At 37.3% G+C, this 61,216-nt stretch overlaps 4 protein-coding genes, 1 long non-coding RNA gene and 1 pseudogene across 12 annotated transcripts; 3 read left to right on the top strand and 3 right to left on the bottom strand.

Moving 5' to 3' along the window:
• Positions 1-556: 556 nt before the first annotated feature.
• On the bottom strand, positions 557-1,652 carry LOC143861901 (uncharacterized). The gene is made up of 2 exons (XR_013240065.1): positions 1,429-1,652; positions 557-786 (listed from the first exon to the last, which is right to left on the bottom strand). It is a non-coding gene; the product is annotated as an uncharacterized LOC143861901 (long non-coding RNA).
• Positions 1,653-4,297: 2,645 nt separating this feature from the next.
• On the top strand, positions 4,298-12,387 carry LOC143860925 (small ribosomal subunit protein eS24z). The gene is made up of 6 exons (XM_077371785.1): positions 4,298-4,351; positions 5,362-5,466; positions 5,562-5,603; positions 5,735-5,905; positions 11,912-11,998; positions 12,100-12,387. Exons 2-6 carry the CDS (start codon positions 5,392-5,394, stop codon positions 12,139-12,141), a joined length of 417 nt encoding a protein of 138 aa, XP_077227900.1. The 5' UTR covers positions 4,298-4,351; positions 5,362-5,391; the 3' UTR covers positions 12,142-12,387.
• Positions 12,388-15,817: 3,430 nt separating this feature from the next.
• LOC143861154 (large ribosomal subunit protein uL18-like) lies at positions 15,818-21,579 on the bottom strand. Its single transcript, XM_077372083.1, has 9 exons — positions 21,492-21,579; positions 18,418-18,487; positions 18,238-18,329; positions 17,957-18,083; positions 17,759-17,838; positions 17,549-17,665; positions 17,149-17,283; positions 16,861-17,030; positions 15,818-16,190 (listed from the first exon to the last, which is right to left on the bottom strand). Exons 1-9 carry the CDS (start codon positions 21,492-21,494, stop codon positions 16,082-16,084), a joined length of 903 nt encoding a protein of 300 aa, XP_077228198.1. The 5' UTR covers positions 21,495-21,579; the 3' UTR covers positions 15,818-16,081.
• Positions 21,580-31,992: 10,413 nt separating this feature from the next.
• Positions 31,993-45,438, top strand: LOC143862277 (Rhodanese/Cell cycle control phosphatase superfamily protein). Of its 8 annotated transcripts, none has more exons than XM_077373291.1 (14): positions 31,993-32,222; positions 32,379-32,463; positions 34,298-35,272; positions 35,378-35,478; positions 35,615-35,759; positions 36,081-36,158; positions 37,928-38,020; positions 38,128-38,211; positions 38,319-38,417; positions 38,887-38,949; positions 39,246-39,276; positions 39,777-39,823; positions 40,635-40,693; positions 45,027-45,438. In XM_077373291.1, the coding sequence occupies exons 2-14, from the start codon at positions 32,416-32,418 to the stop codon at positions 45,250-45,252; spliced, it is 2,049 nt and encodes a 682-aa protein (XP_077229406.1). In that variant the 5' UTR covers positions 31,993-32,222; positions 32,379-32,415; the 3' UTR covers positions 45,253-45,438. The 8 variants fall into 8 exon arrangements, with proteins under 8 accessions (XP_077229406.1, XP_077229405.1, XP_077229408.1 ...); XM_077373290.1 differs by having other exon boundaries at positions 32,316-32,463; XM_077373288.1 differs by having other exon boundaries at positions 31,994-32,222; positions 34,295-35,272.
• A 9,196-nt stretch (positions 45,439-54,634) lies between these two features.
• LOC143861292 (putative LRR receptor-like serine/threonine-protein kinase At3g47570 pseudogene) lies at positions 54,635-55,018 on the bottom strand (annotated as a pseudogene).
• Positions 55,019-60,284: 5,266 nt separating this feature from the next.
• On the top strand, positions 60,285-60,803 carry LOC143861291 (uncharacterized). Its single transcript, XM_077372230.1, has one exon. The coding sequence runs from the start codon at positions 60,285-60,287 to the stop codon at positions 60,801-60,803; it is 519 nt and encodes a 172-aa protein (XP_077228345.1).
• Positions 60,804-61,216: the final 413 nt, after the last annotated feature.

The following is a 61,216-nucleotide window of genomic DNA, read 5'->3' as shown; positions in this document are numbered from 1 at the left end:
CAACAAAGAAGAAATCCAAAATTAAAAACTCCATTGAAGTAAAAAGCTATTGAGGAAGAACAGATGCTGGGAGAAGCACCAAGCTGTAAAGAAGGAAGTGGCACATCTTGTGCAATCAGAGAAGTTGAAAAACCCTAAATCGGATGATAATTCAGAAAATAAAATGTGAGACATGAAACCGGTAAAAGATTTACAGGACATGAACAAAATAGAGGGGTTTTAATAAAATCTAGAATTCACTAAAAGCTTCAAATTCATGAAAACTCTTCCCGAATGATCAAAAAAGAACAAACAACCCCTGCTATTATCTCAAACCCATCAAAGAAAACAAAGTTCTCCACCAAACTAACATGAGAAAGGCTGAAAATTCCACCAAATGTTCAACAACCTATGCAAGAGACCCACATTGTACTGAATCATTTAGAAGTTCTTAGCTCCATCTGAAGTGAGACTGAGAAGCTCGCACATTCATCTCATTGAAAATGAGAACACAATAAAAAAAGAAAAAAACTATGGTCTAAACATAAATGTAATCATTGAATAATGATGTAAAGGCTGATGCAAACTACTAAGCAAAATGACTTCTTGTAAAAGAATCTAGTGTACAATACCATGAAAGCATAATTTTCAATGTAATATACATCAAGAGTTTAATTATCAGAGACAAAATACACATTTCGTAAGATGGAAAAGATTGAATACGATACGGTCTGAACCATGTTCTGTAGTATTCAATTGTCACTCCTCCCAAATGTCATAAGGAAACAAAGTGAAGAACCATAAGCTCTGCAGTATTCCAAACATAAGAGAAATCAGTTTCTAAGTCTTAAAAATCAAAATTTGAGGTAGTCATCGGATTACAAAAAACCAGAAACTATAATCACCCATCCCTTGTTGAGCTTCTCATCAGATGGTGCCTTGATGTACAGTGACACTTTTTTTTTGCCACCAAGAGCAAATCTCTGCTTGGATTTAAAAGCCAAACATTGCACAAAAGGTAGGAAAAAAAATTCATTTTTTCTTAAAAGACATTTCATCGACCAGTTTATGTGCACATGAAAAATATATGTAATATCTAAGGGAAAATTTTCCCCGTAGCTTTCAAGCTACAATAACCCATCCTTTACAGGGACTACTCTGTAGATTCCAAAAAAAAAAAAGACAAAACAACAACGACAAAGTTGTGAAATTCAGATAATAAAGCTGGAAAATTATGAGGAAAAACAAAAGGGCAGGAGAAAATCAAACTTTCAAGGAACCTAATTTCGTTTAGGGAAAGAAATCGATATATAGGAAAAAGAATCATAGCGAGAAACCATAGCGGATGAGAGGATGAGGTTCGAAAGAAGAAACATGAAGTAAACAATCAGTCCAGTTTAATTGATCTGAAGGGCATAGGGATTGCTATGATGAATTGACACATATTACCTCATGGTGGCCTCGAGTTGCAGAGTAAATGGATTGTAGAATTGGGAACACCAGAGGTCGAATACTTTGCCGGGCGAGGATTGTGTTCGAAGAAAGCTTTTCCATCTCTTGCCGCAGATACCAGGCGTTCCCCAGATGCCAACATCCAAAAAAAATACCAATGATGCTTAGAAATCTCATAATCTCTAGAGAATACAAAAAGGGGATAAAAGAGGAAAGAAATGAAAAACTGCAGGAATTCCTTACTTATCACTGAAAGAGCAACAACCCACATCACAATCTCCTACCTTACCTCCAATGAATTACCCATCATGAAATGTCATAATTTCTTACTTTATAAGAAAATGAAAGGAGAAGAGTTTGTTGGCCCTCACAATTGCTTGTTTACAATATACCCACTGCTTAAAGGAATCCCCTTTCTGTCCAACACCCGGCAAGAAGACTCTGTTGAGCTTTTTAAAAAAGCCACTGCGATACCCATGAAAGTAAGGTGACAGATACTCTCCCACGCAACTATTTTTATTTGAAACAATTAAAATTTAAAAACAGAATTAATAAGGGGGGTAACAGTATAGTAACCACAAAATCATACGGATGAATGTTAGTGGGCAAATTAAAAGTGGCAATTTCGCGATATTTTCTCTCCCATTTTGAAAGTTAGCGCAAATCAAAATGGTAATCCCAAAAGTTTAGGGATGGAATATAGTGGCAGATATAGTGCGTGTTTGGCGTACCGTTTAAAACACCGTTTGGCGTTTGAAACACCGTTTTGGGGCCAAACGGCCGTTTGGGAGTGTTTGGGTGCTCAGCCACCGTTTGAAACACCGTTTTGAACCCTCAAAACGGCGTTTTGCAAACGGAGGGGGGAAGTCCGTTTGCAAAACGCCGTTTTGAACGGAGTTTTTGGGCTACGGGTTTTTACATGTTTGCCCTCACCAAAACCCATTTTTACGTATATGCGTGCGATTTTATGCATTACGTCAAATATAAAAAAAGTTAGGGTGTTAATATCATTCTTGAGGACACAAATTTGTTATATTATTAATATTTAATTCAAAACAAGGGGCTGCTGATATCATTATATGATCTCTTAATTTTGATTTTTTAAAGACAAAAGAATTAAAAGAAACCCTAGTTTCTTACTTTCTTTATCTACTTTGCAAAGTTGCAAACCCTCTCACGTTTCAGTGCCTCAGCGCCTCCACTCGTTCGTCAAATCCGGCCGTTGAGAAGAAGAAGGAGAAGAACCCCAAAGGTATAGCCTTTTTTTTTTTTTTGCAATGATGTTAAATTTTAATAGTGTTTGAATGAGATCTTAATGACCTTTTAATATTGGGCCTAATGAGAGAGTAGTTGAGTTACATTGAAGCCAACCAAACAATGCCATTTTTGGTCATTTTACCACTAAAACTTCGTTCTGGGGCATTTGCAACCAAACACACAATACCTCCGTTTGCCATTTAAAACGCCGTTTTGATCTGGCCAACCAAACATGAAAATGCCGTTTGGCAAAACACTGTTATGCAAAACGGAGTTTTAAATGCTATTTCAAACGGTACGCCAAACACACCCATAATAGTGGTAATTTCGAGGAATTTTCTCTCCCATATTGAAAGTTAGTGCAAATTGAGGGTGGGAAATTATTTCTAAGAAAAAGTTTTCCTGTTTGGTTGGAAAAGACAAATGCATTTTGGAATCCTACAGGCTTAGTATATATTATAGATAGATAGAAATATGAGGAAATGGTTTGCGTGCAGTTGCACAGATAAGCTATATGTGCATGCTGCACAAACCAACCATAGTGGGGGGCCACATTTTTTGGAGGATCCAAAGCATTCATTTGGAAGGCCCTTCCATGGATAGGGTGTGTACCCAAAAAGCAGCCCTATAGGATCATCCTAATGTCAAAAACATCTTCGAAGGGCAATAAAAACGGAAACAGCTACGCGGTAAATTTATTAGATTTTATAGGAAAAAGTGGTAAATGGGGTATAGAAGGAAATCAGAATTTGTTTTGAGGGTTAGATGGGAAAGAAGTGACCAAAAAATCCCACAAAATTCCACGTGTGAAATTAAAAAATTAAATAAAGCAAGGCTTTTCTTCCCAGCATATTATAGTAGATATAATAATTAGATCAGGATTTGTGAGCTAATGGAGATCAGAAGCAAAGCCAAGTGAAATGTAGTGCGGGCACAACACTATGTTATAATGAGGTTGCGCCCTACCGAAAACATTTCCCTACTATGTAATTGGCTAAGGCCGATGAGAAATTCACACCCCCTGTAGGATAATTCGCACCATTGTTAACGTGAAATGTGGCAGACTTCAACGCCTTTTTGACGTTCAACAGGGGTGCGAATTTGTCATCGCCCTTGGCTAACATAAGTGTTATCAGCACCACCGTATTTTGATGAGGGCGCTCCTCACTTTATTAAAATTTAAAAGTACGGTATAGCCCGCACCATAGTTTGGTCCAAATTGTCCATTAGATGGGCCACAGCCTAAATAGGTTGTGCCCCAAAAATCATTTTCATAGGTTGATCCTAACCCTCCGATTTGAATGTTAGAGGGTTGATCCTAACCTTCTATAGATCGGAGGGCTAATATCAACCTATGGAAATGATTTTTTGGGGCACAACCTATTTAGGCTGTGGCCCATCTAATGGACGGTTTGGATCATCCTACTGTGCGCGGGTCAGACCGCACTTTATTAATAAAGTGTGGAGTGCCCTCATCAAAAGACAGTAGTGCTGATAACACTTCCTTTGGCTAATTGCCCCCCATTCTTTTCAGGGCCGTGGCACGTGAAATCCAGACCGTTGATCATGTAGACAGTCAGTCCTCTTATAAGCATAAAACCCTAGGTAGGAAAAACTTTCAGTCTTCTCTCGCGCTGTCTGTCGGAGGAAAACCCTAGTTCTGGTATTCCCTCTCTCTCGATTTTCATGTGGAATCTTATTAGGGTTTTTTTTTTTTCTGCCATTCTTATTTGTATTTGGTTCCATGTTTCACTTATTCTTTCCCGAATCATCATTAGATTTAGGGTTTTATTTGCATTTCGTTTTAGGTTTTTGGAAAGTTTTTGACTTCTCGTGATGCAGATTCAAGTTTTCTAGCCAGAAATTCTTTTAACTTTTCTTTATTTCTTAGATCGTTAGTTCATCCTCCGGTTTTTAGCCTTTTCGGATTCTGTTCCAGTCAAGATTTCTATGATTTTTTTAGGGTTTTGTTTGGGATGCTGTTTGGTGAGGAATCTGGAAATTTCTGCTTTAAATCAATTGAAAACATGGGTTTGATAAATATCATTTTTTTCTGAAAGATCATTTGGACCTTCAGTTTATGTGTGATAATCAGAGTAAAAAAAAAAAGCAGCACAGTTTTTAAAAGATGATGCTATTGAATCAAATATCATGGGCAATACTACTGTTGTACCACTTACACGAGCATGCCCACTAGGGCACTATATAATTTCTCCCTTAATCATATAATTTCCCTATAAATTGTGGAAAGGAGGAAAAAAAATTATGTCAAATGTTTTTCCTGCAATCCAAAAAGGGCCTTAGATTTATGGAGCAGTCGATTAGAGAAGACTGCAATTGTTTTCATCTCAGGCCCATCTATCTATCTCTATCTATATATGTGCGTGTTCAACCATTGGTTTTAGGCATAGTTTTAAAACTCGCCTGAGTCGTCTCCCTTTTAACTTGGATGCGTTCCGCTTTTTACCATTGCATTCCCATTTTGCCCTACTTAGTCAATAAAAACTCCTTTGATTCTATTGAATTATGACCGCGTCAACTGAGTACTCGACTGCATCGTGCTGAGTCATGCTGAGTCGACTAGGGTTTTCTTCTGCCCCGTTTTAGCCCGCATCCATTTCAGGGTTTGTTTATTGTATGTTTATTCACTTGGGAGCTTCTTCTAATATGCAGAAGAACAGCAGCGCCAGTTCCGAAGCAACCATGGCAGACACCAAAGCTGTTACGATTCGAACTCGGAAGTTTATGACCAATAGGCTTCTGTCAAGAAAGCAGTTTGTAAGTCTTTCAGCCTTGGTTCTCCAGTGCATCTTTCATTTACCAATATAAGAAAAAGTTAGTAATTTTGTTAATCTTCTTTTATTTTTACACAGGTTATCGATGTTCTGCACCCAGGAAGAGCAAATGTTTCCAAAGTACGGACTTTGCTTTTCTAGCCCCAATCTCTCTTTATGCACCAGTTGTTTTTTCATATTAAATCATTTGGACTTTTCTCTCTCTTTTATTGGATGCTTCTGTTCCTGATCGTGTTTTTCTACTTTTCAAGGCTGAGCTGAAGGAGAGGCTGGGGAAGATGTATGAAGTCAAGGACCAAAATTCAATCTTTGTTTTTAAGTTCCGTACGCATTTTGGTGGTGGCAAATCGACTGGATTTGGGCTGATTTACGACTCTGTTGAAAATGCCAAGAAGTTTGAGCCCAAATACAGGCTCATCAGGGTAAGTCAATCTCTTCTTCTTCTTCTCCTCCGTTTTGGCATCTTAAATTCCTTGGAAGACTAAGGGACCGTTTGGATATGCGGATTTTAGAATCTAGGATTATAAAATCCAGATTTTAGCTTGAAATTTGTGTTTGGATTGCTAAATCATGGATTTTATAATCCACAAACCATGAGAAAACCAGGTTTTGAAAATCTCTCTCGCAACCCGCGAATTCTAAAGCCGGGATTCGAAAAACTATGGCTAGTCTCCTCTCTCTCTCTCTCTCTCTCTCTCTCTCTCTCTCTCTCTCTCGTTTTCAAAACCATGGAAATTACGGTATGTTATTCAAACAGCCTATTTTAAAATCCTAGATTGAATAATCACGCTTTCTTCAATCCTATTTTTTGTAAAAATCCATGATTTTATTAAAATGGCGTTATCCAAACGGCCCCTAAATGTTTCTGCTTGAAGGCTGCTTTTCCTGGCTTTCCTGTTTCCCCTTCTTGAAGACTCACTGTGTTTTTCTCTTTTTTTGTAAATGTCAACAATCTTTCTTCTAAAATATTTTGTCTGCTTTCGTTCTTATGTTTATGAATTATGATATGTCTAAAGGATTAGAGCTTGTTTACATGTCACGCTTTCTGGGAACAAGACGATTTATGTTTGCCCAATTTGCGAATGTGTTGACTTTGCTTGGAGTTGAATTCATTTCATTTCTGTTTGGGGAAGAAATAAGCTCTTGTTTATTGATCTGCTGCTGCCCCATTCTAGGTCCCAGCCCTAGTAGCCAACACATCAGCCTTGGAAATATTCAAATTAGATGGTAATTCTGTCATCCTTTCGTGTTTTTTGTGACCCTGAAACAGCCCCTTTGCTGAAAGTTAGACTGGGATGGGAATTCTGTTAACTGGAGTTCCACTCATTCCTATTTTCAAAATCTAAAGGGAGCAGGGCTCCGAGGGATCCCCATTCCAATTATACTAGCTAGTAAACAGCAAATTCTGCCGGATCTAGGAAACTCAACTAGTCTTTCTTTGTTATCTGGAAGCGAAACACCCTCAGAAGGGTTTTTCAATTCGGAAGATGAGAATTTTTTTTAAATGAGCTTTACTGTTGAGTGTTCTTTTCTTTTTCTAGGGATAATTGTCTTCTTTTTACATGTTGTGGTGCATTAGGTACTTGAACGCTTGTTCATGCACTAGGAACCCACAATTTAGGAATATATGTAGAATTATTTTGGCCTGCTGCAATGCTTCTAGCATTCAATTGGAATTGTATTTTAAATTTGATCATATCGATAATCAGATGCTAGCTGGTTATTTGTTAAATATTATGGTGAAGAGTTAGTGTAGAATTAGCTGGTTATTTGTCGATAGTGATTGGATTTTCCTTTGTAGATTCAGTCACAAAACTGTTGTAATTATTTATGGGTACAACTCAGTCATGTGGGATGCCCTCCTCATAATCATCATCATTATCATCCTCATCGTCAAAGGGTATGCCCTCCTCGTAGTCATCATTATCACCAGACTTGTCAACTAGCATATGATGAGGATGTGCTATAAGCCCCTATAACTTCACAACACTGAAGTATGGGTAAAAAAGTTCCTAAAACACCTAAACTGTCGTAAATTTCTTAAAAACAAGTATTCTTAAAATTGCTATTAATAGTCAATATTTAATCTAACATATGTATTAGTAGGTTATTAAGGGAAGAAAAGGACAAAAAAATGGTGGAAATAAAAAATTTGTAGAGTTGGGGCTGTAAAGTTCACAGTTCTCTCCGAATGCCTTGAAGGCGTACGCCTTTTACACCTCCCCCCCCCCCCCCCCCCCCCCCTCTCAAACTACGAAGGGTAAAGTTTTCAGCTGTCAACTCGTGCCAATAAACTTGTCACTGTTGGTGTGACATATCATGTAGGAAACAGATTGACTTCTGTTTCATTTTGTAATGAGTTAAGCTTATACTCAAATCAGATGATTTCTTTAGCTCTGAGGCTTGTTTGTTGTGTAAGTTAATATATCGAACATCAGAAGGATTGCTGTGAGACCGTTCAGCAATGAGAGCTGTTTAGGCTGCTTCATCGTGAGTTCCCTATTCTGTTGCCTAGGGTCAGTTTGGTTGTACGTAGAGTAGTGGTGAATTATAACTGAAGCAGTCAACAAGTGTAATAGCAGTGTAGTGGTCTCCACTTATCGTAGAGTAGTGGTGATTAGTGTTTGTTTGTCAACTGAAGTAGTTTCCCGGTGGCCGGTGGGGAATGTCATTACCAGCATAAGGGGGAAGTAGGAGTGTCATTACCAATATATATATATATATATATATATGAGGAAACTGTTGGTGAGCTTAAGCTCACCAAACTTATGGTGAGCTAGCTTGCCCAATCACATGGGTCCCACATTTTGGGGAGTGATCCAAACCATTCATTTGCAAGGCTTTATCATAGATAAGGGGTGTACCAAAAATCAGCTCCATAGGATCATCCTAACCCCTCCATTTGTGGAGGACAAAAATGGGGCAGATTTGTGTCTGTCCATTTTTGTCCTCCACAAATGGGGAGGGGTTAGGATGATCCTATGGAGCTAATTTTTGGTACACACCCCATCTATGTAAGGGACTTTCAAATGAATGGTTTGGATCATCCTAACAAAGTGGGACCCATGTGATTGGGCAAGCTAGCTCACCATAAGTTTGGTGAGCTTAAGCTCACCAACAGTTTCCTCTCTCTCTCTCTCTCTCTCTCTCTCTCTCTCTATATATATATATATATATATATATATATATATATATATATATATATATATAGAGAGAGAGAGAGAGAGAGAGAGAACAGTTGAGCGCACCATTTTTTTGGTGCGCTTAAGTTGTTATAACGCCTCCCATTCGTTTAAATGTTTGGGTCCCCTTAAAGCGCCCCAATGGGAGGCGTTATAACAACTTAAGCCCACCAACACTTTTCTCATATATATATATATATATATATATATATATATAGAGAGAGAGAGAGAGAGAGAGAGAGAGAGAGTTGCTGCGCTGGAGCATAGAAACAGGGTGGGGCCACATTTTGGGTGGGATCCAAAGCATTCATTTGATGGAACACAGAAACAGGGTGGGGCCACATTTTGGGTGGGATCCAAAGCATTCATTTGATGGGCCCTTTCATGGGTAGGGTGTCCACAAAAAATCAGCTCCATTGGATCACCTTAGGGTGTCCATTTGTGGGGCCAAAAGTGGACAGATTTGTGGGCAAACAGTATCTATTCATTTTTGGCCACACAAATGGACACCCATTGGTGATCCAATAGAGTTGATTTTTGGTAGGCCTCCCATCCGTGATGGGGGCTTCAAAATGAATGGTTAGGATCACCCCTAGCCCACCCCCCCCCTCCTGTTTCTGTGCTCGAGCACAGATAGGATAAGCCTATCAGCGCTCGAGCACAGGAACCCTTTTCTCATATATATATATATATGAGGAAATGGTTTGTGAGCATTTGCTCAAATAAGCTTATCTGAGCAGAGCTCACAAACCATAAGGGGGGCCACATTTTTTGGGGGATCCAAAGCATTCATTTGGAAGGCCCTTCCATGGATAGGGTGTACCAAAAATCAGATCAATAGGATCATCCTAACCCAATCAAAGGTGGAGGGGAATATATATCTATATATATATATATATATATATATATATATATATATATATATATATATATAGAGAGAGAGAGAGAGAGACTTAAGCGCAGGGAATCTCCATACTTCAGTGTTGTGAAGTTTATATATATATATATATATATATATATATTTATATATATATATATATATATATATATATATATATATGAGAAAACGGTTCCTACACATGTGTAGAGAGTTCTCTACACACTAGCTTAAAATACTGTGGGGGCCCACATTGTTTGGGTGATCCAAGCCATCCATTTTAAAGGCCCTCACATAGATAGGGTGTCTACAAAAAATCAGATCCATAGGATCATCCCAACCCTACGATTTGTGGAGGTAAAATGGATGTCTTTAAACCTTCACAAATTAGTCCATTTTTTGCCTCCACAGTTCGAATGGTTAGGATGATCCTATGGATCTGATTTTTTGTGGACACCCTATGTATGTGAGGGCTTAAAAATGAATGGTTTGGATCACCCAAATAATGTGGCCCCCACTGTATTTTAAGCTAGTGTGTAGATAACTTATCTACACATATGTGTAGGAACCGTTTTCTCATATATATATATATATATATAAAGAGAGAGAAAAGTGCTAAATCCCAAGACTCTCCTTTAGCAAAAACTACCTTTTTCAGGTAGTTTGGTGGGAACAAAAGTCACCCTTGGGCACACACAAGGCTAGTCGTAGCAAGGTTGCCAGAGCGGGAATCGAAGGCTCCTAGGGAAGAATCCTACTCAAGGTTGCCAGAGCGGGAATCGAAGGCTCCCTGGGAAGAATCCTGCTTCCTTGAGTAGTAGTCTCCTAATAGTTTGAATCAAAACATGCAACCAAATATTTCTAGTAGATGAGGTGACACCCCCAAACCAGTCAAAACACGTAGTAAACCCCAGAAATTGTGCAACCAAACAGACCCTAGGGGGGAGGACTTTTACCACTTATGTGGTTAATTCCTTTGTTCTTGTTGATTCCAATGAAGAGATACGAAGCTTCCACATTAAGTATCAGGGTCCAATTTACTCTCATATGTGTCAGGTGTCAGCCATTGTTTGGTCATAAAACTCAAGTTGGGTCTGTTTTATGAAAATACTTTGACCAACTAAGGTTCTTCAAAATCTGCCAGTGAGCACGCTGTTCATTTTTTTGGCCTTCCATGACGAGGAGAGTGATTTGCACGTCTACATTGATGGCATTTAGCTTGCTTGGCATGGTTGTATTGGAATTTTTGTATGAGGACTCAATCATAATCTCACGTGTAGATGAACGATTCCTGATGCATTAGGTGTTCTTAGTATCATTGTAGCTGCATATTCTGTGATGTAGGGGTTCCCTCATTCTGGTATTCATTGCTCAAAGTGGATACACTATTTGAGTTGAGAGGGAAACATTTGGATGATGGTGTTATCCTATTGGGAAGGAAATGGTGGTGGATGTCTTTGTACCTGTTGATGATGTCTTATACTCTTATTTTGCATGTTGCTCATGTGGTCAGGTGGTTTATTATTGGACCTTTCATCAGACATTAACTTACGGGGACTGCTGTACTGATTGATGTTTTATCTGGAACTTACGTGAAGTTTAATATTTGTTTAGGCTGTGATTGGTTGCATAAATAGTGGGTTCTCCGAGACCAATATTACTAGCTGATGTTGCTTTATAGGTCTTGGTTGGTTTCTTGTAAGGCCCTGTTTGTTTTGGATTCTGTGAACTGATTATGGGTCCAAAACTGATCATTGTACTCAAAGTTAGTCAAAAAATCAGTTTTGGGCTCACAAACGGTTCTCAAAATCCAAAACAAATAGGACGACCAAAAATTCTCTACCATACCTGGTTCTTGCCTTCAACTCATGAGTTTTAAAACAGGACCTAAATTTCTCTACCACTTACCTTTTTCTTGCCATCAACTCATGAGTTTTTATATGGTGCCAGAGCGTCAAGTACCGTGAAAGCGGTACCACCCTTGATATTTGATCCAACAGCAGTCCGCTTTTTAAGAGGCTTCTGTTGGATCAAATATCAAGGGCGGTACTTTGTCGTACCACCTTCACAGGACTTGGCGCTCGGGCACCATATCATTTCTCTCAACTTGTTCTTCCAAAAGTGAACCACATGACCTGCTGTAAATCAGCCTTCTCAGTATGTTAACAGCCACTGATGTCATTTTCCTTTGAAAATTACTATAGAAGCACTAGTTTTGTAGTCATTGACATCATGATCACAACAGACACTTTACAGTTTTTTCAACTGTGCATCCTTTGGAGACACAAATCAGTACTTGCATATAATTCGTGGTCAGTTTGATCCTCTATTTCTTGTTTGTGACTATTGATTATGTTGGTGTTTGGCAGAATGGCCTAGATACAAAGGTTGAAAAATCAAGAAAGCAGATGAAGGAGAGAAAGAACAGGGCAAAGAAGATCAGGGGTGTGAAGAAGGTGAAGTTGCAGTAGTTTTTCTTTAGTATTTTGTATTGCCCTTTTTTTCGCCACTCTCCAATTCTCACTCAGCTTTTGTTATTTGTTTGTTTCATGTGCAGACCAAGGCTGGAGATGCCGCTAAGGCAGGCAAGAAGAAGTGATTTGGCATGCTTGTTTATCATTTTAGAACAATTTTGTCGCTGTTTTACATTCTATGAAGGATTTTAATTTGCTCTAGTATTTTCTTTGTTTTGAGTTATGAGAGTGGTTGGAGTATGTCTTCTAGCAAATAGTAGTTAAAGAAAGATTGGTTTTAGCCTGGACAGATTTGATCACATTCTTCTTCAGAAGGAGCTTTTATCATCTTATGTGGTTTAATTCAATAGACCGCATTGCCCTGTGTTTTATTTTTTGCCTCATGAACCTTTTCTGCCGTTCATCATTAAAATAACTCTTCCAGATGATGATTTTGTTCTGTTTGGATGCATCGAAGAAAAAAATCCCTGGAAATTTAGTTTTCTCGCATTTGGTTATTTTCGAATTCATAAAATCACCCATTTTCTTGTGAAAATTTTGAACCCACCGCACCCTAGAAATTTTCTTCTATTAGTAGCTTCTTCCATAGAAATTTATAGGGGTGCAACGCGGGTCGGATTGCCAGGAAGTTTCTGAAGAAGCGGGCTACTCCCTGAAAATGCCCGGCCTGTAGGTTCAAGTGTCTTTGGGGCAAACTGGATTCTTAACTTCTTCCTAGGTTATCAGTAACTTGGCCAGCTTCAGAAGAATGTCCGATGCTAGTGACATAAATGTCCTTTTTAGTATGTCGTGATAGGGGAAGCCTTAGCTTCAAAACCTTTATGTGCCCTAAATGCTCTCATGTGAGAGGGGCTGACAAAGGGCTAAGAGGGTTATGATCTTGTCTTGCTACACACTAAGGGATGTCATCTAGGATCTAAACGATCAGAACTGCCTAGACTGGAATGGATCGATGCCCAACTTGCAGGTCAAGACCAAGGGATCTATCAATATCCTCTGTGAGATCACACGGCGTCAGCATCTACATCACAGGGTGTACCACCAAGGTCAGCATCATCCCTCCAGCACCATTCGCAAGCACTATATTCTCGTGCCAGAGAGGGAAAATGACTCCGCCTGTGAGCCAGCTATTATCAGGAGAGTCAAGCCAGTGACAGCTTTAGAAAGCCAAGACTGATTAAGCTGGAGATCGTCAGCTTCCCGGCTGTTGCCTCAAATTGGAAGGCTGCCGAGCTTGGGCCTACGATCCCTCGCTCCCTCTCTCTCTCTCTCTCTCTCTCTCCTAGCCACAAGACTCCTAGCCAGTAGCCACCAACAAAGGGATTGCTATAAATAACCCACTACAAGTACGATCAACCACCTACTATCATCTAGAAAGAGTAGAGGTGCCTCTGTTTGATCGATCACGGCCATAGTTGGATAACGGCTATAGTGGTGACATTCTCCTTCTACGCGAGATGTCTGGTCTAGCTCATCTGATCCTCACGACGTCCCAAGTAGCTTCTTCCATATAAATTTATTGGGGTGCAACTCAGATAATGTTGGATAAGGTTGAGGCCAACCCTAACCCAACCCGAGATAGAATTCCTTCAACCCTATCCCAACCCAACCTCAGGAGGATGGTCAAACCTAACTCAACAAGCCTCTAAATCTCTCAACCCTAACCCAACCCATCTAACCTAAATCGAGTCCGGTTGGGTTTGGGTTCACCTAGGGCCAAAGAGAACAATAACTCAGAGGAAATCAAGAAGAAATTAGAGGACAGATGTCAGGTTGCCGAGGCCTCAACCCTAACCCAACCCAATCCAAGCCAAAATCAGGGTGAGCCCCACCCAAGTTGCAACCCTAGAATTTTAATGGGGATTTAACAATCACACAAATATTTGGGGGACCGGCTGTTGCATGAGTGAGCAACCATATAGGATGAAATAAATGAATAAGACAAATCTGTTGAAAAGTGAGGTTGTGTGGCCGCTCTCATGCAACAGCCGGTCCACGGAATGCCTTCTGCGATGGTCCCTGGCAAATCCCAATTTAATAAGCACAAAAGGATTACTAGTTGGTTTCATATATTTTATTATGGATGGGGACACTTGCTCAATAATCCAAACCATTTAACCTAGTCCTTGCTATGTGTGGACCATGTATCAAAAACCACCTGTTGAATAATTACAACACTCCAATTGGTAGAGGCTTTCTTGATGAATGCAGATTTTTGCCTTTTATTTTCTCCCAGTCCATTTGGGCCCTGTTAGCTTTGGCCCTATTTGTTTTGGATTTTAAGAACTGATTGTGATTCTAAAAGTGATGATTGGACTCGAGTTTAGGTTTAATTTTGAGTCCAATTATTAGTTTTTGACCCACGAGTGGTTCTCAAAATCCTAAACAAAGAGGACCTTAGGATTTTGAGAATTGATTATTGACTCAAATTTATGTTTAATTTTGAGTCCAATTATCAGTTTTGAACTCACAATCTGTTAAGGGCCGTAGGATTTTGAGAATTGAATGTTGGACTCATACCTTTAATTTTAAGTCAAATAATCAGTTTTGTACTCACAATCGGTTCTCAAAATCCATAACAAATAAAGGCCGTAGGATTTGGAGAATTGATTGTTGGACTCAAATTTACCTTTAATTTTGTGTCAAATAATCAGCTTTTTACTCACAATTGTTTCTCCAAAATCCAAAACAAACAGGGCCTTGGGGATCTTGAGAATTAATGTTGAGAAAGTGATTATGGGACTTAAAATTAAACAGGGCTTAACGGTCACAAAGTATAAAGTTAGGCCCTTGGGAATTGATTTTGAATCTAACTGATTATTGGAGTTGAAATTGAACTGGGTTAGAATCGCCTAAATAGGGGCCTGATTTTGCTCAATAAATGGCTTGGATCATTTACGAACTGGTAATAATTTCCCCTGCTCCTATTTTTTCTTGGAAAAATAAGCTCCATCATCACACAAGAACCCTACTAATATAGCTTTCTAGAGCTCCTCCTTGAACATAAACCCTTGCAGTTTTTAGGCGACTGATGTTGGCACTACCATGTTTTAATAATTGCACAAACCCAGCTTGTTTCTTCTTTTTTTAAACATCTGTCAAATGTTATTACAGTAGATTTTATATGCTAGCGTTCATTTGTCACGCCACAACCTAAATAAGATGTACACCGACCTCTACAGATGGGAGAAGCCAATTAAATAGAGAAAGAGGGCAGAGTTTGTGCTGATTTTGCTTGGTGACCAATATGCTTTAGGTTTAAAAAGGGCTTGGATCATTGACAAGTCCTTTTGCCTGCTATTTTTTTTCCCTTTCTTTTTGGTGTAAAATTGGTGCTCATTTTTCCACTAAAGCATGGCTATAAATTTGTTTTTACACCCATTTTTGAAGAAATCAAAGCCTTGGGAAGAATGTAAAAGAGACTTTCTTTTTAGCATTTTCCATGAGAGAAGATGGGATCCATCCAAACAATTAGCATTCTTCTGCTGTTAATCACTTGTAAAGGAGTGATATTAGTGCGATGAGGAGACACAGGCTGGTGTTTTAGGGCAATCGTTGGTTTCTAGTCACACATGGGAGGGCAAAGAGAAGAAAGGGGTTTCTACTCACACATGGAGGGCGAATAGATAGATATGGGAAAGGTCCCATAAAACCAATCCCTAGTATCGCACTCACCATCAGCCAAAAATAAAGTGAAAGTAAAGAATACTTCCAAGAAATTTAATCAACACATCACAAACAAAACTTGTTGAAATGCATAACTTGCAGAATTATGAGAGCTAAGATTATTAGAAGCAGAGCTTATGACAACCCAATAAAAACTCCATAATATATGAAAGTATTAACTAAGTTGGCAAATTCTATCAGATTTCTACCAAACCTGCTCAGAATCAAAATTGAAAATCAAATTCAGTTAAGATTAAAAAAAAAAAAAAACAAATTCCTTACTAGGAAAGAAATATGTTGCTAACACAAGACAGATGAACAAGAAATACTTAAACACGGCCCCACCCCTAAATAGATGAAGATTTACCAAAAATCTTTTCCTTGATGACTTTTGTAATTTCACTCGTCATCGTCATCGTCCTCATCAACAGCAGTAGAATTCAGAGAGTTCAATCGCTCAATCAGCTTAGCTTTTCTTTCCTCGTACGTGAGCTTCTTCAGGTTGTACCTGCAACAAATACAACAGACAAGGTCAAGTAGGTATAATTGAGCCCTTATTTGAATTTGCAACAGGCAAGGTCAAGTAAACAGACAAAAAAAAACTTTGAAGTACATTATGAAATCAAGGATTTTGCCATCATATTCATAAAGTAGAGGTGGAGACCAACAAAAATATTCAACCATAGGTTATGATGATCCATAGATTTTCCGAATTCGGAAGATCGTACCCCATTGAACTAGTGGGTAATGCATTTTAGAGATATTTTAAGGCAGTGATAGAGGTGACTTGCTTCCGCACTAATGTTTCTCAAACTTCCCCAAGTATAAATTCCTCCCATTTTGTACATTAACTAAAAAAGGAATACTAATAGCCGTATGGCAGATATAGCTCAAAACAAGACTTAGTATAAAACATGCAAGAAGAAAGGGTGTCCCACTATTGGCAGTGTAATTTCCTATTACTGTACTTTCGATAGCGAGTACCTTCATGCTTTGGATAATAACTTTCAAGACAGAGGATAAAATGTGTGTGGGGATAGCAATAAGGAAGGACAAGAACACATAACTTAAAAAATAACATCATAAAGAGTCAAAAAAATATTATATATAAGCAAATAGAAATAACATCATCAACTCTCAGGGGAGTTGGCACAGGTACATCAAAATACTCGACTTACCTCTTATGCTTCTTGGGAGGCTGTTTCTGAGCCTTCACTGCAGTGGGGTCAGCACGGATGGCAGCATGAACCTTCTTGTATAACTCTTCCATGTCATCAGGCTCAATTCCCTTCTTGATATACTCACTGAAGTGAGACTGGTATTTCTCTGGCTCATCCTCCATCAGAATCTGTGAGATATCCATTGTCAGTAAAAAAAATTCCCTGGCTTACAATCATGATGCCAGAAACCAAATTAAATTTTGCATTTAAGAATGACAAAAAAAAGGACCAAGGTTTTGGTCTGACCTTCATGTAATTAGCAACATGGCCACCAAAGACGTACTTGCGGTGAACCTCCGCATCAAGTTGCTTATCCTCCTTCTTGAACCCAGCAAACCTCTTCTCACTGTGTGGAATGTCAAGTCCACCATCTAATGCTCCCTAAAAGTGATGCAAGAATAGCAGTTCATTAACCGTAAATGGAGTTATTTAACTGCAAAGCTTGACATGCTTTAAATTTAAAAAAAAAACAAAATGCAGCCCAGTTTCAACAAAGTATGTGTTGGAAAAAATAAATAGATGGAATTCTGACATTGTATAACATAGTATGATATCCCCAACCATGGTAAGGAAATTGTACGACAAGAACACTATGCATTAAGAACTGATAAACAAATTTTAAAAAATAAAAAGCCAATAACAATACCTTAAGAGCACCAAAGACGCGGTTACCAGTTGTAGTTCTAATGAGTCCAACATCAAGGAGAGCACGGAACGGCCTCCTGCTCTCTGCGGGTTCAACAGAGTAATCTTCACCAGTGGCCTGGCAACAGCAATATCACATCACATATCAAGTACTCTGAAGGTTGCAATAAAATTGAACAAATCAAGAAATCTAAGTAGCAAATGCATGTACCTCTACATTGCCCTGATATTCTTCATCCATCTCAAGTGTTTTCAATACACGACGGGCCAAGAGAAGTCCAGTGCAGTAAGCTAATGTTCATATAACACATAGTTAGAATATTTGATTGTTCAATACAACAAACACCATTCCAAAATTAAAACAAAAAACAAACAAACACCGCATTATAGGCAGAAATGGCTGGGATACCTGCAGCATAATTGGTAAGACCCACTTCAAGGCCATATCGAGGCAGCTCATGGGAATAAGCCGCACCAAGCACCATATCACCAGCAATACTTGCTGAGATTATTTGTGCAATGACATCCTTGTTGGTCTAATTACAATGTCATTAAGGCTGAAAATATTATCAGTACTCAACTCAACTAAGCCTTTGTCCCACAAACTAGTTGGGGTCAGCTGAAAACATTAACAATAATAGAAGGGAAAATGAACAGTAAGTGTAATAGATAAGAGCAGTTGTTGGATACGAAGCGGACAACAAACCGATATTTCGGTGTGTTGTATTTGTTTTTGTCTTGGTTAATGAGCCTAATCCTGGCCCGATAGTCAGTCTTTCCCTCTGTATAACAGAAAATAGAAAGAGGCATCAAAACATAATATTGGTAAAAGCTAGAAACTGCATGGTAGTAATTACAGAACTATAATACCTCTCCTTCTCTTGAATTTAACTTGAAACCGCTTGAAGTAAGCCTTTGACTTCTGGGCTTTAACAAAAACCTATAAGGCAGAGAAAAGAATTATTGGACTTAAATCTAATAAATGCGCCCACAGTAAATTCAAGATGAGCGTAGCCTTGAAGAGAACTCTAATATAAGAAGTGATCTTAATATCAATAATTTTAAACACAATAGAGGGTAGTCATAACTTCATGCAACAACAGACATAGTGACTGAAATAGATCCAAAGAGAAGTAAAAGCCCAGACCGCAACACTAGTAAATCCAAATGAAAAAAAAAGCAGCTCATAAGAGGAGATCTTCAGACCAACTAAAAATGTGGAAACTATAGGAAGGAAAAAAATATCATAGAACTGGCTTATCTTACACTACTGTAAAAACTCTCAAAATGTATCACAGTGGTTTTGACTTTTGAGACCTTATAGACTGCCTCAAAATACTATTCCCTAGATAAAATGAAGTTCTAAAACCAGAAAAATCTGCTAAATATGACATATGACACCATTGAAAAGAGCTAAAGTTGATCTGAAAAATCTAAAACCCTAGAATTTTCACTCCGAGATCCAGATTTCACGGCAAATTCACCAAGGAAAAAAACATTGATCAAAAGAACCACGTAGGAAACCCTTTAACACACAAGAAGATTAGAATTAAACAAACCCTTGATATCAAAACGAGAAATCGTTTTACTAGCCATAAATGACCCACCAGCTACGAGGTCATTTCATCCTTCACAGAAACTAGCAAAACAGAAAGGACCATGCTAAGTAACCTAAGTCCCAGATTTCAATTTTAGTTACTGTTTTTTCACTTTGGCTAAGCGATCGTGTATTTTGATAGTTGCACCCTTATGACTGCTAGATCACATGATTCCTTATAACAGGTCTATTATACAAAACAGCATATTCAAAGAATCAAAGAAGATCTGAATGCCTTGCTGTCTTATTTTTGTTTGTGATAAGATCTTCTCCAAGCAGAACTAGATGCATTCTGGTCAAGTGCAAGGTAGTCAGCCTTTTCGGACAAACAAAAATTACCTCAACAATAAAAACTTTCTCTAACCCTAGCCACAGGAGAACATTCCCAAGTTCTGATCCACATAAAGATCATTAAAAGCTACTAAAAACCAGACAGTAAAAAAGGAATAGCGAATCCACATCCCAACAAGATCAAAATACATGTCCAAGGAACCTTATAGACTGAACGGTCCTCAAATGCACACCATGGATCATCCATGACCAAACAAACAGTCCATAAACCCTAAACATATAACAGATCCAAATCCCTAGAATGCGGCAAAAATATGGCAACACCAATATGTAGTCGACAATAAAAATAGTGGCTATCAGTTTTAAACCAAGAGTAAAAAAAGGCTCCCAAAATCCTGAACGAACACAAAATATCCACTATAGATCCTTAGGTACCAGTAATCAAGTCATAAAATATAACAATAAAAGATAGAAGGATCAAAATAAATGAATTGCAGTCACAATCTAATAAAACAGTATTGAACCCCATATATGACATGAAACAGTATTTTTTGTTTTTGTTTTTTAAATGATAAGAGGAAACAGTATTAAATTCCACAAAAATATATACAGCTTGAGAGACAGTCAGGCAGATGGAAATTGCATTTAAAACCCAGAAACAGTCTCTTCAGGAACCATTAATTAAACAGTTCACAAGAATCTTGCTAAAGCAATAACACAGGTACCTTATTTGCAATAAAACAAATGACACAAAGTTGAACCCCATAAATCATGCAATAAGACCAAAATCGTTGAGGTATAATTTTCTCAGCAGTGCATATGGCCCGTGGCCAGACACCAAGGGAGTAAACTCTTTTTTTGTGCAAGGTTTTTTCTTTTATTTTTGAAAAAAAAATTAAAACACTGAAAGGAAAAGACACATTTTGCAGTCCACCGGATTTAACACAATAGATTTAACATACATAATCCATTTCACACACTGTTAATGTTTTTTTTTTTTTTTGAATGGTACACACTGTTAATGTTGAATGAGCAGAAACACATTGATTAGACCTGAACAATTATAAAGAATCAAGGATTAAGATAGTTAGCAAACTGGCAAGGAGTATAAACAGCTATAGAACAACGAAGAGCACTTGAGTGGCTTTGGAAAAAGAATAGATCTCAAGAGTCTAGACATTGTTTCTATGATATCTCTTCTGATGACAACTACTAAGACAATCAAAAGAGACCTTAAAACTGTTACAAAACTTAATCTGTCTGCCCATAGATATGCAGAGTCATTAAACACGGTTCTCGTTAACCTGAGGATAGCATGTCAAGAAAGAGACCTATAACAACTAAATTTGCTCTAGAATATTGGACAATTTTTTAATACAGAATTTTAGAAATCAACTCAACCAGTGTAAAGACCGCAGAGATGATCAGAAGCGACCAGGAAAAAAAAAGAGAAATAAATTCACATGTTCATTTGTAGAACTTCAGAATGCATTAAACGAAGAATAGTCACGGGTGTATCACTACAAAAAGGGAAAAAAGAGATCAAAACCTTAAAATGCAGCGAATTTTTGGAAAATCATAGTACCCTACACAAGTATCACATTAAACCCTAACAAACAGTCAAACCCTGAAAACCCTTAAAACATCGAAAGAAGTAGATCCAAACCACCGAAAAAGGAAAAACAATAAAAGTAAGGCAACATCTCATGTTAACGTAAAGATCATCCTAATCACTACAGAACATTGCAAAATGCACATATAACCCTAGAAATCCAAAGATTCCGAAACGTGAAACCTTGAAAAAGCATAAATCGTAGAGAGACAAGATCCATAAACCCTAAAAATCCACTCGCAAAGGAAATCAGATCCAGGACACTAAAATGAATTAAAATCAACACTAAATGATGGTATTACAGTCTTCCGATCGCTATAGAAGGATCCAAAAACCCTAGAAATCACGAGAAAAACTACTTAAAAAACCGTAAAAATCAGTTGAAATCAACGTAAAGTGGATTCAAAAAGCTCAGGATCGAGCTGGAGAAGATTTTTTTCTCACCATTTTCCTCGATCTGATACTCGGCTCCTTCGAGGCCTTCGAGAGAGGAGGCTCCAAGATGAGGGTTTTTCTCAAACCCTAGAGAGCTCTAAATATAACCCTAAGGAGTCGAAATCGACGGTTCGTAAAGAAAACAATCAACGGTCAAGATTTATCATGCACGTGTACACTTAATATTTGGGCGGTTCACATTTTGGCAAGCTCCTTCGAACTACCAAACCACTCATCAAGGGCATTGTAGTGTGAAAGGTCCAAAACATCCTTTCCTTAGCTTAGTCTCCATTTGTAGTCAGGGAGATTGCATTGGGGGCATTTAGGACAAGCAAAAGTTTGCTATCTGCGCTAAATAAAATAGGCTTCTAAAATGGAACTAAAATACTCTGAATTAAGATTGACCACACTCTTCTCACTCTTCCCCCCTCTTATAATGAATAAACATGAAATTTTTTTCATGATTTCAAAACATGCCCCGTAAGACTCATTCTCGATGGATTTTTATTTCAAATGAGAACCTTTACTCTAGGGACCATTTGGATCTAGGGGGAAATTGTGGGAAGTATTAATATTCATGGAAAAAATATTCATTGAAAAATAATTATGAGTCTATTGGGATTGCAATCTTCACATGGAACAAAATCGTTTGGTAACGTTCTAAAACGTTTCCTAATCATGTCTTTTCTTAGAGGCGTCTCTGAAGTTTCTGTAAATAGATGTATCGAATGTTCAGATCGGATTTGGTTCTTCATCCATTGTTTCTACTCTAATCTAGTTTTCAATGATTTACTTTCTGTTCGTTCTGATCAATGCTGCATAAGTCATGTTCGCAAGGCATTCGGGTTGTGTGAGTGCACGCACTTAGGAGCAGAGTTGTTGTATCTAGGTGATACATGTTTGAAGGAGAACGAATTCATATTCATGCCTCGGCTCAACTGATAAGTGATTGTTTACTGTTTGATTATTACTTTATTTATTTGTTGTCTATCACTAGGATATCATAGCCAAGGTTTAAAATTTCGGTTTCGGTACCGGTTTCGGACCTTGAAATTTCGACCAAAATTTTGAAATTTCGGTCGAAATCTGGTACAAGACCCGAAATTAATATTTTATTCAATATTAAATTTCGGTCAAAATTTTGGTGAAATATTAAATTAATATTAAAAAACTGATTTTTTGGGGCATATTTCGGAAAAATCGAAATTTCGGTCGAAATAAATGACCGTTTCGGTTTTTATTGATTTTGGTGTCGGTCTCCACCGAAATCACCATGATCATAGCTAGAATGCATTCTTTCCAAAGCACCTTTCCACTCCTCTTCCATGGGCCAACCTATTAGATTTTGATTTTCAAAATCTTATTTTTTGTCAAAAGATAGTGTTTGGAAAATATTTTCTAAGTAGGTTTTGGAAAAGGAAAAATTTTTCTTTGGAAAGAGTTACTTTTTCCAAGAGAAAGATAAGAGTGCAAAAGTAATGTGAAAAAGATAGTCCCGTATTGACTCATAAGAAAGAAAGAGTTTGGCTTATAAAGCTTTACTATTTTCTCTACTTTATTATGGTGCACAATGGGTCTTAACCTTGGGTTGAATAGCGGGACGGTGCAACGCACCGTTCACACACGCACTCGGCGTGGGCAATGGGCTATAGGGCGCATAGTGGCGCTTTTTTAGGCGCACTTTACACAAGCCAACGGTCACTCCAGGATTGATCTAATCCGTAGAGTCGCGATTAGATACGATCTAATGGTCAGAATTCAAACCTGCTGAAAGGATGTCCAGAAAAGGGTGTTTTCCAACGGAAAAAGCTACCAGAAGCTCTATAAAAATAGTAGAAAATACTCATTCTATATAGAATTCGGATTCTCTACTTTGGCATATCCAAAATTGCTATTTCCAGCACAGTTCTCTCTCTCGAAACCCCTACAAAGTTTCTGTTTTTACTGTTTTAGAAGTTCTCTCCAAATATTCTGTTTTCTATAGAAACAGAACACTTGGGTCTCAATTACTTGAAAAATTCAAAGGTGATTCAGGCTTGATTCCATTCAGTGCAGAACGTCGTCAAGCAATCGGTTTGGAACCAGGCTTCATTGTATCTTGGAGGCGAGTTCGTGGTCCCCTTTGCACACTACTGGTGGGGGCGAATATCGTCTTAAGGAGAGCGTTTACACACCTTGAAGCATCTTCTTATCTTCTTCTCAACCACTTCACGGATTATTTTCCAACAATCTTAAGACGATTTTCTTCTATTGGAGATCTTCATGGCGCAATCAATGAAGCAAATGACGCAAGATTTTGGGGGCATTTAGGACAAGCAAAAGTTAGCTATCTTCGCTAAATAAAATAGTACTGGGGGCTTCTAAAATGGAACTAAAAATACTCTGAATTAAGATTGACCACACTCTTCTCACTCTTCCCCCCTCTTATAATTAATAAACATGAATTTTTTTTTCATGATTTCAAAACATGCCCCATAAGACTCATTCTCGATGGATTTTTATTTCAAATGAGAACCTTTACTTTAAGGACCATTTGGATCCAGGGGGAAATTGTGGGAAGTATTAATATTCATGGAAAAAATATTCATTGAAAAATAATTATGAGTCTTGTAGGATTGCAATCTTCACATGGAACAGAATCGTTTGCTAACGTTCTAAAACGTTTCCTAATCATGTCTTTTCTTAGAGGTGTCTCTAAAGTTTCTGTAAATAGATGTATCGAATGTTCATATCGAATTTGGTTCTGCATCCATTGTTTCTACTCTAATCTAGTTTTCAATGATTTACTTTCTGGTCGTTCTGATCAATGCTGCATAAGTCATGTTCACAAGGCATTCAGGTTGTGTGAGTGCACGCTCTTAGGAGCAGAGAGACATGTCATAAGGAGAACGAATTCATATTCATGCTTCAGCTCGACCGATAAGTGATTGTTTACTTGTAGACACCCCCATTTTGCTACACTTTAAAAAACAAATGATTTGGTAGTGTCATTGAGTCTTGAGTCAGTCTTCTGCATTTTTGCATTTTTAGGATAAGTTTCGTCTCATTATAGGAGTTTTGAAGTTGATTCGCGATCCTGAAAGTCTCTAAGGAATTCCATTAGTCTCCGGAAGATTAGAATTCAAGTTTCCAATCAAGTAAGAAAACCTGTTATTTTTGGAATTTCTCAGGGTTTTCCCTAATTTCATCATTTTTTGCACCACAGGGGTAATTTGGTAATTTTCAATGTGTTTCATTTGACCCTCGGGTTGTGTCTAAAAAATCTTGAGTGATTCCATGAATTTTGAAAAGCCTGCTAAATTTAGACCTCCTAGGGGTTTCGCTCGATTTGGAAATTTAGAGTCTTGAGGGCCTTTTGGGCATTTTGAGGGAATGGCAAATGATCATGTTTGATATTACCCACCGAAAAAAGCAAACTTAAAAACTTTCTATTTTTGAGGTTTGACTACGAAAGCTTTCAATTTTTAACTTTCCCCTTAAAAAAATGAACCAATTTGAGAGTATTTTGGTCGCATTTTGGTGGGTAATGGTCAAATATGGGTGTTTTGGTCCAAAAAAATTATTTCTTTAAAGGGGATGGTTTAACCATATGTTAGGGGTGCACTATAAAGGTCACATGGGTTAGGTCCATCCATAAAATATTGAATTTAAAAGAGTTTTATTAAATTTTTATGAAAAAAATCTAAAACCCATGTGAGAGGGCCCATTGGGCTAAAGTCCACAAGGTCGGGGTCCATGTGGACCCACCCATGTGAGTCGGCCACATAAGTGGGTGCCCCACATGAGGAGGCCACATGCAAAAATGTCCAACATGTGATAGGGTGGTTGGTGACATCATATTTATTTTGAAAAATAATAAAGAAAGGAACAATTATAATTAGAAAGGGCTTGTAAGGTCAAGTTAGTAAAATAGCCATAACGTTTTACCTTCTAGTCTAAAATTTTTATAATTATACTTGTTTCGAACATTTTGAAAAGATCAACAACTTTCTAGTTTATTAATTTTCCTGAATCAGCCTCTAAATTGGTCAAAAATGAGGTCAAATGTCAGGCAGCCCTTTTTGGACGAAAATCATTCATAAAAGCTAGTTTCCTATGTGAGATTGCTTCTAGATTAAACTTGAAGGATGTCCATTGTGTAATTTAGCATTGCTTGGCTTGCAAGAAATCAATATTAGAAGTAAATCCAATTTAGAAGACAAGGAAAAAGCAAGCCATAGGTGAGAATTTGAAACTAACTAAAGGTAGGAGTTCTCACATTGGGAACTTCAAAATCCAATCTAACCCTAATTTTTTCTATAAAAATAAAGCAAGCACAACTTTTGGCCTCTCTCGAGAAAATTCATCTCTTTCTCTCTTCATCCTTGGAATTCATTCATCTCTTTTGTTGCTTTGGTGTTCATCTCTCTCTCTCTCTCTCAAGTGTTCTTCACAAAAGGGATTCTTAAATTTCTTATTCTTCTGCAAGGCATCACACAATCAAGGATTATTGGAGTGCTCTTTGGATCTTTTTGAGATTATAAAAGGGTTGGACAAAGTGTATATCTTAGATCACTAACCCTAGAGACAAGGATCGCGATAAACGGTAAGCGTTCTTTCGTTTTCCTTTTTTATTTTTGTTTAGAAATCATGTTTAGGTCGTTTTAGGATTTAGTTTTCGAATATGATCGAAACGATGGAATTCTTGGATGAAATTTTAGTATGATAAAATATAAATCATGATATTTTATTTTCCAGATTTTTGCTCGAAAATTGATTTTTCTTCATTAAAATATTAATTTCCTTCGTTTTTTCTTTAATATGGGTTTCGAATGGGATTTTCAAAGCAAGTCGATCAAATCGTTGTGTTTTTCAAAACCTAATATTTTCTGAGATTAATAAAAAGTTAAAAACTATTGGAAAGTACAATTTTTTACCATGGTTTGATCGTTTTATTTTCCGTTTAATTTTTTGAAAGATAACCCAGTAAAGGGTTATTTCTTAAAGAATAAAATAGAAAACGGGTCAAATCAAGTCCGCATTCAAAGAAAATTTGTTTCTAAACCGATTTTTGGATTTTCAGATCACTCAAAATATTTCGGATTTTTTAGAATTTATTTAATCCAATTTTAAATTATTTCAAATTTCGGCTATTTTTAATAAATATCAAACCATTTTAAAAACTCATGAAACATTTCAAATGTTATGTGTATATATAAGTAGAATTTTTCATAAAAGAAAATTTCAAAAAATTTGTTTTATTCCTGGTTTTCCAACCCAAGCTTCGTTTTCCGTGCCATAATTATTTCTTATGATAAATCAATTAATTCTACAATTTTTCTTTACAAACCAGTAATATATATTATTGGTATGTCTTAGAAAAATTATTATGAATTTTTATAAAGATTTAATATGGTTTTTAATTTTTTTTAATAAAGCGGATTTTGATTTTCTAGGAAACGAGTGATCTCTTCTTTGAAAATTGGGTTTCATGGAGAAATTTTGATTTTCAAGTTATGAAATTTGGAGAAAAAATATCATGATGAATATTATGTCTACTGTAATTTTTTTTTTTTTAGAACATCATTAAGCATGCCTTTTGATTGATTCTTCAAATTCGTCATGTTTGTTTGTGATTTTTAATTGATAACAAATCATAATAACAATTCATGAAATTTTTACAATAGCTTACTATCATGATTATCTCGATACTGTAAAAGTTTGAGTTACTTTGGAATCCTTTTGCTATAGATTGCTGTGTAAATCCATAATCTGACTTGAATCTTTAAAAATAGAAAATCGGTAGTAAATCATTTTCAAAATTTATGAAATTTTCTCAGTGAGTTACAATCATCCATATCTTATTACTGTAAAACTTTCAAATAATTTGGAGTTTGATTGCTAAGGGTTTCTTTGCAATTCTAACAATATGGTCTTAATATGGTTAAATCGGAACTTAATAGCAAATTAATATACAAATCAATGAAAACTTCCAGAAAACTCTAACTTTTCATCATGAATTCAATCTTTAAGCCGTTAGAAACAGAAACCTTAGGGGTCATAGATTTTCTTTGTAAATTCACTATACTGTGATAATTTAACTGCCGAGATCGCATTCATAATCGTATACTAATTGCAATCGATCCTGGATAATTTAAGCATTTAAATTATGGTATGTTGTTGGCTCCGAGGTCTCCCGTCCACGGAAATCCTGAGAACATGCCAGGCAATAATATACTATAACTTATGTGCTAAATTATGCAAGGGTAGAGAGCACGATTCCCTTCCAGGGATGCAATCCAAGGCTGAAACTAATCAAGCCCTAGAGCCTTTGGTATTCCATAGAGCTTAGGAATCGAAAACTTTTTAAGAATTGAAAATCATTAACTTCGGCAAACTGAATTGATTTAATCCTTGTTCTTGGGACCGTTGGATTACGGTTTCCCATCGTAAGAACCTTTAGGGCCCCTTAGGAACACTTACGTCATGTTGTGTCTTATGTTTTAGAGAGTCCTTGAGTTAGGAGTCCAGCCTCATCACGGCCGTTCGCTATGAATAGCAACCGTGCCATAGATTTAGTTACACTAGTAACCCAATTTTCCCATAAGACATGCCTAGTTACCTAGGATGTAGGTTCATCTGCATTAGTCAAAGGGACGTCTTGCACTTAGCTAGGACCATATAGCATCTTAGATGAAGTCCTAGGATAATAAAATCTTCAACTTGAACTAAATAATTTCTCTTAAAACTGTTGAAACAGTCAACCCAGTCTAGATCGATATTAGATGAGTTAGGCATAAGTAGCTTAGTTTAGGTGTACCGAACTACGATCGACTCTGATTCCAGTGAGGCCGGGATACGTAGGCAACTTGGATACTTGAGTAGCATACTAAGCCCGAGTCGGCTCCACACATAAGCGGTGGGGTTTTGTATATTAATCCTTAAATTAAAAGTAATTAAATCACTTAGGACTTGCCATGAAATTAGAATTTTAGGAGAACTTTCACTTAGATTGAATTCAAACAAATTAAGAAAATCAAGATACACATTTAGGAATTACATTAAAATTAGATTTTAGGATGCATGTCACGTAGTTCGCATATTAATATAGAGTTAAGTGAGCCATTTAAAAGAAATTCAAAAGAGTTAACTTTTAGAATTGAAGACCGATTATCGGGCAAGAATGGTGCATGTGGTGGTAACTCCCCATACCTTCCATTCTCGTAACCAGGTAACAAGTCTAGATTTCTGGTCAATTAGGGGTCCTAGATCCCTCATCTAGGTGGCGACTCTGTCACTCTCTTTTGCCTGTAATTCGGATTGCCTTAGTGATCCCAAGTTCACAGAAATGATGAATTGAATCACACCTTGCTAGGCTCAGCGGCTTACCCCTGCCCTTATGGGTACTGGGTTGCACGTTTGTTTGCACCATATGGCCTGGTTGCTCCCTGCTTGGTTGGGTAATTAAAATCAATAATAATAAAAGAGACACGCTAATCGCGTGGGTACGAGAGACCAGGAGAGAGCGTGGCGGCTCGCGGGCCATTCCCCTCTCGCGGGATCGGGTCCCACATTACAATTTTATTATTACTTCATTTATTTGTTGTCTATCACTAGGATATCATCAATCTTGTTATTTTAATTTGAAATCACACATTTCCTAGTCTCTTATGGCAATGTGTTGGCAACCATGAAAAATATTCGAGAGACTCAAGAAGGGAGTGAGGGGAGCATGAAAAGCCTTTGCAAAATAGGGTAGAAAAACAATTTGAAGGAATTTCTCATGTTTTGCCCATGCTCTTTCCACTCCTCTCAAGCAGCTGCCCCTCCCTCTTTCTCAGTTCCTTTCTCACTATTTTTTTAATGGTGAAGCTTTCATTAAAAGGGAGAAGACCGAGATGGTCTAAACTCCAAAGATACAAGGAGAGAAAAACAAGAGAACAAGAGGAGAGAAACAATTATGGTGGAAGAAAAGCAAAAAATTCCAAATTCGCCTCCCTCACTCCTTGACGAGCAAGGCCATCCGCCACATTATTTGCCGACCTCTGAATATGCTTGAATTGATAGATGATTCCCCAATGTTGTCTTGGATCTCATAAAAAAGGTGAGCAAATCACCATGGAGGCACCGCTATGCCTTTCAACCATCGAATGACATTCATCGAGTCACCTTCCACAATTGTCTTATCCAAGAGCTCTCTCCTTAACCTTTTTATGCCTTGATAAGCTGCCCTTACTTCCGCTTCACTAGCATCTGCCGTTCCAATCAGACTCGAGAAAGTCCATATGGTCTCACTGCAAGAATCCCTCAATACACCTCCGATTCCGGTCGGCCCAGAATTACCCATACTGGATCCATCAAAATTAAGTTTAACCAACCCTTTCGGTGGAGGTTTCCATGGTTGCACAATAGGATCTCTCCTCTCCATAATATTGCACACCTTCTGCCACCCCTCCCATAAATCAAAAGCTGGAGAGAATCTAAATAGAGGGATGGTCTTCACCCAAGAGATAACAAGACCAATAACTTTTGTGAACAAAAAGTAGGGAGATTTAGCTGTACCCTCAAACACCCTAGCTTTCCTTTCCTTTCTTTCCATAGTACCCATAATATAGCTAGAATGCATTCTTTCCAAAGCACCTTTCCTCTCCTCTTTCATGGGCCAACCTCCCAAACTTCCAGAAGCTCGTTTAGCGTGGATGGAAAAGCCCATCATACCAAAGCGCAACAATGATCTTGCTACTTTTTGCAATGGATGAAGATATGATCTATAGATTCCTCAACTTCAATACACAAGGGACAATGATCCCCCAACCACATCCCTCTTTTGCAAAGAAAATCAATTGTCTGAATCCGACCTTTAAGAGCTGCCCCAGTTCCTTTCTTGCGATTAGGCCCACTAATATTCCATGAAATACTTTTTCATGGTTGCTAAACAAGCCCTTTAATTTCATTTCTTAATATAATACCAGTTCAGAATGGTGTATTTCATTGGATAGAGAAAAGCATAATTTTGTAGTAACCACTTTATATAGTGATGAGACAATATTATTGAGCAACAACAGTAAAATTATAAAGTATATTATAAATCGGGGCTTTCTTTGGAAGGTTCTTGTACTTCCATGATTTATTTTCAATTGTCATGATTTGATTTTTGGTGTTCTAATCTTTTCATAATTAGGTATAACTTTAAAAATAACAAATCATTTAAGGATTTTTGCTGATCCCTACATGGCAAAATAATTGCTTATTAGTCCCTAAGAAAAGCATAGTAGCCGAACAGTCCTACTTATAGAAAATATTTGCTAAAAGGTCCCTAAAACTCACGAACTTCATTTTTCTCCATTAAAAATTTTAAATTGGCAAATTTACGCCCCAACCCATTTAATCCGTTTTAGTGTTTTTTTATATTTCCCTTCAAATATTTTTGGAAAAAAACTAGGAAATAAGCAACAATATTATCTCTTCCAATATTAACTTTCCCTTTGACATCCTCCTTTCTTCTTCTCATAAGATTAGAAGCCCTAGTTCTTATTCCCAAAACAAAAGTTCGGAAAGGAAAAAAAATCTAAAATCTCTTATTTCTTACACATTAAAAAAAGATAAGGTAAACCAACGTTATTCAATTTTTCAGTTAGGGACCTTCGGTTTATGATGTTATCCCTCTAAATTAATCAGACATAATTCCTCAATAAAAAAAAATTTCCATAGAAATAATTTTCCATCAGAGATATTTTCTTGCAATCCAACCAAGATAGGAATTTCTTAGAAAAGTTAGAAACAAAAAATATTCCTAAAATTTCTTACTTTATTTATCTATGACGAAAAGATAACTCAAACCGACCCTATTTAATTTATTTTAGAGGGATTCTCAATTTATTTAATTACTAAAATGATTTTTTGTTGAAGGTTTTTTGACGAGAATATTGGAAGAGATAATATTGTTGCTTATTTCCTCTTTTTTTCCAAAATTATTGGAAGGGAAATAAAAAACACTAAAATTGATTAAGGGCCGGGGGGGGGGGGGGGGGTAAATTTGCCACTTTAAAATTTTAAAGGGAGAAGATTGAATTTTGTGAGTTTTAGGGACCTTTTAGCAAATATTTTCTAAAAGTAGGACTGTTAAGCTAATATGCTTTTCTTAGGACTAAAGCATTTATCGGCTCAACAAATTTATTAAGAATCCTTTTAATAGATTCTAAAAATCCAAAAAACAGCTTTGAACTCATATTGGCTTCTCAAAATCCAAAACAAACGTAGCCTACAAGCAAATTTTCTATGAAGTTATTTACCTGTCAAAAGTAAAAGTGGGACCCACTATATGATATTCAAACCATTCACCTAATGGCCCCCTTCATGGGTGGACCATGACCCAAAAAATGCCACACACCAAATCACCTCAAAATTTTGTCTTTAAATGGATTTTTAGAATAATTGATTTTGGATGGGTCCCACATTTATCCTTTCTACACATTCCTCTTACAATATATATAGATTTTCTCACGGCAGAAAACGAAAGGTGAATAAGAGCCAAGAGATCTAATACACGGCCTCGACAAGCCACACGATTCTCCTGACAATATCCTCTTTAATCGCTTTTATTCAATCCCATCGGATAATCCTTCGAGTTGGACAAAACCCATGTTGCAGATTTCTGAATTTTCCATTCTAGAAGTAGTTCTAGACCCTTGTATTCAGTTGGAAAATGGCAGTTATAAGGGTGCCAGAGGCTGAAACACGAAACCTGTATGAGAAATTTCAGTAAGTGAGTTTTTGCTATTTGGGTTTCTCAGTTTTTGCTGAGTTTTGATCGAATCTGATTGTTATGAGTTCATGAATATGGGGTTTTGGCAGGTGGGTTTCTATTATTTTGGACTTTGAGAATTGATTTTGAGTTAAATTTTGTGTTTTGAGTAGAGGATGAGATTTATAGGTGCATTTTGTTGATTTGAGGATGTTGCCTGTTTGCTCTGCCACTCCTACAAGTTCTTCTCTTTCTCTGGTGAGCTTTAATCTATGATTATGATGCTATATTTTTTTTTTGGGGTCTATAGTCGTTTCAGGTTGTTATAAAATTCTTAGAAAATGTAATTACTTATGCAATGTGGGAAACCTGCCACATTTCCGCTAAATCATGGATCCTTTTTGTCCATTTTCATCCCAACAGTTCAATTCAATTCAATTCAAACCCATACATGTAAGATGATAATACAATAAAACATTAATTATTCAGAAAAGGTTCATTTAGTTTCCCTCCCATTATCATTTGTTTCTCCTTGAGTTTTCTTTTTGTTCTACATTCAACTACTTTTATTTGTTGGTCTAATTCAACCTGCTTGTATGTCTTCAAGATTAGACTTGCTATAGGTTATTTATTCTGATACAATCCTCGATTTGGATCGTACGTTCTGATGACAGAATGAGAAGAAAAAGAGATTTGGGAAAGAAAACAGAGTAAATGAGAGTGAGAGAAAAGAGGGAGAAAGTGTTGGAGAAAACAGTCCTCTGTCGCGGGTAAGAGAAAAGAAGAATAAGATGCTTCAAGGCGCGTAATCGCTTTCCTTAAGACAATATTCGCCCCCACCAATTGTGTGCAAAGGGATCCGCAAATTGTCTCCAAGATACAATGAAGCCTTGTAGGACAATCCTACAATTGTTTGATGACGCTTTGCACAAGCGGAATCAAACCCAAAACACCTTTCAAGAACTTCAAGCCTTAGAGAAAATCACTAAATCTGTTTCTGCAGAAAACAGATTTTAGTGCTGTTTTGATGAACAAAACAACTTGAAAAAACAAGTGAGAGAGATTGTTTTAGAGAGAAAACAAGAAAGTACAGAAATAACTGTTTTTTCATACTAGAAAAGACAGATTTCTACTCTTTTTAAAGAGCACTAGATATCTATTCACTAAGAGAAACATCTCTTCAAGACATCCCTTGAATTGGTTTGAATAATCACCATTCGATCACAACTCTTGGTGATTTAAGTGTCTTGGATCACCCACAAAGTGTCCTTTGTGTTTGAAAAACATCCATGACTCTTGGGAAAGAAAAGACATGAAAAAATGATGAAAAACGGAAGTGAAAAGCCATGTCTGTTTTCTCCCAACGGATAGTTCTCAAACAGTCGCGGTCGACCGGGCTACCGCGGTCGCCTGCCGGCATGCGCCTGTCCATTTTATTTTTTACAATCCAAAAAACCGCGGTCGACCGACCTTCCGCGGTCGACCTCCGACACCTCCCTGGAACTTGTTTAAGTTTCCAGTAACCAATCCGCGGTCACCCGGGAAACCCCGGTTGACCGGCCCTGTCTTGAAACTGTTTTTTATATTAAAATTAAAACTTGTAAAAACATTTTAATTTCTAAATACCACTTTGCATTTTGAAAATTCTCTAATAGAAAGAACTTTTTAATTCATCATCATGCCTCGTACAATGGTTTTGCTCGATTTAAAGACTCTCTCTATCTGATTGTTACAACTGATTCTGCATCCTAAGTAACTATTATTCCCTTTCGGTTGGTCCTAACTAACTATTAGTCCCTTATTACAGCTAAGAACTGATGTAATCCTCCAGCCACCGAGGGTTTTGTTTCAGTCTGGTTCCTATGTTGTTATCCTCTTGTTAAACATGAATTTCTGAGTCTTCTTCACAATTACCATTTCCCATATCTTTAGTATTCTGACTGACTTCTTGCTCCACTTCTACTTGATTGCTATCATATTCTCAAGTTCTTTTGCCAATTTTTTTTATTAGAAGATATGTTTGGATGATTAAGCTACTTATTTCCACTTCTTTGAAACTTCTCTATATATTTCTTTTCATGTGGGGCAGAAGGCCTTTTCCTTGTTGCATAAGCCTATAGAGGTGAGATGCACTGTGGAAGAGAGGGTCCTCTTTGGCACGCGAAATGGGATTCATACTCAGGAAATTTCCTTCAAAACACACGCTACAAATACAAATTTCTTGTATGCCAACATTGCCGAAAGATCCAACCAATCAGCTTCCATGGAGTTTGCCGACATTTCTTCCTCTCCAAGTGAGCTAGATCACGCTGTACATAGATTTTCAAATGAATGCCTTTATTTTGAACCTCAAGAATGGAGTAATGGATCATGTCCTGGGGCTGTGGACCTACATTATGTAGAAGCCTCTGGTATATCTGGACAGGAAGAACTTGTACTTACTAATGGATTTGCTAATGATATTTCGAATGAGCTAAATGGCCAAAATATAATGGGAGAGCCTCCAACACCATCATATAGTGGAGATGAACTTTTGAACCTTCGTGACAAACTTAGTCAAAGCACAAATGTATTGTCCGAATCTGAAACTTCTGAATCCTTATCGAACATTAAAACTAGCATGGGCATGCTCTTGGAGAAACCAAAATCAGTTTCTGGCGCACTTGAGGTGGCTAATGATGCATTATTGAATCTGAAAAAAAACATCGACAGTTTCTTCTCGGGGATCAATGAGTCCATAGATAATTCAATCGATGAGGCAGACACTTTTGTGAAGAACACGTATGACACAATCTCTTTATCTTTGACAAACACTGTTCAGTATAAATTGCCTGACTTCACAAGTGAATTCAAGGAAAGCATATATAAGGCAGGTGGTATAGCTTTTGATGTAATAAGACAGGCAGTTGTCGCTGTGGAGGACTCTTTAGCAAAAGTGTCAGCATTTATCATTTATTCTTATGGATCTACAAAAGCATTTCTTCCACCAGAAATACGCAACGCGCTAAATTTGTCTGAAGAGAGAGCTGTAGAAGCCCTGAGACCCATTAAGACTGTTTTTGAACAGGTATTGTGATAAACACTGGGCTGATTTCAACTTACAGATTTGATATGGACATGTGGATTTTGTTTCACATCGTGTAGACTTATTGCTTGTTTATGCTGTAAGCAGGCAAATATTTATATTGAAGGGTTGGAAAAATATCTTGGCCTTGACCCGAATGACCCGATTATCCCATTCATCCTTTTCCTTGGAAGTACTACGACACTAGGGTAAGTCTCTGTCTCATGTTTTTATTGAAGTTTCATTTATTTAGTAGTAGATGAATTTTTTGGTTTTTGGATATCTTTACTGTTCGGCAGATTTTTTTTTTTTTTTTGATAAATGGTAAATTTCATTAAAGAAAAGGCAAGCATACTGTTCAGTAGATGGTTGCAGGATTTCTTATTGGGTGATCAACTATGGAGGGTATTCCGGAGATCTATCTCCTAAATCAACTTTGGAGCTGCTGTCCATGGAAGAAAATTCCGTACTTATTGATGTCCGCCCTGAGGCAAGAGACTGTAAAATTCACCAGCCTTTGATTTTCTAGTAGTAGTTCTCTTTTGGTCTATTGAAATTGGTAGTTTGGGCATTTAACCCTGAACATATTAAACTTTTTTATTTTTTATCTTTTTTTTTTATAAAAAAATTCTACTGACAAAGACTGTTTTCTGCATTAGTAGTCAAAATTGCAACACTGAAATAATTGTTGGATTTATCCTTCCAATTATGTGTTTTGAGTTAAAGATTTTACTTTTTCGGTCTATATAAATATGCTTTATATTAAGACCCCTCAACAATTTTTGGTGATTGGAAATTAATCTTTGTGAAGGATCTGAGGGAGAGAGACGGTGTTCCTGATCTACGCCGAGGAGCTCGGTTTAGATATGCAACTGTAACTCTCCCTGAGGTCAGTTGACACTCATAAATGTAATTTTGTACTATTATGCGCTCAGGATAGTGATGCATCATGCATTATAGAGGATTTTTTTTTTAATGGCTACAGAGGATTTTACTTGTATATTAATATTTGTTATATTTCGTTCATTATGTTACGTCATGTAAAACAACTTGCTAACTCTACCAAAGACAATTGCTTCTTCCGATGATAAAACATTTATGCGCCTTCCCAATCCATTATGGGCAAGTTATTGAGACCAATGTTTTCACAAAATTCTAATAGATTGGTTTTGCTAGCAGTAGCATTCCTTGAGGCTTCAAGAACCATTTTGAGGAGATTGTGGACCGGGTGGATGAGCATAGTCTTATGTTCCAACACATCCTCAATCAGCCAACAAGGAAGCTGGGTCCTTAACTAGGGAAGGATTCTTAGACCTGCCATTTTCTCCTATGAAGCTTTCCAGATCATATCAGTTTGTTAGTTTGGCTGGGGCTGTTTTTCTGGTTTCCCTCGTTCGTGACCAGCTCAGTCTGTGTGCTTTATTTTTTAATAAATTCGCCCTCATCATTTGGAAAAAAAAATCATTCTTTATGATGCAAGGAAACCCACCACAGATCCACTAGAACTATAAAACATGCTGGAGAATTGAACAATCACACAATCACACAATGACACCGGGTCGAATTGCTCGGAATAAAACTGGATAGAGATTAAGCAAAATTAAATTTGATCAATCCAACCTCATATACAGGCCCGAAATTCCTTACAACCCTACTTTAATCCAAGAAGCTTCCCAATGTTGCCAAAATACTATTTACACGTTCCTTCTGTAAGGCCCACAAAAACTTACTTAAATACCCTAAAATCAAATCAAAATCATTAAAACCATAATGGCCTAGCCTGGCCATTTTGTGATGAATGGAACCTTTTAGGGAATTGACATAGTTTCGGTCTCCTCCTACTTTTTGGGTTTCAATTGATTATCTTTTTCTCTTTAGTCATCTTAGATGAACTATGGACTTTTTGGGACGGTATCTATTTCTTTCAACCATGTAAGGAGGTCAGCAAATGGCTAGGCAGATAAATTGGCCAGAGATGGGGTTTCTAGGGAGTGCTTTGAGTTCTTTGATTTTTCTTCCTCCCTAATTTTTATTCTTCCTTTCCTGTCTGGCTTTCCTATTTCTATTGTATCTCTTTGTTGTAATTGAGGGGATCACCTTGGTCCTCTTGTTTTTAATATAATTGACTTTACAATTTTTTTTTTTAAAAAGGACTTGTTAGTAAACTTCTTGCATCACTTCTTCACTATTTAAAAGGTGAGTAGGCTTTGAAGTACCATTCAAAAAAAAAAAAAGTAGGCTTATGAAGTGTTCAAATGAATATTGATGTTGATTCCTTCTACGCTGTCAAATAGGCCAACAAAGATGGACATCCTATATAGGATTCCCAAAGTTTTCTAGAAATTCTTGACCTCTAAGAAGGATTAGTGGGAGAAACAGTTGTGCATGTAGCATAAAGTAAGAAAATTTTTGGTCCATATTTGGACCCATGGGGGAGTCAATCTTCTTGATTTCTGCATGTGGGACATGATCCCACCTGAGTGGTGGGTATAACTTGACTTTGTGCCCCAGTTAGTTTATGATTAGGTTAAGATTAATCAAAACAAAATGTTCCACTATTATTATTTATCTGTGTGTGCTTTATTTTTCTGATAAATGTGAGATCTCTTTACCTCAAGCTTCACTGTTGTTCATTCCACATCTTTTTGGCATCGTCAGATAGATGGTTCTGTAAGGAAACTTCTAAAGAATGGTAGAGATGTCGATGATGCCTTAGTTGCAGTTGTCATTCGGAATTTGAAAATCGTTCAAGTATGTATTGTAATCTTTTGTGTGGCTTATGGATTTACGACCCAATGTTGTCTTACAATTATATTTAGAAATTATGGTTCTTTATCCTATTGTTTTCCCATTTATAGGACATGTCCAAGGTCATAGTTATGGATTCAACAGGTGCTCAGTCTAAGGGTATTGCCAGATCCTTGAGGAAGCTTGGTCTTAAGGCAAGTTTATTTAAACCCATTAAGCTCTTTAGGGATGCCATCACACAGAAGCTTAATGACGGGGTTTTGTTTCTCATTTATTAACCATGCTGTGCTTTGGATGACAGAGACCTTACTTGGTTCAAGGAGGATTTGGGTCTTGGGTGAAAGATGGCCTCCGAATTAAAGAGAACAAACCTGAGACGGCATTGACTATATTGAGTGAGGTAAATTGTTACCCTGGGCCTGGATTTTTTTCATTGGTTTTCATGGAATTTATTATCTGTGATTTTCTACCTGTCTATGGTAACACTTTAAGTAACTATTTCTTTTTATTGGATATATCAAATGTGTTAAACCTATACTTTTATTATAGTGTTGAAAACAATCCATTTTACTATCTATTATGTATCTGGTCTTTGGAATTCCAACGGACACATGACTTCATGAATCTAGAAATTGTCTGTTTAGTTCACAATTTTTATTAAACGATTTTTATGGGATTTATCTGCTGCTTTTTTTCGATAAGTTTTATATTTGGAAGTTTCAGATGCTAAGCGATATATCCTTTTTCAATTGCAACTAGGATGATGTGCAACATGAGCTACTCTTTCTATTAGCTGTGCATGATTTCTGTAAAAGTCATGTCTTTGCTCTCAATAATATATTAATATGTTAGCTTGGCATTATCCACAGGAAGCCGAGGCAATCCTCGAGGATATCAAGCCTACTCCAGCAAAACTTATTGGCTATGGTGTGGTAAGACCTGTGTTGCTTCTACCACTTTTTTTCAATGGAGGATTGAACCAGTGAAAAAGAGTTTATATTAAGAGAGTTTAAAGGCGTTACACATAGAAAGATGTGGTCCACTAAATCTATTCTGTCATGAATGTTGTTAGTTGTGTTGGTCTTCTTGATTGCATAGTTACTTGATTCAATTAGATAATGTATGCGCTGCCCATATTTCTTTTAATCTTATTATTATTATAAGTTTTGGATTCAGCTTTGGACCTTTAATTAGGTCACTGACTTCTCCTTTTGATGCTTATGGGCAGGTTTTGATTGCGGGCATCTATGCTGTAATTGGTAAGCATATTTATTTCAATGCACTTTAGTTACTGGAGAAGAAGGCTAAGGGAGATAAGATGGTTTAATATAACCTTGATATATTCAAGAATACTAGAGTGCATTATGTCAAGGATGCTGATTTTCAGAAAAGTTCATAAACATTTATTAAAGCAACTTATATTTTGTTATTTAAATTTAAGCTTGTCACTATAGGAAAATATAATAAGACATATATTATATCATTTCCTTGCAGTGTCAAAAGTAATAAACTTAGTGCTGGGATAGAGTCCTCTTTACCATTCCAAAAAAAAAAGAGAGCAGAGATTCCTCTTTTCCAAGACTTCACAGTTTTAACTTGCCTACTGTAGTTGCTGCTACCACACTTTTTCCTTTCCATGGGAAAGCATTTCCTTTGCCACAACATTTCGATCTACTATACATTGTCCTTTCCACGGGAAAGCATCTCATTTGCCTCAAAACATTTAAAAGAAAATTACTAACTGATGATTTGGTTGCAGAATGGGAGAAAACACTGCAATTCATTGCTATAGTTGGCCTTGGACAGGTATTATAATCCCCAGAATCAAAACTTTTGTACTTTCTTAAGGCCCTGTTTGTTTTGGATTCTGAAAACCAATTGTGAATCCAAAACTGATTATTGGACTCAAAATCAAACCTAAAATTGAGTCCAATAATCAGTTTTTGAATCACTGTAACGCCCCGACCATCCATGTAGATATTGTCCGGTTCTAGGCCGCAGCCCTCCCCGGTTTTGTTTTTCCGTAGAAAAAGCGTCTACACAGGGAATGGGGGTCTACACATATAACCCAGGAACTTTCTCTCTCCGCTTCCGATGTGGGACTATTATAATCCACCCCCCTAAAAGGGCCCAGCGTCCTCGCTGGCACATCGTACTAGAGGAGGTACGACTCTGATACCATATTTGTAACGCCCCAACCATCCATGTAGATATTGTCCGGTTCTAGGCCGCAGCTCTCCCCTGTGTTGTTTAAAAAAAATAAAATTCCTTGTGTTTTATTTGTCTTTTTCCCGTAGCGACCCGATGCGGAAATTGGGTGGGTTGTTACAAACACTATTGGTTCACACACTTTACCCTTCCTATGTTATTTCTCAAGTTAGTGGGTAGGTATACACATGCATATGTACATCCTTGCATAGAGATACACACCCACATATATATATATATATATATATATATATATATATATATTTGATGCTTATATCACTATCTTACTCGAGAAAACCATAAATTACCGACTATCCACTTTATCCTGGTTGACCTGCTATGATAGAGGCATAGTTGATATTTCCTCTTCTTTGTTGCTTATTTTGTGTTGGTTGTACCTCTTCTATAGACTGTTTATCGGCGGCTTACTTCATATGAGAGTTATGAGGATTTAAAGCAAGATGTGAGGTAATCTCTTCTTCATTTCTTCAGGATGCAACACTCAAAAAAAGATTTGATATCTTTATTGAATCTGATTAACATAAATGCTAAATGTTGAACTTCCATGGAAACTAATATCTAACTGGAGTTTCTCCATGTCATATTAAAGTTTCTCCCATATCGTATTTCTAAAGAATTGACCCTTCTAGTGAATTTGCTTCTTGAGTCTGTCATTGCTGAAATTTTTGATGTATTTATGGATTTTCTTCTTTCTCCTGTCTGATAATCAGTTGTATCTCTAAAAGCCCATAGTACAACGAGGAATTATCTAAAAGCCCATATCTAAAAGCCCATAGTCCGCCGCTCTATCGGAGTGGCGGACTCCAACGAGGCAGAAGTACGCGTCATTCATCATGGAATCAAATTCTGTCTTATTGGCCAGGTTTCGGATCTTCCTGGGGGGACAGCTTGTCCCCTTTGTAACGTCGTGATTTTTAATAAATTTGGTTGTTGTCTTTCAAAAAAAATCATGGAATCAAATTGCTTCAAAATGTAGACCTAAATAAATGATCGTCGAAGTGACTCTCTTAATGCCATTAGGTGGTTAAGAAGGTCGAAGGCAGCTCCATGGAGATTCTTTTCATTGTTTGATGAGATTCAGGACATGATAGGGATGGCGGCTATTTCTTTCAACCATGTAAAGAGGTCGGCAAATGGGGAGGCGGATAAATTGGCCAGAGTTGGTGTTTCTAGGGAGAGCATTGAATTTTTTGATTTTCTCCCCCTAGTTTTCTTCTTTCTTCATCCGTTTGATTATCCTTTCTCTATTGTATCATACTTTTGTATTTGTGGGATCGTCTTGATCCTTTTGGCTTCAATATATTATATTTACCATTCAGAAAATAAAATAAAAATCAGTTGTATCGTTATTGAATCAACTTAACTTAGATGCTAAATATTGAACATTCATGGGAGCTAGACTCAACCCGGAGTTTCTCCATATCATAGTTTCATTCTTAAAGTTTATTCCATATTTTATTAATGAAGAATTGATATTTCCAGTGGATTTACTTTTTTTTTTTTTTTTTTGAATGGACGAATATACTAAATGTTGAAAGAAGCAGATGTATCTTTACAGGATTACAGGTTAACATAAATGGGAAATGAAAGTTAACAAGATTCCTTACCGAGAGATTTTACATTTTAGTGGTTTTAATATTTGGTTGTTTGATAATTAGGATATACAATCAGATTGACAGGTTAACATGTGTGAAATGTAGAAAATTCACACGAGGTAAACTGAAACCGTCCATATCATAGTTTCTTTCTTAAATTTTCGTGCATATAATACATTTGAAGAATGATTTGTTTTATTCAGCAGATTTTTTTTTGAATGATGAAAATTTGATACTTTCCCGTCCATCTGTTAATCACCATAGTTGACTGGCTTTCCCCTCCATTTAATAACATTGATTATACTTTTGAAGTAATATTTGACACTTTAACGTTTTTTACTTCTTGGATATATGTTGTCAGTGATATTTTTATTGAATCAAATTAAGCTAAACAGGAAATGTAGCAAAATTTGAAAGAACAGACTGAAAGCAGGTCTCTTCCATATCACAGTGGTATCCATCTATAGAAGAATTGTCATTTTACTTAAATGGGAAACATGCTTTTTCGGAATTTTATGTGTTTAAACTGAACTGGGTTTATTCTACATCTGTGTAGCAGTCTTACATTTTCTTCGAAAGGTTTCTTGGGTGTCACACTTTAAAGAAACATTTTGATATTTTTGGCAGATTATTTCTTGGGCTTGTCTGATAATCAGTTATATCTTGATTGAGTGACATGTTGACCTCAATAGGAAATGTAGAAACTTAACAAGAAAACTGAGATGGATTCCTTCAACATCATAGTCACAATATTTTCTGATGAGTATGGAGGAGTTAATACTTTCTCTTTGCAGATACCCCATTTTGGCATGGCCCCATTGTTTTCTAGTTTTAAGGCAGTAAGGGTCAGGATTTCTTCATAGATAAAGGTGAAAATAGGTGGGCACTAAATCAATTCATAATAGCATATCCCGAGGCCCATCACTAACAAGCCTAACAGAGTCACCCTGCCTTTATCCTTTGAAGTGCATATCTTTATCCTAGTAGATCTTGACACAAAGATGCATTTTGTCTCAGCTGTTTGATTTATCAACCCTAGATCAAAAAATAATCTCTAAGAGCTCCTTGATTAAGTATGATACTACTCTCATCTGAGACTTTTCCCATCAACATAATCCCATCCTATATGACAAATCAATCCAATTATCCAAATAGCCGTAGTAACCATTATATTTATTCCCCACCTCCACTTTCCCCATAGCATTGTATCACTTGACATGATGGTGACAAGCCATATAGACACTTCTGCAAAAACCTTTCCCAGCTATCATAGACAAATGTAGAATTCCATCGGCAAAAACCTTTCCCAGCTAGACAAATGTAGAAATCCATCGGAGTCTGGAAATGCCCATATCCCATATAAGTTCCCTATAATCATAAGATTCCTTCACACATGAAAATTAACTAACCTTATTCTCACTTGCTTTTTTCACCAAAATTACAGTTAAACCATCAGTATCTTTCCCTTTAGATGATACCACATACATTGATCCTAGCCCGTCTTACATGGATTCTTCTAAATGGGCGATCATACCCGTGTTGGACACGTCTTGAATTCTAATACTTAAGGATTCTTTGAGACACTTCTAGATCTCTTTTATCCATTTTTTTAATGAATGCTACTACCCTCAACTTTACAATTACTGCATTTACCCATCCTAATTGGTCCAATGGCTAGAATCCCCCTTAGCGAAATGGCATATAAGCACACCTGCAGCCAACCATTAAGAATCTCCCTTCTAGGTGCCACCTCATCTATGCCTAAACTGCAGCCAACCACTAAGAATCTCCCTTCTAGGTGCCACCTCATCTATGCCTAAACAAGCTTCTAAAACTGCTACTTTCTCTATAAATCCTTCATTTTCTTCAATTGAAGTCCTTCACTTTACCCAATTTCACTCTAAACTGCTAGGAACACTCTGAAGTAAAAATGCACAGACAAAAAAAGGTCCTACTTGCTATTGTTGCTCTCCTTCAGTTCTCACATCCGAAGTTCAGGTACACGAGGAGAAAGGGGAACAACAAAATAAGAAGAAGAGGAAGAAGCAGCAGCACAGAGAAGGAAGATCTTCCCTACGTTCGGAGCTTGGAAGTTTAAGATGAGTTTCCAAAGGCTAACAATCTCTAAACCCTAGCTTTTCCTTTCCATTACTTGAGTGACTTTTGAATTGGTAGTGGTTATAGCTCCAAGCAACCTGAACTAGGTGTTCCCTTCCTGTGTTGTTAGCGAGGGAGAGAGTCCCAAAAGGGAAAGCAAAGGTGAAAACCTTTTGCATTCATGTTTCTCTTTTCATTGTAATTTTTCTCTAGTCCTACAGGGAGATGCTGCCAAAATTTTCAGTAGCTCCCCATAGCCGGTTTTGAACCTTCTGTAGCTCACCGTAGTCATTGTGAATTCTTATAGGGTGACCTCTGCCCAATTATATACATGTTTTGATCAATGGAGACCAAGTTCACCGCCGAAATTGCCCATGTTCTAAATTCTTGGTAGAGACTGCTGCTTGCGCGGGCAAAGTGAGTGCTTCTTGCACCTTCCTGCTCTATCACCTAGGTATTGAGCTTGGAATTTCTAGTTTTGATGCCATTTTCATCAATTTTGTGTTCTTCATGTCCTTGCAAACTCCTAGTTTTTGGTGAATCCGCTCACTATCAGAATCAATTGCGTTGAAGTCATTTAAGAGATCGGTGTACGTGGCTTAGGTTTCTTGCATGTCTGTGACATTCGGTGAAAAAATGTAAGTGGTGACTCCTATTCTTCATGAGCTAGTGTTATCTCTCTTGCAATTAGGCTTGGTTTGATTTTTAGTCTTCTCAGTTCATTATTATTTTTATTATGTTACTTCATTCTTTTTTTTTTGGGTGGTGGTGGTGGTGGTGGTGACTCCTATTCTTCATGAGCTAGTGTTATCTCTCTCTTGCAATTAGGCTTGGTTTGATTTTTAGACTTCTCACTTCGTTATTTTTTATTATGTTACTTAAATTTTTTTTTTTGGGTGGTGGTGGGGTAGGGGGATGGTAAACTTAGAGTTGCTTCATTCTATTTGGACATGTAGTCATGTATAATTCTGATCCATCATATGAATTTATTTTCGCTGTATATTCTAATCTTTTATACAAGATCCAAGTGTTGTTAATGAAGTGCTCATCAAGGCCTGGTTCTTATTGCTGTAATTTGTTTTGTTTAGAACGCTGGTAGCTCCTGTTAGACTTGGATTTTCATGGGCAGCTGGAAAATTAGAACCAAACAAGGTTGGACTGCCAACATCGCCTTCATCGACCGCTGTTCAAAGTCGGGTTCTACAAGCAGCTGCGAAGCATGAATCTCAGCCGTCCGATACCGAGGAAACCAAAGATCCATCTCATGAAACCGCGACTCCTACCAATGAGAATTTAGACCTCTCCGAAGCTTAGAATATGAGATTTTTCATCAAATTGTATTATGTAATTCAAAACCCTGATTGTCAATTCATCACGCCCCTTTATTTTCACCGAATATTTCTGCATTATTGATTAGAGTATAAATACCAGTTTGTATTTTCACCAAGTACTTCTCTCACCAAATATTTCTCTTTTAATGTCGTAACCTTTTCTTTTTAATCCCAATTGTAATAGAATCACTCTAGAATTCATTCAAAAAAGATAAATAGAATCACTCTAGGCATTTGCGAGAGCATGAACTTAAATGAATCCTATCATGCATGCATATTCATCTACAGACTTGTCTTGTTCTTCCTAGTAATGTCAAATTTGGGTTGGCATCTAGCTCAATTGGTTGAGGCTCTGTTCTTCAACTTGAGGTTGGAGGTTGAATCCCAATACCTAACAGAGACTCTTTTAAGTGTAAACAAAATGAAATTTTTCAAGAGGGACAACATGCAGTGAAGATTTTTTTTCCCCCTTCCCACTATGAATGTGAGTAATACAGCAGACATGGCAGCTGTATGTGACCTGAGGCACTTTTCTGGTATGTCCTGCACTGATTGGAGATTCTAATGGTCTATTCAGACTACTTTTATTCATTGAATGTGGATTTCTGCTTAATTTTTTCCCAGTTGTCTATTTGTAATCTCCAAAAGGCCTTCAAATGGATGTGCAGGATTCGTCGAACTACATGTGTATGCAATCAAAACTGTTGATCTTGTAGAACAACATGAGATAAAGGGCCTAGGATCTTCTGATCAGAGTTTTCTCGGCATTTGACCAGATTTATGGTTGCCGGTTGGATGAATGGATATGATCATGTCCACGTGGAACACGTGGCCTCAAATGGGCTGTTAGGAAAGTGCCTAACTATATATAGATTCTATGAAATTAATGGCAATGAGAAATTCTAGTAACATTCCAGTAGGCCCAGCCCCGGCCCATAGGTCATCAAGCAAAGCCCAATTGAGTTATCAAGTTCCCCCCTTCTTGGTTTGCATTCACAAGGAAGTTGCGCACCAAATTGGAACTAAATGTAGGGAAATGATATCCACACTTGTTTCTCTGTACCATTGATTTTTTGGATGCATCAATCTTGTGGATGGGATATCTGTTTGACATGGGATCTGGACCTACTATATCACCGCTTGTTGAGAAGGTAAAGCGTTCCCGTATGCATTCCCTTTGCTGCTACCACTCTTGATCTAGAAGTTATCTTCCACACTCCGTATCCAAAAAGGTTGTTATGAAACCTTCTTGATCAAGCATTGCTGGTTGAGATCAGATTTTTCTCTAACTTTGGGATGTGCCTAGCTTCATGCAGAACAAGGTGTCCTCCACCATGAACTTTCACCGTCACAGTTCCTTTACCAACAATAGGGCACTTATGACCATTCCCACGACCACTTGCCCGAAGTCTCTGCATGAAACACATCTCTTCGTGAGGTGCAATGGAAAGAAGCGCCCGAATCCACGAACCATTGATTCACTGCCAAATTAACCTCTGCAGATAAACACATATTTTCTAGCAAAGGTTTGCTGCTAACCACGTTAGCCCCTTGGCTTTCTTCCTGCTTCTTCTTGTAGGCCTCACACTGATGCCTTCGGCCCCCAGTCTTATGACAATGCCAACACCCATCTTTTGCTGCCTCATTTTTTCTCCTTGAGTGAGATCTGCCACGCCCACCGAATCGTCCTCTGCCCTTGCATCTTCCACGGTTTTCCACAGCTAGTGCCGTAGAAGATGTAGAAGTCGAAGGGTTATCGCACATTAAACTTTCCTTCCCATCTCTTCATCCATGATGCTGCTCACTGCATCGTCCAGAGTCAGATCATCTTCCATGGTGACAGAAATCCCCTGCACTGCGGTGTTGTAGATATCTGGGAGGGAACAAAGGAATATGTATGTCGAGGGCTTCTCATACATATTCGAGAGAATATCCATTCCTTTGCGGTCTTTGGTTTCAAGATGTGATACCCCGTTATTTTCGTCATCCCTAGAAGAATCGCACCAAGCGCCTTTAGATCAAAATTTTCTAGGCCAATTTTGCCACCTGATCTACATCTGTCTTTTGAGGTTTCAAACCCAAAAGAGGCTAATAGAGATCTTTTTGATAAAGATAATCTTCGATCTAGAGTTTCCACTATCCGAAATTGTGTCAATCGAACTTCTCGATTCTTATTTTATCATCTACCATCTTGCTTGCCCTTGGATTGTAACGTCACCAAATCGCTCGATGATACCCTACTAGCCGACCAAAGCTCTAATACCAGTTGTTAGGGAATAGTACATCGGTTCAATGATAACAAGAAAACTCAGACAGAAAGTAAAATAAAAGAAACCATAAATAGAACATGCACAGAAAAGAGAACAATCACACCGGGGATTTGTTAACGAGATTTACCCAAACTTGGCTACGTCCCCACGCAGAGGCACTCCTGCGAATCCACTATACTTTGATGAATACAGGAATCCGATGATCTTCTCTCAAGATCTCCCTGGGTATTTCTCTCTTAGATAGCCTCTCACTATCGCAAGTACCCTCACACGCAGTTGCTCTCTCACTCTCTCTTTCTCTCTCTCACAAAGTCTCTCACTCTGTTTCTGCACTTCACTTGTGCACTTGTTGTTGTGATTTACAAGGGTGAGAGAGTGCCTATTTATAGCCATGGGTGGTGGACCTCACCCATGGTTGTTGGTGTTAGAGTTAGTGCCCTAAAAACTAGTGTAAATTGATTGAATATCAATAAAGTTTTTTTTCATGGCAATATTGGGTATTATTATTTGAATATGTGAGATGTGCTTGTAATATTGACACATATTTGTCCTTAGGTAGCAAAGTAGGAATCTCATGCTAAGAGATTCATAGATCTCAGGAAGCAAGGAGATATGGAATTCCTGTTCTTTGCAGACCTTAAAGGTTCATAGTTGGGGACAAGATTGGACATCTTCTCCTGTATACAACTAACACAAATCTAACCTACATGCATGTGTCATGGAGTGGGTTATCTCAGTCACTCGGGTAGTTGACCTTAAACTAGAAGAGTGGGTGCGACGATGGGATCGCGCACTGAACATGATCACATTAGATTAGCCTGTGGCTAGGAGATAGTAAGGCTATTCTATCAGACATGACTCTTTAATGTCCTTTGACCTGAGAGATCATATTAGTCTGTGGGGCACGTCTTTCTTTCTTGGTCTGTCTAACAGTGGTTCCACTGGGGATCACTTAAGGATAATACTGGAATGTTTGACAAACCTACGAGATTAATAAGGATACCCGACATGGGATTCTTTGCCCAAATTATTGGGGATCATCTACAGTTTTTTGTCAAGAGCAATAGACCTATGATCTTACCTGGCCTGGTGGATTTGATAAAGGTTTATCAAAGGTTTTACGAATGCATTCGCGGGTCAAAGCTGCTTAACTAAAGGGTATACCAAGAGTGGGCCCAGGGGTAAACACAGTCCACCCTCCGGAGGACTCAACTCGGTAGATGAGGAATGGAGAAGGGACTTGCACATTTTGGATGTGGTTTGGGGTAAGATGGTTTAACAGTTATCTTCAGAGTTACGTCTCGATGGAGGCCACTGACTCAATGCGATTGTAGCGTTGACTACGGAGCAAGATCTACCGTTGAACCCCTGCAACGATCCCACTCACTACTCGTTTGATCCATATGTATCCATTGGATACGGGTCCCGCATTTATAGAGTTGCACATGCGAACTAGGTTCATGACATTGAAAAATGAGGGAAAGAAATACATATAAGAGTAATATGTATACTCTAAAGTATTTAATAAAAATACTTGGATTAGCTAAATTTTAACTAAGGACATAAAGGGAATTAAATATTAGGGATTTATTGTACTAATGATAAGATGACATTATTTGTGAATAAAATAATGAAACCAAATTGGGTGGGCCCCATCCATAAACGTCCAGCCAACTTTGGGGTTTTATTTAATATATAATAATGACAAGGTCTATTGCTTTGCATGGATCGTATGATAAAAAAGGAATGTATATACATACATATAAGCATATATGTGTATGCATAGAGTGATAAAGGCAAGTTTTTAATATTAAAAATACGACTTTTTGGCAACTTGCCATGTTCCAAAATGGGAATTATTGCCCAGCAAAAACCGAGTCATCTTTGTCTCACTTGTTTCCAAAATAGAATGATTACTTCATTCTTAGTTTATGTAAAGATAGATAGTTTATATATATGGAAATAGAGAGAGAGAGAGAGCAGAAACTACTTTTATGGGATCTTACCAAATTCTATTCTTGGAATTCACGCCAAGCTTTAGGGAAGCAATTCATACGTTATTGCAAGAGTCTAAAAAGGTAATTGTTACATCATGCATACTATATATGTAAACGTTAGATGCGTTACTTATTTTGCATGGTTTTCTTTGGAAACCAAGTTGGGATTTCGGGTAATAGATTTTCTCTATATATGTGTGACTAGTCTTTTAGAAATATAGAACTACTGCAATTTTTGAAGCTAAATAATCCCAACTTTATTTCGTCTTTTTTTTCTCCTCTCTCATCTTCTTTTTGAACTACATCTTCAAGGTAGTTTGATACTGCCTATTTGGGTTCTAGGATTTTTCAGGAAAAGTTTAGAAAAGAAAATGTTCCACAGAATTTCCTGTTTTTCCATCGGTTGATTACTCATGAAAAAAGTGACTTGATCATCATGGGCTTCGGAGTATCTTAAAAGACATAGAGCTGACCAAGCCCCTCAAACACTACCAAATTGGAGATGGTAAGCTGTAGAATTTGGGGAGCAGCTGTGACACCAAGATGTCCCAATGAACAGGGAAATTCCTGCATTAAATCAGTTGACCGTGATTTTGATCCCTTCTAAAATCCATACAGAACAATTAATTTGACTAGGAAAGCATTTCATACAAGTTTGCATATACAGAGGGAAACAACCTCGAGAGAAACTGCAGATTATGCAAATCAACATTGAAAAAAGCCACGCCCATCAAGAAAGTTGCATATCGCATGGAGTGAGTTTGAGAAAAAATGATTTTCTAGTGATTCCTTTGGTGGTGAACCAACCAATTTTGTTTAATATTTGAGTAATTACTGATGAGATGAACTTTCGTATCATGTCATTTTCGAGTTCCAAGATATATGTCTTTGATTACATGCATTCCCACGACAACATCTTCCTTCTTCATTCTTTCTATTGGCGATTCTGCACAGCATGACACACCAATTCTAGACACTGAGACCACGCAACCATGAATTCTATTTTTGTTCATAGATTCAACTTCTTCTGAGAATAGTTGCGGGTCTGCAATCTTCATCTGCAATCTCCGTCACTCGATTAGGCAAAGTTATCTTAGCAAGTTGGTAGAGACTTTGATCATTCATAAACACGTTATCACTGGGTCTCTTTCCTATGAACATCTTGGGCAAAAGGATCCCATACCTATATACATCCCCATGTGTAGATGACTTGACAGCTAATCAAGAGTACAAAAATAATGAGTTTGGCCTTGTAAGAAAGGAAACATTACATTATACCACTTTATAAGTTTAATCATGGATCCAAGCTGTCAAAAATTTTAAACAATCTTATGACATATCTAAGGAATAAAAATAGTTGATGACATCATTTACCTGGAGGAATATATCCAATATATCAAATGGTTTGATTTTCAAAATGATTATCAATGTCCTTAAAAAGAAATTTTGTTAACCCAAAAATCAGCCACATGGGCACTCATGTCACCATCAAGAAGAACATTGCCTGGTTTTAAATCGCGATGAACCACTCGTATTTGGCCATGATGATGAAGATAATCCAATGCAGAAGCCACATCTCGATAGATGTTGCCCATCTTCATTTTGATGCAACCACTTTTCTAGGCTCCCATTGTGCGTGTACTTGAAAACTAATGCTTTAAAATCATTTCCTTGAAAATCAACACTCGAGCAAGAAGTTAAGACCTTAATGAGATTTCGCTGTCGGATGTTTCTTAGGGCATCACATTCAACATTGAAGCTTTTAGAAGCTCCATGTTGTTGAAGGTTGAATACCTTAACTGTGATTGTTTTGTTATGGTCTAAAATTCCTTTACATACGGAACCATAACTTCCGGTACCAACCAAATCGTCCAAAGAGAAACCATTAGTTGATCTAAGAAGCTTAGCAGAAGAAACCATTAAACTTCTATCCTCCAAGGGAGATGCAGCTGTAGACACCCCATTTTTTCAAGTTCGGACTCATGATAGTTTTTTGGTGCGATGATGATTCTAATGATGAATTTGTGCTAGGAGAATTAATGCTTTTCCTTATGGTATAGTATCTCCAGCATGAGAACTGCGGAGTTTTGGCATTCCTTGGACAATAGAACCATGATCTATTATAGATATAAAGAGTGAGAGAATCCTTGCACAAAACCTTTGCTTGATCCCAAACATCACCCAAACCCAGCATAAAGTTTGACCTAATCAATTTGCAACCATAACCCCAAGCTTGTATATCTGAGATCCCTGAGATCGGGCCTAAAAACTAGCGAAACAGCAGAAAGCTAGCCAGTTTATGAGCCCAGTTGAACCTTTGCTGAATTTTCGTGCATCCCTAGGTGTACGAAACTAATTCCGTATGTATAAATACGTATGAATTTAATTTCGTATATTTTAGAAACTTTCCTTACCAAGTTGAAGGGAAGTTTTATAAGACAGCTGTGAGGCCAGCCATGTTGTACGGCTCAGAATGTTGGGCCACCAAGAAGTAGCATGTGCATAAGATGAGTGTAGCGGAGATGCGAATGCTTCGATGGATGTGCGGCCACACAAGGTTAGATAGAATTAAAAATGAAGACATTCGTAAAAAATTGGGGGTGACACCAATTGGGGAGAAGATGAGAGAGCATCGCTTAAAATGGTTTGGACATATCCAACGTAGGCCTTTGGATGCTCCAGTGAGAAGAGGCGACTCGTGCCAAATTGATGGAGTATAGAGATGTAGGGGCAGACCGAAAACAACTTGGGTAGAAACAGTGAGGAGAAACTAGGAAAGTAACAAAGAACATGACCTTGGATAGGATATAATGGAAGAAAATGATCCACATAGAAGAACCCAACTAGAGCCGGGATTAGAGCAGGGCAGATTCCTTTCACTTTCTTCATGAATGTTTTCTAAAGGATTCATTTAGCCGACCCCAACTAGTTTGGGACAAAGGCTTTGTTGAGTTGAGTTGAGTTGAGTTTAGAAATGTACAAACTTCTAGAAGTTCGGTGAAATTTGATTTTGTGCGAAATTTGCATTTGTATGCTCCCAAAACATACGAAATTTGTGTACAAAATTCCAATTGTACGAAATTTAGATTTGTAACCACTTTTCAAAATTTGTGTGGGAATTCCCCCCCCCCCCATTTATGCCTATAAATAGGCCCCAGTTTTAGAAAAATTAGAGGTTGGAAATTTTTGCTAAAATTTTGGGTGGATATTCCCTCCCAAAATCCTTCCCTCCAAATTTTCCCTACAAATTTTCCCAAAGGAGTAACTCTTGCCAAAGCTCACCGGAATCTGATTAGAGAATTCACCAGAAGAATTTCAAAGAGGACTATGGTTCTAAAAGCCTTGTCCGATCTCCTTTCTTGAATTTTTTGCCGAATTGTCCGTGAAGATTGATTGAGGAGTCGGAGCGCTGTCGGAATTCTCGTCAAAGCTCCACCAATTTCTTCGTTCTTTCTAATCATGACAGGTTTTTATTTCATTTCATTTGAATTTCAAATTGTAAACAATCTAGATCTAGGTGAAGATCTAGAGAATTAGGGTTGTGTAATTCTCTAGGTTTTTACCTCAAATGTCTTAGATCTATGTTAGGATTTCAAGAATAAGGTCTTAGAACTCAAATCCTATTGAAATTCAAAGAGAATCCGTGAACTAGGAATAATCTTTGCATAATTCTCAAGTATCCTCCATGGAATTCAATATGATTTGAATTCTAAAGGGATCCAGTAGAGAATCCATTAGAGTTAGGTTTCTAATAAGTCCTCTAACATCACTAGAGTTTGGATCTCAAAATCAAGCAAGAATTCTCGAAGAACTAGAATTTCATATGAATTTTCAATTTATTTTCGTATAAAAATACTCGTATGAAAATTCAAAAGAAAAAAGTACGAAAGGTCAGTACTCTCAGGAAATTCCTAACATTCAAACTTAATTGGAATTTCCATATGAAATTAATGATTCATTCTGTATGAAATTACAGAAGAACTATAGTTTCATGCGAAATTTCGGAACAAATACCAAACTAGTGAAGTCTTCGAATTCTTTTGCAAGATCTGATTCTTAAGACCAAGATTTTCTGGGCGGGAGTGGTGCCTAACACCTTCCACTCGCGTAACTAGTACGACCTAGAATCTTAGTGAAGCCAAAGCCTTCTACAGAGTTAATAAAAGGAACCTAGGCCCTATCCTAGGTGACGACTCTATATTTTTCATCAGATTAATTTCTGATGAAGATCTTGATTTGATGTCCAAACTAAAAAGAATTTCAAATCATTTCAAAAACACCAACGGAGATTAAATCATAAAATTTGTAGGGGCAAACGCTACAACAGCAGAAGGTTTTTTTCTTAAATTTTTTATCCAATAAAAGAATCCAAAGAAACTTGAGAATATAATTAGGCATAAAACCAAACTCATAACTGAAATTATTATCCTTAGAGGATGAGTTCTTCCACTTTTCTTGTGAACTTTTATAGGGCATGCAGGACACTGGAATTCTAAGATGCCCCCACAAAGCTTGTTGTTACCTTGGACTGCAATTGCACTTACATTTTGGAAGATACCTTCTTTTTGCACTTTTCCCTCGAGATCATTAAAAGACGGATTTAAATACTCGAGTAAAAAAAACTTCTCCAAATATTTCAGAATCTGCCCAAACAAATTGTTCTGTGAAAGATCAAGTTTACACATTACTCTCAAAGTGCTCAATGATGAAGGAATGGTTCCATGAAGAAAATTATGATCCATATACGAGAATTCCAAACTAAAACAACAGCCTATCGTGATTGGAATTTCACCGGATAAATTGTTGTAAGAAAGGAACAATCTCCCAACTTGTTTCAAGTTTTCAACTTCTAGGGCTAGGGACCCGTGAAAGAATTATAGGATTAGGAGAGATACCTTGATAACCCAAAGTCATCCACATGGGCATTCATGTCATCATCAGGAAGAACATTGCCTAGTTTTAAATCACGATGAACCACTGGTATTTGTCCATGATGATGAAGATAGTCCAATGTAGAAGCCACATGTCGATAGATATTGCCCATCTTCACTTTGATGCAACCACTTCTCTAGGCTCCCATTAGGTGCGTACTCGAAAACTAATGCTTTAAAGTCATTTCCTTGGAAATCAACACCCGAGTAAGAAGATATTGCCCATCTTCACTTTGATGCAACCACTTCTCTAGGCTCCCATTAGGTGCGTACTCGAAAACTAATGCTTTAAAGTCATTTCCTTGGAAATCAACACCCGAGTAAGAAGTTAAGACCTTAATGAGAGTTCGATGTCGGATGTTTCTTAGGGCTTCACATTCAACATTGAAGCTTTTAGAAGCTCCATGTTGTTGAAGGTTGAATACCTTAAGTACGATTGTTTTGTTGTGGTCTAAAATGCCTTTATATACAGAACCATAACTTTCGGTACCAATCAAATTGTCCAAAGAGAAACCATTAGTTGCTCTAAGAAGCTCGGCATAAGAAACCATTAAACTTTCATCCTCCAAGGGAGACGTAGCAGAAGGTGTTTTTCTTGAATTTTTTATCCAATAAAAGAATCCAAAGAAACTTGAGAATATTAGGCATAAAACCAAATTCATAACTGAAATTATTATCCTTAGAGAATGAGTCCTTCCATGTTTCTTGTGAACTTTATAGGGCTTGCAGGACACTGAAATTCTAAGATGCCCCCACAAAGCTTGTTGTTACCTTCGACTGAAATTGCACTTACATTTCGGAAGATACCTTCTTTTTGCACTTTGCCCTCAAGATCATTAAAAAGACAGATTTAAATACTCAAGTAAAGGAAACTTCTCCAAATATTTCGGAATATGCCCAAACAAATTGTTTTGTGAAAGATCAAGTCCACGAATAGCTCTCAAAGTTCTCAATGATGAAGGAATGGTTCCATGAAGAAAATTATGATCCATATACAGGAATTCCAAACTAAGACAGTTGCCTAACGTGATACGAATTTTAGCAGATAAATTGTTGTAAGAAAGAACAATCTCCCAAAGTGTTTCATGTTTTCAACTTCTGGGGCTAGGGACCAGTGAAAGAATTATGGGATAAGGAGAGATACATTGATAGCGAAGAATGTGTAAGAATTTCTATATAGGTATGGTGCCACCAAGGTTATTTTCGCGAAGGAACAAATTTTCCAGATGTCCAAACTTTCTAAAACTTGAAGTAATGCTTCCCTAACGTTGTTTACAGATAAATAGAGATGAGACAATTGAATTATGTTTCCAAGGGAAGATGGAATTTGCCCAAAAATATTGTTTTTGTCTATGGCTAGTACAATTAGCTTATTAAGCTTTCCAACTCCAACAGGAATAGTGCCCATGAAAGAATTCAGGAGTGCTCAATCAACCTAGGGTATCTCGGTCGACCTTATTAGAGTAGGTGCCTTATAACCCAGTGTATTTCGCATTATAATCAATAAAAGTTTCTTTTCATGACAAATTATGGGTACTAAAAGCTAAATATGTGTGATATATTACTTATCATTGACACGTATATGTCCTTAGGTAGCAAAGTAGGAAACCCATGCTCATGGATTCATAGATCCTAGGGAGTAAGGAGATATGAGATTTTGGCTATTTGCAGACCTTAATAGTTCCTAGTTGGGGTTGAGGTTGGACACCTCCTCCTCTATACAACTAGCATCTATCTTGCCAACATGCACGAGATGTGGAGTTACTTATCTCAATCACTCGGGTAGTGGACCCCAAGCAAGATAGAATGGGTACGGCAATGAGATTGTGTACTGAACATGATCACATTAGAATAGCTTGTGGATATGAGATAATTGAACTATTCTACCAGACATGACCCTTTACATGTCCTTTGACCTGAGGGGTCATATTGGTCTGTTGGCGAGTCTCCCATTTTTGGTCTATCTAACTGTGATTCTCTTGGAGTCACCAGAGGGTAGTATTGGAGTGTTGGACAAACCTTCGAGGTCAATAGTGATGCCCGACATGGAACTCTTCGCCTATTTAATAGGATAACATTTACGGTTTTGGTCAGAGCAGTAGGCCTAGAAAAATACCTGGCAAGGTGGATTTGATAAAATGTTTATCAAAAGGTTTTCACAAAATAAGTTTTGAAATGATTTTAGCAAATGCATTTGCAGGTCGACACTGCTTGACTGGAAGGTATACCATGAGTGAGCCCAGGGGGTAGTTAATGTCCACTCCTCGTAGGACTCAACTCGGTAGACGTGGACTTGGAGAAAGGACTTGCACATTTGATGTGATTAGGAGTATGGTGATTTGACGATTATCTTCAGGGTTACGTCTCGATGGAGGCTACTGACTCAATGCAATTGTAGCATTGGCTACAGAGCAATAATCACAGTGGGGCCCATTTATGGGTTCTGCAGGATCTACCATTAAGTCCCTGCTACGATCCCACTCACTACTCAATTGACCTATTATAATCTATTAAATAGAGGTCCCGCATTTTTTAGTTGCATATACAAACTAGTTTCGTGGCATTGGATGCATTGAAAAGATATACACAATGTATATAATGTATTTGCACTATGGGATATATTGGGAATACCAAAATGGTTAAGTATTAACCATAAATGTTATTTTTGGAATTATAGAAAAATATGGATAGAGCTTTTATCCCATTGGATGGTAGGAAATATATTTATTTAATTAAAAAAATTAAATAAACAATTGTAAGTTTAGCTTATAGACTGGTTGTACTAAACCAGTCATAACTTACTCATCTCTTGGCCAAAATTAATTTCTAAGTACTTGTTTCGAAAAACTTTGAAAGATCTACAACTTTGTAGTTTATGATTTTTTCTAATTCGGCTATTTACTTGTCAAAAAATGAGGTCGAAATTTGACCTACAACATTATAACGTGAATGTAGAAAAAGGAAAGAGTGTAAGAGATATTTTAGGGATTGTTTTTATCCAATAAAGCAACCCACATTTTTTACTTTGAAAAACTCAATTTAGGAATTTCTAAAAGTCCAAGAATTTCTAAAAACATTTCCCACATTGTTTTCTTTCTATTTTAAAAAAGCAAACTAGCTTGTTTCCAAATCAGAGCTTCCAATTGTGGCTGGTTTCCATTATTTTTAAGAATTCTCTAGAAACTTTGGATTGTGTATATGGAAATTGAGAACTCTATAAATACAAGACAAAGAAATAGAGTTTTCAACAAATCTTCCATAATTCCACATGTTGGATATTGGTAGAAACACTCCAAAGTCTTTCTCTTCTTCTTCAATTCCATCAACTAGTTTTGTCTTTTCTAACAAGAAAACAAGCATCCAACCAAGCTCCATCAAACTAAACACATATTCTCATATTATAATCTGATTTAGATCAGAGTATAAAGTAAACAAAGAGTTGTTTACAAGATCCTTTATGCACGAAAGGAATACATTGGTTCAACTTGCAGTTTCGCCTCGATTAGATCGTTGGCGGATTTTCGAGGAGTAGATCACGCGGATATTTTTCTTCTCATCAGCAAAATAAGGAATTTATATTTATGTTTATTAAATCACTACAAAATCAATTAGTCCCTAGGAATCCTGGTTTATAGCAAAATTTTTGTTCTACACGGTTTAATTTTCTGCTACGTGTAGCAATTTTGCTCAGGATTTTTCCAACCTTTCTAACAAGTGGTATCAGAGCAAACTAGGGAATAGATTAGAAGGATAACGAGCCAAATATAGATAATGCGGTAATCCGCTGTGAGTCCGGACATTTATCCTGGCTATCCGAGTTTTCTAGTCTTTGTGTGTTTTTAATAAACATAGGACTGTTTATTAAAAACCAGAAAAACTGAACTAAACAGTGGATTTCTGGACTGATCTTTTTACATGGTTGGAAATTACACTCGAATACGAGTCCAACGCATTAAGAATCATCGAAATCCGACAAGCGGTTTAGGAGATATGCTTTTTCAAAGATTGGTACAAGTTGCTGGAATTCAGAAAATTAATTCCGAAAATTGATTTGGGTTTTTATTTCTCCACCCCAAAACGATTTGAAAAGCCTATAATCCAGGTATAAAATTTTCAAACAATGTCTTGAGGTGTATGTAGCATGATCAGATCCTTGAGAAAGCATTCGAGTAACTATATCTCACTCAAAGTTACTCGAGAGGTCATGATATCCGGAATGTGTTCCCAATATGGAGCAATTTTTGTTTTTCACAAATCAAACGATCTTGTTATAGCTCAAAATTTTGGACACTGATTTATTAAATCATATCAAAGTGTTTTATAGTGTTTCTAAGTAAAATCAGAATGGTTGTGTATTATTCAAAATTGAATTAACCCGATATTTGTGCGAATTGATTGTTATTGGTGAAAGATGGGCAAAAAGGAGAATGAACCTCACTTCATGCATGAGATGCCTAGTTTTTATATGAATGTTATGATATGATGATATGATGATTTATTTCATGGTTTGTAATATTAAAGTCCGCAATATAATATAATTATTTCAGTTTTTAATTACTCTCTCTGGGCAGTTGGGCGGACGACTGGTTTCCCATGGAGATTCATAATGATGTATAGATTACCCAGGCTAGTGTAGGACACTAGGGTAGTTTATATTTATTTGTCCAAGTCCATTTGAAGATGAGATCATTCTCTTGGTGCTCAATCGATGGATCATGGATATTGCGGCATGGCAATGCTCCAGATTGACTAGCAGATGGAGGCAGATTCGATCCAACAAAAAAGGGACACACTTGCTGATGTTATTGTGCTTCATATAATGAGTCAAATCTGATAACACTCCTTTGAGAATTCGCTTTGAGGCCAGCGAAGTTCCTCTTGTGCCGTTGCACAAAGTTGCACACTCCTTTGGGAATTCGCTTTGAGGCCAGCGAAGTTCCTCTTGTGCCGTTGCACAAAGTTGCCCATAATTCACCCTCAATTTGACAAGATGATGTTGTAGAGATTTTCTTATTCAAATAAGGTTAGTGAGAGAATCCCTATGATCCAAGATGCTAAATTGGGTTTTCATGGATGGTGTGTGATTATTTCCATGGTTTGTTTGTTTGCTTTTCAAGTGATGAATGGCATGGTTTGGTTTACTATATATGTTTTATATTCATGGAATGGTTGCATAAAGATAATTATTACTCTCACATTAAATAACCCTCTTAATAATATTAAGTTGATAAACGGAGTCAAGTCGAAAGGACAAGACCTCGTGGCCTTCCATACCCATCTAACCATTGGCTAGTCTAGGAAATAAGATGGTCACATGCCAAAGCAGAAGCCGATCCTGTTTCTTAACTAGAGTAACCGTTATGTTCCTACTAGGATAAGGAAAATATGCATGATATATTGGTCACATGCCAAAGCAGAAGCCATTGTAGATTTGTATAGTTTTTGAAGGCAGTGGGTATAACTTAACCAAGCAAAGGGTATTGACGCCCAAAAGATATACATACTGCAATGCTTGGAGGCTGAACATAAATTTGATCTCATAGGATTAGATGAATCCGCTTATTCAAAGTTGTTGAAAAAGTTTTCGATGTCCATTGGCGAAATTATACATTTCTCTTGATTCACGAGGTTGAGGAGCCCGTGAATGAGACGTGCAATGGGCGGTTCCATTGTGATATGTCATGAAATTAACTAAAATAGTAGTTTTGCTAATTATGCCTTTTTCCTTTGCGCGTAGATATCATAGATTCATTCAACCCATTAGCTAAGATCCTAGATGAAAATAAGTTAACTGATCCAAATTCCCTCGACTAGAAAATGAACCTAATGCTAGTGCTTACAGCCGCTAAAGTTTATTGGGTTCTTACTACTGAGGAGCCTGAGCTACCTGGTCCCGATTCGCCTCAAGCATACCATGATAGAAAGTCTAAGTGGCTTGAGGACAATGAGATGGCAAAATATTACATCATTGGCTCTATATCCAATGTGCTGCAACAACAACATATTGGAATGGCAGCAACTTCGGATATAATGATGAATATTAAAGAAATGTTTGGAGAGCAATATCTCACAGCTAGGCTGTTGGCAATTAGAGGCCCAATATCCACTAAGATTGTAGAGGGAACCCCAGTTAGGGACCACATGCTAAAGATGATGGGCTATCTGAACGAGCTCGACATCTTGGGGGCTATCGTGGATGTAGAAACACAAATCGACATTGTATTGTCTTCCCTTTGTGGGTCTTTCAAAGAGTTTGTTATGACCTACCACATGAACAAAATGACAATGATCCTGACAGAGCTGATGAATCAACTTCAAACAGCTGAGGATTTGTAAAAGAGTAATAAGAAAAATGCCTTCCTTACAGAGGGTAATGTACCCTCAGCACCTAAGCCGAAAGGTAAAGGAAAAGGAAGAGCAAAAGGCCAAGGCTCTAAGAAGAACAAGCTAGTGGTAAAGAACAAGAACTTTAAAAAGAAGAAGTCAACCAAGGGCAACGACGGTTGCTTCCATTGTGGAAAGACTGGATATTAGAAGTGAAACTGCAGGAGCTATCTGGCTACCAAGCAGGGCAACAAGCCTACATCAGGTATGTTGCAAGTTTTTTTTGCTGAAACCAATATGATTGGTCATGTATTTTCCTGGTTTGTTGACACAGGTGCGACTTCACATGTCTACAATTTTTTGCAGGGGTTCGGGAAAATCAAAAGGTTGACAGAGGGCGAGCTCACCCTACAGTTTGGAGTTGA

The sequence above is a fragment of the Tasmannia lanceolata genome, unplaced genomic scaffold (genome assembly GCF_043159265.1).
Source record: "Tasmannia lanceolata isolate RefF3 unplaced genomic scaffold, GAP_Taslan_0.1 ptg000037l, whole genome shotgun sequence".
NCBI lineage: Eukaryota > Viridiplantae > Streptophyta > Magnoliopsida > Canellales > Winteraceae > Tasmannia > Tasmannia lanceolata.
The sequence above is the reverse complement of the archived record's forward strand: the minus strand, read 5'-3'. Positions and strand labels throughout refer to the sequence as shown.

What these genes read in the sequence shown, in the direction of transcription:
- LOC143860925 (XM_077371785.1), top strand. Translation starts at nt 5,392, where the DNA reads ATGGCAGACACCAAAGCTGTTACGATTCGAACTCGGAAGTTTATGACC. An exon ending in GAAGAGCAAATGTTTCCAAA is followed by an intron (nt 5,604 to 5,734) that starts GTACGGACTTTG and finishes CTACTTTTCAAG; the next exon opens with GCTGAGCTGAAGGAGAGGCT. An exon ending in AGATCAGGGGTGTGAAGAAG is followed by an intron (nt 11,999 to 12,099) that starts GTGAAGTTGCAG and finishes TTTCATGTGCAG; the next exon opens with ACCAAGGCTGGAGATGCCGC.
- LOC143862277 (XM_077373288.1), top strand. Translation starts at nt 32,416, where the DNA reads ATGTTGCCTGTTTGCTCTGCCACTCCTACAAGTTCTTCTCTTTCTCTG. An exon ending in CAAGTTCTTCTCTTTCTCTG is followed by an intron (nt 32,464 to 34,294) that starts GTGAGCTTTAAT and finishes CATGTGGGGCAG; the next exon opens with AAGGCCTTTTCCTTGTTGCA. An exon ending in GGGCATCTATGCTGTAATTG is followed by an intron (nt 39,277 to 39,776) that starts GTAAGCATATTT and finishes ATTTGGTTGCAG; the next exon opens with AATGGGAGAAAACACTGCAA.
- LOC143861291 (XM_077372230.1), top strand. Translation starts at nt 60,285, where the DNA reads ATGAACCTAATGCTAGTGCTTACAGCCGCTAAAGTTTATTGGGTTCTT.
- LOC143861154 (XM_077372083.1), bottom strand. An exon ending in ATGTTGCTAATTACATGAAG is followed by an intron (nt 17,031 to 17,148) that starts GTCAGACCAAAA and finishes GATATCTCACAG; the next exon opens with ATTCTGATGGAGGATGAGCC. An exon ending in CCTCCCAAGAAGCATAAGAG is followed by an intron (nt 16,191 to 16,860) that starts GTAAGTCGAGTA and finishes TATTTGTTGCAG; the next exon opens with GTACAACCTGAAGAAGCTCA.